The following is a 72,089-nucleotide window of genomic DNA, read 5'->3' as shown; positions in this document are numbered from 1 at the left end:
TTTTCGTGAGATTAATTCCGAATGAATCATCAAATCTAATTTTGGAAAACCATTTTCTTTTTTATCTCATAATTACCATAAAACTTACAATAACCTCCCACTCAATTCGGTTATTAGAGAAAAATAATTAATTATCATATAATTAATATATTATAAATAAATATGAGAACCAACTTATCATATTATATTTATAACCTATAGTTTTAATATTTCATCATATGAAACATATAAACCATAGTTCTTTTTCTATTTTATGGTATTTAATATAAATCATATTTATATTAACTTTTCCAATTAATGTATCTAATACATCATATCAATTATATCATATATAATTGAAGTTCCTCTTGTTAATTTGAACACTTCAAAGTAACCCAAAATCTTATTCTCAACTTGAACCCATTGAGCTACCAAGAGGACCTCATGGACCTGTAGCTTGAAGCTCCAACTGTACATAAATAACTCACTAAACTCTTTAATCACGAGATCCACCATCCGTTAATTGTTGGTCACTCCACTAAAGACCTACAGTTGCACTCTTCGCACTACAGATATATTTCTGTGTCCATATGACCAATCAACAGTGCGATGACCTTTCACAAATTGCTCATAAGTACAGTTGGGCTAATTTACCGTTTTACCACTGTAGTTACATCTAACTCCTTAAGTACCATTGATTCTTCTAATGAACAATAAGTCATATCCTACTATGACTGAGTCCTCTTTTCCAAAGAGAGGGTGTGGCCACTATGTTCAAGATCCGGAATGAGCCCTTAAGTGAGCAATTTATCTACTTACCCCTGCTTCGAGGAAGGAGTGAATTTCATCTTGTGTAACTGAATTCCCAACTTCCCAATCAAACAAAACCCTAAAATGGTAGGCTTATTGTGTTGGCAATCTGACCACTCTCACCCATACAATTCAAAGGACCATTCTCATGAGCAGGAGTTTCCAACTCACTCAGGATTAAGGTCATGTCACCTATGGTCATCTTAGTGAAATGTAAGTCTCAATTGTCAACGATGTTATATAAAGAGACTAATCGTCTCGTGGTCCAGTCGTATACAAACTCTTTGTATAGGATACCCCTGCTCGCATGTTTCCATATGAATGGTCAGGATCAGATCATTTGTAGCACTTTACAACACTTGTAAACATCTACAAAGCGGGTCGTATCCGTAGTGTCAACAGAATAAGGTATCCCACCTTTATCCATCTACTACAGACCATTTAAGTTATTACTTAAGGCATGATCCACTTGTATGTCTCACATATATGCTTAAGTTACATGAAATAACCAAGGATCTTAATTTATTGGATTTGAGTAAATGCCTATAAAATAATACTTTTTTATTAATAACAATATGTGTACAAATGTTTACAAACTACAAGACCACCAGAAGAATTAGGACACATCCCAACAGCGTGTCACCTATACGAACGCATTAGATCATTACGTTTGTATCAAATATAAAGTGGTTCGTATCCATTGTGTTTCTAGGATAAGGTACCCAGTCTTATTCCTATATTATAGACCCTTTAGGTTGTATCTTGAACATTGATCCCTATATGTCTCTATATACAGTTCAAGACTCATAAGACAGCCTTGGATGTTAGTTTATTGGATTTATGGTTATTAAGAAAAAATAGACAACAATACAAACAATAACATTTATTGATTTAACATCTATAACTCTTTATCGATGACGGTCAATCAATAGCATTTACTATCTATAAGTTTTAGGGCATAAAACCCTACAAATCTTGGATTTTTTTTATTCAATTGAATTATGCAACATAATAAAATAACAAATTATTTTTATTAATTATCAATAATTTGTTTATACATTTACCAACTATGAGTTTAGTGCACAAAACCAACATAAGTAAAAAAAAAAAATCCTTAAAGACAATCATCGAGTGAGACATTCTACAAAATATCATAGAGGACAAGATGAAAAACACGTTTACCGAAATCCACAGTTGTAACACCAAAAAAATATAGCCAACACAAAAAACATCAACATATTTGATTTCAAGAAAACAAATAGCTCCTTAAAGTTACGACTTATTAAACAAATATATGATGTCTTCATAAGTTCCTGCAGCGATGGCGATAGCGTCAGTGACGGTATATTTGCTTCTAAATTGGCCAAAGAGTTGTCAAATATTCAGATAAGGACTTATATGAGCGATGAGGGATTCAAATTATTGGAGATCATAGTGACATACAGATGAAGCAATAATCCAAAATTCAAGGCATTTAGTTTTGAGGTTGATGCCCTAAAACTTATGGTTTTGTAGTTTGTAAATTGTATTTGTTCAAAAAAGTTATTTATTTAATAAAATAAGTTGTTATTTTATTTGACATTTAGTTGCATTAACCCAAAACCAATAAACTAAGATCCAAAGCTATTTGATGGAGCTTAAACATGCATGTAGGAAACATACGGGTGGATCATGTTTAAGTAATAACCTGAACAGTCTATAGTAGATAGATAAGGTTGGGTACCTTATCCTGGTGACTCTACATATAAGACCCGCTTTGTAATTGTTACAATTGTTGTAAAGTATGACAAATGATCTTATCCTGATCATTCATGTGGAGACGTGTGAGCAAGGATATCCTATACAAAGAGTTTGTATAATATTGGACCATGAAATAAATAATCTCTCTTTATAACATCATTACTAGAAGAGACTTATATTTCACCAAGATGATCATAGGTGACTTGACCTTAATTATGAGTGAGTTGTGAATTCCTGCCTATTAGGACGGTCCTTTGATCTGCATGGATAAGAATGGACAATTCGTCGACTCAATATGCTTACCATTTTGGGGATTCGTCCGAGTGTGGAGCTAAGAACACAGTTGTACAAGAATGAATTCACTTCTTCCTGTTGTTAGGGCATGTAGATAAATTGCTCCCTTAAAAACTGATATGGGTCTTGAACAATATGGCATCACACCCTCTTCTAGCCTGAGGGGAATTTGGTTATAGTTGAACTATGACTGATTGTTCATTAGAAGGATCAGTGGTACTTAAGGAGTTAGATGTAACTACTATAGGGGTAAAATGGTAATTTTGACCCAATTGTACTTACAAGCAATTTATGAAGGGTCGATGCACTGTTGATTCGATATATCCAATGGACACAGAAATATATCTACAGTGCAATGAGTGCAATTGTCGGACTTTAGTAAAGTGACCGACAGTTAATGAAAGTGGATTAATTTAATTAAAGATTTTAATTAATTAATCTCATATCATTTGAGCTTCAATCTGTAGGTTCCATAAGATCCTATTGTTAGTTCAATAAGAATTAATGAAAATTAAATTTTTTTTTTTTAATTTGAATTGTTCAAATTAATTATACATAACTAATACATACATTATAATATAAAGTTTTAATGAGAGAAATAAATATTTGAATATGGTCCAAATATTAATTATAAGAATATGATTCATATAAAAGCTATAGGTTGAAATTAATATGAATATGATTCATATTAATACCATAAGTTATTTGACAGAATTATAAACCATAGATTATATTATATGTGATATAATAAACTATAGGTTATATTATATGAGATATAATATAGTTACATTTAATTATATTAAATATAAAATAATTAAATATAATTTGAATTTTGAAATTCAAATTTATAACTCTCAAGGGAGTTATTTATTAACTTCTCTTTAAAAACTGATTTTGACAGAGGTGGACATATCTTTGAATTACATGATTTTTTTTTTTTTTTTTTCACACAAGTGTTATGTGCTCTCCATCTCTCTTCATCTTCTTCCCTATGCAAAACAAAGTCCACACACTCTCTATGATTCTCATTTAGAGAATATAAGAAAGTTTTTGTGGTGGAGTTCAAGAACCGGTTTCCGTTGAGTTGATGTGTTCATGGTGTTCGAGATCAAGAAGGAGGAGTCTAGTTTGTGATTTTTTATTGTGGCGAGGAAACGTGGAGAAAGTGTTTCTTGAAGGGCTAGTTTCGTTTTCCCCTTTTCTCTCAAAGCATGCTTAGATTTAATTTTGTTTATCCTATTTTTTTCGCCTCTATAATTTCAAGTTAAAACGTAATTGAGACAAGACATATTTGATTGCTTCTACTATGGGAATTCCAATCCCTTCATTTAGTTGTTATTCTAACAAAATACTACTTTACAAAACTTGTTATTTGTCTTAAGAGGTTTGATCTTAAGTTAATTCATGTTTAATCAAAGAATTTGGTCTTCACATATTCAAAGGGTACTTAATTGTCAATTCACCGGCATTTTCGTATAACAAAATAAATTAAAAATAAGGAATAAATGTTAAGTGAGGAAAATTGCAAATTGAATTAAATATCCAATAAAGAATATTGTAAGAACAATTTTGGTGTGGAGGAAAAGAATTAGAAGTACACAGCAAAAAAAAGAATGGATGCAATGATTAAAATTACACCAAGTTATTTAGCTGAGCCTTCAACGAAGCTCCAAAAGGAGGTAAGAAGTTGCTAGACGACATGTCGACTTCTAAATATATCCAACCTCCCAAAACTACACATTCGTCATTTGCACTTCTGGCTTCTTCGAGGACGACGTGTCGTCGCTGTCCCAATTTGTCGTTCTATAATAAGTTGCATATAGAATCAATTGTATCAATCCTGAAAGAGCTCCCAAACCATTTGGAATCTGAACAACAACAACAAAAAAAATCAATAAATCAAAAACTTAAAACAATTATCAAACATAACAGGCTAATTATGGAACTAAAGGCTTACCAAGACATTAGGATCGAATTTGAGAAGAGCGTAAACAGCCCATACAATACCATTGCAAAAGTTGGCGAGTGAAAGAGTAAATGGCATATACTTCACGCTCCTTGTTTTGATGACTAGTCGCTAAAAGAAACACAACAAAATTCAATATTCAAAACTATAAATTATAAATTTAGAATAAAAACAATCCTATTGTTTTTTTGAATTAGTTCTTAATACCATGACAGTCAATGGAGAAGTATACATTCCAATATTGAAGATAATACATAAAATGCCAACAAAGTAAGATCTGCTTGTAGTGTTGTGAAAAACCAAAAGTGTAATGAGGACGACAACGGTGAAGAAGATAGTTTCGATGAAAAGAATGATCAGCATCTTCTTCTGAAAAATTTCACAAAACAAACGAAGTCCTAATCAATTCAACCAAACCGTATAAAAAATATAGAAAGAGAAATTAGAAACGACTCTCGGCTTACTCTCTTGACCCATGGAGAGTAGATAAAGAAGATGGAAACATAGGCGAGCTCGATGAAAAAACCAATGCCATTGATGGTAACGACGAGGAGGCTATCGGGATGAACAAATGGCATTCCATAGAACACCCACATGGCACAATTGAGGATTGTGGCCAAGTAAGGATCTGGCTTGAAATCTTCTACCGCCTTGCGCCTCACTATTTGAGCAAATGTAGGGCTGCAAAATTTTTGGATCATCTCGTTACTTAAAAAAGAAAAGTAATAAACTTTTGAGTAACAAAAGAATATAGAGAAATTAGAAACTTACATCGGTGACATAAATAAACCAAAAGATATGACATTTCCTGAAAGAACACAATCAAATTATTTTTGTTTTTGTAATTACAAATTCGAACCCTAATTCATATTGACGATGACCAATTTGATTAGATTTCTTACCTATAATGCCAATCACTGTCCTTGCTACACTTGTACTCACCATTATGAACAAACAAACAAAATTCTCTCTCTTTTTTTTTTTTTAATTACCCCTTTTAAGAGTGAAGGGCTTGAAAAACTTGAATTATAGAATACAGAAAAAGAAAAAAGAAGAAGGATCACAAGAAAAGGAAGGAAAAGATGCAAATCTTTTTTTTTTTTTCTCTCTTTTATAGTTTTTTTTTCTCTTTTTTTGTGGGTTTTTTCTTTTAAGGTAAAAAAAATGTTGGTTGAAAATGATAATGTTTGTGGGTTTTTATATACAAAATGTGTAAAGAGAGAGTTTCGATGGTGGCTAAATTTCGATGGTTTTATTTCAATGATTAAGAACTTTTCTAAAGGCTAAACGTAAATAGCTGAGCAAGTGATAATAATTATGTAATTGACTGAAGACAAAGTCAATTTTTTTTTTTTTAATTACATTGATTAAAATGAGGGATTCTAGTCTAATTTTAGGATTTTTTTTAGAAGAATTTTAGCACGTGGAATGCCTAAAACTAAGGGTTAAGAGATTAGGATTTAGTCACCTATTAATAAATACCAAGCAAGCGAAGCCACTAAAGGCAGGGGACACGTGCCCCAATTTATCCATCTTGGACACGTGCCCCAATTTATCCATTTTTTATATTTTTAATATAAATTATAGAATAATATATACATATATATAAGTTCAAATTGAGTAACACGAATGGTGTTGACTTGTTGGCATGTAGTGTTGTTTGTTTAATAGTGGATAGAGGTTTGATTCCTATTGCTTGCAACGTTTTATTTCAAATTTTGTATGAGTGTTTACTTATATTTTTCATCTCTAATGGTTTTTTTAATAAATAATTAAACAATATATTTTTTTTTTATCAACAATAAGACTAGGCAATTTATAAACTTTTTTCTCTTTTTTTCAAAATCCACTTCTCAATCTCAAGAACATTCGATTAAAAAGGTATTGTTCATTTTTTGCGAATAATTTTATATTCACATTACACTTTATATATTTTCGTTCGTTTCTATGTTATTTTTACATTCACGTTTGTTCGTATAGGTTTTTAAACTTAATTTCAGAGTTCAAGTAAGAGGATTATTTGTTGTCACTCATTTAGATATACGAACTCGGCAAGTAAGTTTTAAAATCTTATTAGACTTTAAGTTTTTATATCTTTAAATATATATATATATATTAAAATGTAATATTCTTATTATTAATTATTAATGCTTCTTTAGAATTAATTCAAAATTAATATGGAGAGATATTATAAAAGAAAAACAACAATAGAGACATCTTCTTCAAAGAAGAAAAATGTTTTGGATTCTAATTATCTTATGCAAAAATCAATCTAGGAGAACTACCTGTAGATCCTAGTTTAAGAACCAATATTTATGATTATAATTATAATATTCAAGATCAAGTTCGTATAACATATTTACTAAAAGGTCTTCGTCAGTCTTGAAATCATACCACTCCACTTACGAATTTTAGTACAAAGTCAAGACGATTTAATACATGTTTGATTAAGCGAATATTCTATTTAGTTAGAATATAGCAGTTCAAGGATGTTACATTTTGTTTATATTGCTACCTTTTCAAACTAGAAGTAAGTGAAGAGTCATGATCGACTTCAAAACATGTAAACGGGCAATTTTAATGTAATAAATTAGTTAATATATGAATTTATTAATACCTCTTTACATTCATTTATAGATTTCTTTTGTTAGACTTGTACATATGATATCCCCCTACGTAAAATTCCTCTGTCCGCCATTGATATTAAGGACTTGTTTGGTTTGCAGTCATTGTTACATGGGTATAGATATTAAATATTTGGGATTTAAATGTCAGGGTTTTAAATATCTGTGTTTGGATATGCATGATAATTAATGTTTGTGTTTGAATATGCATGATAATTAATATTTGAAAGTTAAATATGAGTGTTCAATTTACTAATTTTGTATATAGAAGCCAAAATTAAATAACTATTTAATTAATTACAAGAGACCAATTATTGTAGTCATCAAATAAATTTAGCATTATTTAACAAAATAAAAATAAACCAATACTTCTATATTAAAGCTTTTATTAAACATAACTAATTAATTTCAATTATTGTTATAAATTAATTAGAATATTGATACTCATCATAATAATAATTTATATTAAATAGTTAAGATAGCATAAAATATGAATTAGAAAGATATAGTTGAAATTTATTAAGTCCAAATAATATATTTATATTTAACAATTAATTAAAATTAATAATAATGAGTAATTGATATTAATTTATTAATTAATTAAGCTATATTTTTAATGATCATCTCCTAGGCATAAAAATTTCATGCTTTTGCATGGTATAAAAAAACTCATGTTAGATGGATTTTGAAGTTCTCTAGATAATAATATCCTGGGTTTAAAAATTGAAATCTTGTGAAATAAACAAAGATATTAAATGTCTATCTAAAATCCCGTGGGAAAACTATGAAATTCGAGTGAATCATCATATTTTTTATTTGGAAAATAATTTTCCTTTCTATTTCATAGATACCATAAAACTTCTAATAACCTTTCACTCAATTCAGTTATTCGAGAGAAAAAATAATTAATTATCATATAATTAATATGTTATAAATAAATATAATAACCAACTATCATATTATATTTATAACCTATAGTTTTAATATTTCATCATATGAAACATGTAAACCATAGTCCTTTTTCTATTTTATGGTATTTAATATAAATCATATTTATATTAATTCCTCCAATTAATGTATCTAATACATCATATCAATCATATCACATGTAATTGAATTTCCTCTTATTAATTTTAACACTTCAAATTAACCCAAAAAATGATTCTCAACTTGAACCCATTGAGCTACCAAGGGGACCTCATGGACCTGTAGCTTGAAGCTCCAACGGTACGTGAATGACTAATTAAACTCTTTAATCACAAGATCCATCATCCATTAACTGTTGGTCACTCCACTAAAGACCGATAGCTACACTCTTCACACTACGAATATATTTTTGTGTCCATATGGCCAATCAACAGTGCAATGACCCTTCACAAATCGCTGGTAAGTACAACTGGGCCAATTCGCTGTTTTGCCCCGTGTAGTTACATCAAACTCTTTACGTACCACTAATTTCTCTAATGAACAAATAAGTCATAGTCCTACTATGACTAAGTCCTCTTGGGCCAGGAGAGGGTGTGGTCACTATGTTCAAGACTCGGAATCAGCCCTTAAGGGAACAATTTATCTACTTATCCCTACTTCGGAGCAGGAGTGAATTTTGTCTTGTGTAGCTGAGTTCCCAGCTCCCCAATCAGACGAATCCCAAAATGATAGGCTTATTGAGTTGTCAATCTGGCCACTCTCACCCATACAAATTAAAGGATCGTCCTCATAGATATGAGTTTCTAACTCACTAAGGATTAAGGTCATGTCACCTATGGTCATTCTAATGAAATGTAAGTTTCAATTATCAGTTGTGTTATATAAAGAGACTAATCATCTCGTGGTTCGGTCTTATACAAACTCTTTGTTTAGGATACCTCCACTGGCATGTCTCCACAAATGGTCAAGATCAGACCATTTGTAGCACTTTACAACACTTGTAACCTCTACAAAATGGGTCGTATCCGTAGTATCATCAGGTTAAGGTATCCCTCTTTTATCCATCTGCTACAGACCATTTAAGTTATTACTTAAGGCATGATCCACTTGTATGTTTCCACATACATGCTTAAGTTACGTAAAATAACCTCGGATCTTAGTTCATTGGATTTAAATAAATGCTTATAAAATAATATTTATTTTATTAATAACAATATGTGTACAAAATTTTTATAAACTACGAGACCACCAGGAGAATTAGGACATCAATCCCAACAATAAGATTGCGAGTATATTTAAGATTTAGTTTGAGCTAACTTAGATATGAAACTTATACTAGTATCGACTTCGAGGTTAGAGATATGATTTCCACACCTCAGGATCACATATTGTAAAAATAATAATAATAATTAAAGGCTTAGGGTGTGTTTAGGATACATTTCTAAGTGATTAAATTTTAAAAATATATTTTATTTTGAAATAATTCATGTGCTTGGCAACCACCAAAAATAGAATTTGAAAAAATGAGTTTATAAAATAAGTTGGTTTGGGATAAATATTTGAAACCAACTTTTAGAAAAATGAATTTTGAGTATTTAATTATTAATCTCTCCCTAGTTTGTATTTGGAACTCTGACCACTACCTCTATCAATCGACGCCAGCCAACCTGTCACACCCCCTCCCAGGTTTATCTCTTTTACCAAGAAGAAGATGTGAGGACAGCAAATATCAACCTTCTTATGACATCAATTATCAACTGAACCTGTTAAACTTAGAATTTGAACCTATTTTGGTTCAAAATTTAACCTATATAGGGGGATCGAATCCCAAGCGGAAGCGTTAGGATCGCCTTGCATTCGTTTTTCCATTTTATAATAAACAAAAATAGCAACTAAAATAGAAGAATAAGATAAACATTATATTAAGCATGCATTAAGAAAGAGTAGCAAAAAGGAAGAACTGTTCTTACCTTTGTAAACTCCTGAGCCTCTCGAAATTCCTCATTTTCTCCATACAAACGTCTTCTCAATGATCACCGATACTACCACAAGATCACCTTGTTATTCTCTAGAAATTCTACGAGTTGGATGAGTGGTTCCCAATCCTTGGAAGAGAAAGAGGTAGAGAGTTTGTAGAGAAGGTGTAGAGAGTTCAATTTGGTGCCTAGGGTTTGTTTTTTTTTTTTTTTTTCAAAAACAAAATTTCTCTCCAAAAGAAATTGCTTGCCCTAAATGAGATAATAAGGAGAATTTATGTGAAGAAGGGTTTTACGCTTTCTCCAAGTAATTCCCCTTTTTCCCTTAATGTCAATTAATTAAATTACACCTTATTTAATTAATTGGCACATTAATTAAATAACCACATACTAAATCTAATATAATATGTATAGTTAATTAAGTAATATATATAAACATCACATGTTTATATCCTTCCACATTTCTATCATTTCTTAATCAATTAATTAATCGTGAATTAATCAATTAAGTAATTATATTAAATTATATTTAATATAGAATTAATTAACATATAAATATCAAATAGTTATATGAATACAGCTCTTTAAGAATCAATTCGTATAACTCTAGTATTTGAATCTCATTCAAATATATCTCTCTTACATAATTTGAATTGTAGATCACATCTATAATTAATTATATATTAAGCATATTAGTATATATTTTCTCAATTGATTTGAACAATTCAAATCATTCCTCATTAATATTATTTAGTGAGCTAACAAGGGACTTGATAGACATACAGATCAGAAACTCCAACGATATAAAATTAGTTGGCTAAACTCATTAACCAGATCAATCAATATTCGTAAACTGTGGGTACATTCCACTAAAGACCCACAGTTACACTAAAGACCTACGGTTTCACTCTTCTTACTATAGATATATTTTTTTTCTATGGATATAGACCAATAACAGTAAGTTAGTCCTTCACGAGTGTTCGTAATACCAATTCGGTCAAATTACCATTTTACCCTTGGGTTACCTTTGACTCCTTAAGTACCAATGCTCCACTAATGAACAACCTGTTTATGGTCCAACTATTAAACAAAAACCCCTCTCGAGCCAATGAGAGTGTAGGGCCCTTTGTTCAAGTCCTGGAGACACCACTTAAGGGAACACTCATCTACTTACCCTAAAGTCAGTAATGAGTGAACTCCATCTTGTCTTATTATGTTCCCAATTTTCCACTCGATCTTGTCCCTAAAATAGTAGGCTTATTAAGTCGGAGAACTGCCACACTCACCCATAGAATCAAAGGATAATCTCTCTTGAACAGGAGTTCATAATATATTCAGTATTAAGACTAAGTTGCCTAGGTCATCCTATTGAAATAGAAACCTAACTAGTCAACGATGTTACATCTAGTGGTTACTATTTCGCGGTGCGGTTTTATGTAAACTCATTACATAGGATACCTCCACTCGCATGTCACCTACAAGAACATGTTGGATCATTATGTTTGTATCAAATACAAAGTGGGTTGTATCCATAGTGTCACCAGGATAAGGTACCCAACCTTATCCCTATACTATAGATCCTCTAGGCTGTATCTTGAACATGTTGGGGTTGATGCCTTAAATCTCGTAAGGTCCTGTAGATTGTAAACACCTATATGAACAAACATTTGTGATGTAATAATATGAGATATTTTTTTCTACAGTATATGAAATATGACATATTTTAGTCGCATTAACCATAAATCAATAAACTAAGATCTCTGGTTGTCGTTGTAACTTAAGCATGTATGTGGAGACATACAAGTGGATCGTGTTTTAAGTGATAACCTAAATGGTCTGTAGTATATGGATAAAAGAGGGAAACCTTATCGTAGTGACACTACGAATGTGACTCACTTTGTAGATGTTACAAGTGTTGTAAAGTGCTACAAATGGTCTGATCCTGACCATTCATGTATTAGACATGCGAGCAAGGATGCTCTATACAAAGGAGTTTGTATAAGATCGGACCATGAAATGTTTTGTCTCGTTATATAATGTCGTTCATGATGGAGACTTTCATTTCACTAGGAGACCATAGGTAACATGACCTTAATCTTGAGTGAGTTGGGAACTCTTGCCTATGAGGGCAGTCCTTTGATTTGCATGAGTGTGAGTGGCCAGATCGCCGACTCAAATCTACAACTTTGGAGATTCATCTAATTGGAGAGCTAAGAACTCAGCTACACAAGACGGAATTCACTCATTCCTCAAAGTAGGGGTAAGTAGATAAATTGCTCCCTTGAGAGCTGATTCCGAGACTTGAACAATGTGGCGCCATACCTTCTCTTAACCCGAGAAATGTTTACTCATAGTAGAACTATGATGTATTGTTCAATAGAGGAATCAATGGTACTTAAGGAGTTAGATGTAACTATAGGGGAGAAATGGTAAATTGGTCCAATTGTACTTATGAGCGATTTGTGAGGGTCATCGTACTGTTGATTGATTATATCCGATGGACACAGAAATATATCTGTAGATCGAAAAGTGCAGCTGTCAGTCTTTAGTGGAATGCCCAGTAGTTAACGGATGGTGGATATCGTGATTAAAGAGTTTAGTCAGTTATTCACGTACCGTTGGAGCATCAAACTACAGGTCCATAAGGTCCCCTTGGTAACTCAATAGATTCATGTTAAGAATCAGCTTTTGGGTTAGTTTGAAGTGTTCAAATTAACAAGAGGGAATTTGATTATATATGATATAATTAAATTGCTTCAATTATATGTGATATAATTGATTTGATGTATTAGAAATATTAATTAGAGGAATTAATATTAAATGCCATAAAGGAGAAAAAAAAACTATTGTTTATATATTGCATGAGATGTGATATTAAAGCTATAGGTTATGAATATAATATTTATTAATAATTAAATCAATTATGAGATAATTGGTTTCGATTTCTTCTCCTAATAACCAACTTAGTGGGAAGTTGCAATCAGTTATGTTAACTGATGTACAAAATGAAAATCGTTTTTATTTTTTCATAATCGAACGCGCATTAAACCAAAAGCTATACGATAGTCTTGAGAGAGTAAAAGATCGTGCATTGAGTTTTTCTATATGATAGTTGCTCACTACTAAATGATCGAGTACCCAAGTTTACATGATAAACTCCTAACTTCTCCCACTTACTTGATCGTTTATTCCTCATTCCCTCTACCAAATCCATACAGAGCCCACAACTCCTGGATTCTCACACTGAGAATACCAAGGTAGCCTAATGATAGTGTCTACTTACTGTTCGAGGGTCAAGGGTCGAGTTTCACTTGATTGTGTTCGAGGATTCTACAAGTTCGTGTTGTTTGCTGGTTTGTTCACGTGATGTTCGTGTTATTGAACGTTGGATTGATTGATTGAGCAATACGAGAAGAAAAGTTTTTCAAGGGTATGTTCACTCAATCTCTTGTATTTTCTTCTTGAAGCATGCTGTAATTTAAAGTTTATGCAAAACTGTTACTGTTTGATTGTAAATATGTAGGTTCTTTCACATGGGGTTTGGAACGATCTGCTTCCGCTCATTAGTTCTCTCTGTCGAGAGTTCCTTCAGAACGTTGATCCCTGTATGTCTCCACATACTGTTTAAGACTAATAAGGCAGCATTGGATGTTAGTTTATTAGATATAGGGTTATTAAGACGAAATAGAATACAATAATATCAATAACATTTATTGAAGTAACATCTATAACTCTTTATTGATGAAATGACATCAATAACTCTTTATTGATGATGTAACAAAATCAATAACATTCATTGAAATAACATCGATAACTCTTTATTGATGACAGTTAATTAATTGCATTTACTAACTACGAGTTTTAAAGTATAAACTCAATAAACTCCCACTTGGACTAAAACTCTAGTTAGTGGGATGTATATAATATTCCTACACAAGACAACGGGAATGGTGAATAAATACAATAAACTAGGGCATCATTATACCCATCTTCCACTTGTCCTAGATTATACAATGTACATGTCTCGCAGACCTAAGCTCTCGAGATGACTCTCATACACTTTAATCGAGTGAGTCTTCGTAAATGGATCAGCAATGTTATACTTCGAAAAGATCTTTGTGACGATCATATCTCTTCATTACACAAACTCCCATATTAGGTGATACTTCCTCTCAATATATTTTCCTCGTTTGTGACTGCAAGGTTATTTAGAGTTAGCTACTATCCCACAATTTTCACAGTATAAGGTAATAGGCAAGTTTATGTTTAGAACCACTTTCAAATCACTTAGGAACTTCCTTAGCCAAACTGCTTCTTTTTCTACTTTACAAGTAGCTATATATTTTGCCCCCATAGTGGAGTCTGCAATGCATCCTTGCTTGATGCTATGCCATACAACAGCTCCCTCATTTAGGGTAAACATGGATCATGGCGTGGATTTCTTAGAATCTTTGTCAATTTGGAAATGAAAGTCAGTATATACCATAAAGATCAAATCCTTAGACCCATACATTAGTTTGTAGTCCTTTATTCTCCTAAGATACTTGAGGATATTCTTAACTGTTGTCTAGTGGTCTAACCCTGGATTCGACTAGTACTTATCGACTATTCCCACTGCATAACAAATGTCTAGCCTAGTGCAAAGCATAGCATACATTAAGTTGCTCGTAGCTGAGGCATATGGAATACGTCTCATGTTCTCAACCTCTTAAGGTGTCTTAGAACACTATTCCTTAGATAATTCAACCCCGTGCTTGAAAGGTAATAAATCCTTCTTAGAGTTCTGCACCGAATATCGAATCAACATTTTGTTGATATAAGTTTCTTAAGACAAAGCTAGCATTTTTTTCTTGTGATCCCTAATAATTTGGATCCTAAGTACATGTTGCCCCTCTCCCAAGTCTTTCATTTAAAATTGGTCTACTAGCCATTTCTTAATATCAGTAAGGTACCCTACATCATTCCCAATGAGTAGGATATCGTTCACATAAAATACTAAGAAAGCTACTTTATCATTGATGATTTTCTTGTAGACACAAGGTTTATCAACATTTTGATCAAAATGAAATGATTAGATCGCAGTATCAAATCTAATGTTCCAAGATCTGGATGCTTGCTTCTATTGGGGTTGATGCCCTAAATATCGTAGGGTTCTATAGTTTGTCCTGGTGACACTACGAGCATGGCTCGATTTGTAGATGTTACAATTGTTGTAAAGCGCTACAAATTATCTAATCCTGATCATTCATGTGGAGACATATGAGCGTGCATATTCTATACAAAGGAGCTTGTATAAAACTGGACCACGAGTTATTTAGTCTCATTATATAACGTTGTTCATAATCAAGACATTCATTTCACCAGGATGATCATAGGTAACATGACCTGAATCCTAAGTGAGTTATGAAATCCTGCCTATGATAGCGGTCTTTTGATTTATATGGGTGAGAGCAGCCAAATCGCCCACCCAACAAGTCTACCATTTTGGGAATTCGTCTGATTGGGGAGTTGGGAACATAGCTACACAAGAAGGAATTTACTTATTCCACAACGTCGAGGTAAGTACACAGATTACTACCTTAAGGGTTGATTCCAAGGCTTAAACAATGTGACGCCACACCCTTTCCTAGCTCGCAAGGGGTTTGGTCATAGTTGAACTATGATTTATTATTCATTAGAAGGATCAGTGGTGCTTAAGGAGTTAAATGTAACTACATGGGCAAAAAGGTAATTTTGGCCCAACTGTACTTACGAGAAATTTGTGAATGGTCATCATACTATTGACTAGTTATATCCGATGGACATAAAAATATATCTGTAATGCGAAGAGTATATCTGTCGATCTTTAGTGGAGTGCCCGACAGTTAACGGATAGTGAACAATTTAATTAAAGAAGTTTAATTAATTATTCACATACCGTTGGAGCTTCAAGGTATAGGTCCATGAGGTCCCCTCTGTAGCTCAACGAGAATTAATGAGAATCAATTTTTGGATTCATTTGAATTTCTCAAATTAATTGAGGGAATTAATTATATGTGATCTAATTAATTTAATCTAGTTATATATGATATAATTACTATAATGTATTTTGATACATTATAATATAAAGTTTATTTGAGAGAAAATAAATATTTGAACATAATTCAAATATTAATTATATGAATTTGATTCACATAATTAAATTTAATATAAATGAGATTTATATTAAATGTCATTGGTGAAAGAATAGAAACTATAGGTTATGTGTTGTATTTGATATAACATATAGTTTAATATATATTATATGATAATGTAGTTATCATATAAATATATATATATATATATATATAACTGATTTATGAAAATAAATTATTTTATTTTAAAAATCATTGGGGAGGGAGCCCTTCTTTTCTCTCTAAAATGTGATAGTGGGGAAATAAAAAGAAGTTGTTCTTCTTCTTCCTAGTGTGTTTTTTTCATAAGAGATAGATACACAAAAGAGTTTTGTGAGAAAATCTGAATATCATCTCTTCCTCTCAACACTCTCAAAAACCCTCTCTTCTAAAATAGTCAGAGCCCACAAAACTCCTGGATTCTCACCCAGAAAATACAGAGGTAACATTTATGGTGGTGTCCTCATTGACAATTAGAGTGTTTGAGATTGTTCGTGACAAGATTTGGAGACGGAATCTCTTGAAGAAGAGTTCTTCAAGGGTAAGATTTCTTGAACTCTTTTACTATTTTACAATTTATGTTTTTAAGCATGCTGCAATTATCTTTTAAATGCAATATCTGTATGTTTTTGCTATAAAATTTATGTTCTGTAAATTTTGGGTATTTGGTCTGATCTCATGCTTCTTCTCAATGACCTTCAATGGTACCTTCAGCTTCAATCCATAAATGGATCGATTCAGCTTGCAAACTTTTTTATCCTGACCTTGGGCTATGAACCCTTCAGGCTGAAACATAAAGATATTCTTTTCAAGATTACCATTCAGAAAAGCAGTCTTGACATCCATTTACCATATAGTCATAATATGTGGCAATGGATAAGAGAATTCTTATAGACTTAAGTATAGCAATAGGGAAAAAAGTTTCCTCATAGTCAACCCCTTCCCTCTGGGTATAACCCCTTCGCTACAAGTCTAACTTTGAAGGTATGTACCTTTCCAGCTATATCTCTTTTTCTTTTATAGATCCATTTATACCCTATGGGTTTAATCCCTCAAGTAGACCTACAATTTCCCATACTGAATTGAATTATATAAACTCCATTTCAAGGTCCATGGCTTTGACCCATTGGTCCTTGTCTACGTCATTCATTGCCTATTTATAGTACAATGGATCTTCAACACCATCATCTAGTATGACAACCTGAGTTTCAATTAAACCCAAGTAATGGGTAGGTTGTGATATAACTCCCCAGTTGAGGATGATGCCCTAAAGTCTTGTGTCCTGTAGTTTGTAAACACAGTTTGTACGAACGCTTATGATGTATAATATATGATATTTTCTTCACTACTTAACTTTGCACATTGGATGTTTTATTTGCTTTACAACAAACCAATAAACTAAAATCTCTTGTTGTCATTATCTAACTTAAGCATGTATGTGACGACATACAAGTGGATCATGTCTTAAGTGATAACCAAAATGGTCTGTAGTATATGGATATATGAGGGAAACCTTATCCTGGTAACGCTACGGATGTTGCCCGCTTTATGGAATGGTTACAAGTTTACTACAGATGGTCTGATCCTGATCATTTGTGTGGGGACATGTGAGCGGGGGCGTCTTATACAAAGAGTTTGTATAAGACCTGACCACAAAGTGTTAACGTCTCGTTATATAACGTCATTCATGACAGAGACTTCACTTCACTAGGATGACCATAAGTACATTACCTCAATCCTGAGTGAGTTAGAAACTTCTGCCATTGAGGGCGGTCCTTTGATTTGTATGGGTGTGAATGCCCAGGTCGCCGACTCAAACCTACCAATTTGGGGATTCGTCTGATTTGGAAGCTGGGAACTCAGCTAACAAGATGGAATTCACTCCTTCCCCAAAGCAGGGGTAAGTAGATAGATTGCTCCCTTAAGGGCTGATCCCGGGGCTTGAACGATGCGGTGCCACACACCTTCTCATGGCTTGAACGATGTGGTGCCACACACCTTCTCATGGCCTTAAATGTGGAAATTTTGTCACAATGCTTTTGGAATGATCCACTTCCGCTCATAGGTACACTTGTATAAGAGTTCCTTCATCTCCCACTGTGTCAAGGAACTCTCAACGATTGAGAAGGACTAGACTGACCTGAAGTGTTGGCTTCTTTATTAACTCTTGATGAAGGATCAGCTGCATCAATGATTTTTCAGTAGCTTCATTTAATACCAATTTACTTTGTAGTTTATGATCTTTCATGTGGTCTTCCTCCAAGAATGTTGCATTTGTCAATACAAACACCTTGTTTTCTTAAGGATTGTAGAATAGACCACCTCTCGTTTCCTTAGGGTAACCAATAAATTGGCATAACCTTGAACAAGGTTACAACTTCTTAGGATTTTTCACTAACACATGTGTAGGACAACCCCAAATCCTTAAGTAACGTAAACTAGGTTTACGCCCCTTTTATAACTCGAAAGATGTTTCAGAAACACTTTTTGAGGAAACATTATTCGAGATATGAACTGCAATCTCTATTAAATACCCCAAAATGAGCTAGGCAATTGAGCATAGATCATTATAGAACGAACCATGTCTAACAAGGTTCTATTTCTCTTTTTAAGTACGTCGTTCTGCTGAGGTGTACCAGGTTCTGAAAGTTGGGATTGAATTCGATGTTCAATCATATAGTTTTGAAATTCTATATCATGTACTCTCCACCCCAATTAGATCAAAGTGTTTTAATCATGTTACCTAATGAGTTTTCAACTTCAGCTTTGTACTCTTTGAATTTTTCAAAGGCTTCAAATTTATGTCCCATTAGGTATAAGTAACCATACTTCAAATAATCATCTATAAAAGTGATGAAGTATTCAACCCTCCTCGTGATTTTACATTCATCAAACCACTAAGATCTGAATGTATGAGCTCTAAGGCCTCTTTGCCTCTATAGCCTTTTCCACTAAAAGATCTTTTAGTCATTTTTCCTTCAAGACAGGATTCACAGAGAGGTAATGAATTATCTTCTAACTCGCTAGAAGTCCATTCTTTACCAGTCTCTCGATCCTATCGAGATTTATGAGACCTAATCTCAAATGTCAAAGATAGATATTATTGTTACTTAGAGAAATTCTTTGCCTTTTAGTTTGAGTATTCTTAGTTTTAAACATCTCATGATTTAAAAGTACTTTTGATTCAGTTGGTCTTAACACATATAAGTTGTCTTCTAGTTTAGCTGAACAAATCGTGACACAATTTTTTGTAATGCACTTCATTGAATGAAAAAGAAACAAAATATGATTGTTCGATTAAACAAGAAATAGATACAAGGTTCCTCTTCATTTTAGGAACTATATATAAATTTTCCAAAAACAGGTATTATTTCCAAAAGACAACTTAGCAGCTCCCATTGCAGAGTTGAAATGGCATCTCCCATTCCAACCTTAAGCGTTATTTCAACCTCCTCGAGCTACTGAGAGGAACTAATTCTCTGTAAAGAATAACAAATGTGCTTAGGACTATTTGATAGAACACGGAATTTAGTCATAACTCACAGCACCTGGCACACCATAACAAAACGGTGTGGCAAAAAGGAGAGATAAAACCTTGTTAAACGTGGTTCGTTCTCAATGAGTTATGCCCAGTTGCCAAATTCTTTTTGGGGACACGTAGTTGAGATTGCGGTGTATATTATGAACATGATTCCCACAAAAAGTGTTTTTGAAACACCTTACGAGCTCTGAAGAGGACGTAAAAGTAGTTTACATCACTTCAGGATATGGGGATGCCCAACACACGTGTTGGTGCAAAATCCTAAAATGTTGGAACGTTGTTCAAAAGTATGCCTATTTGTAGGTTAACCTAAAGAGACAAAAGATGGTTTCTTTTATGATCCTCAGGAAGATAAAGTATTTGTATCAAAAAATGCAAATTTCTTACAGAAAGACCACATCAAGAATCACCAACCTCACAGTAGGCTAGAATAAATGAAATGACCAGAGAAACGACAAATGCATCAACAAGAGTTATACATTACGCAGGTCCATCAATAAGAGTTGTTGATGAAACTAGTACTCTACGTCCTTCTCAAGAGTTGAGAGTGCCTCGACGTAGTGGGAGGGTTGTACAATAGCCTTACCGGTACATGTGCTTAAGTGAAACTAAAGTCATCATACCTGATGATGGCTTAAAGGATTCAATAACTTTTAAATGAGCAATGGACGATGTGGATAAAGACCAATGGATTAAAGCCATGGACCTTGAAATGGAGTTAATGTACTTCAATTTAGTCTGGGGCCTTGTAGATCAACCAAAGGGGTAAAACTCATTGTTTGTAAGTGGATCTACAAGAGAAAACGAGACCAAACTGGAAAGGTACAGACCTAAAAAGTTAGGCTTGTGGCAAAATGGTTTACCCAAAGAGAGTGGGTGGACTATGAAGAAACCTTCTCTCCGGTTGCCATGATAAATTCATTAGAATACTCTTGTCCATAGCTGCATTTTATGATTATGAAATCTGGCAAATGGATGTCAAGACAACCTTCCTAAATGGCTATCTTAAGGAGAATATCTATATGTCTCAACCAGAAGGATTTATTGAATGGGGTCAAGAGCAAAAGGTTTGCAAGCTTAATCGATCCATTTATGGATTGAAACAAGTGTCTCGATCCTGAAATATAAGATTTGACACTGCAACCAAATCTGATGGTTTTGACCAAAATGTTGACGAACTTTGTGTTTACAAGAAAATCGTTAACAAAACTATCACTTTTCTGGTTTTATATGTTGATGATATTCTACTCATAGGAAATAAAGTAGAATTTTTTGTTGACGTCAAGATATGGCTTGCTACAAAATTCCAAATGAAAGATTTGGGTGAAACACAGTATGTTCTTAGGGATCCAAATAATTCGAAACTGAAAGAACATAACTTTAACATTGTCTCGGGCATCTTATATAGACAAGATGTTATCTAGATATCAAATGCAAAATTCTAAGAAAGGAATGTTGCCTTTCAGACATGGAATTCATCTGTCTAAGGAACAAAGTCCTAAGACACCTCAAGATGTTGAGGTTATGAATTGAATTCCATATGCATCAGCACTAAGGAGCTTAATGTATGTCATGTTGTGTACTCGTCCTGACATATGCTATGTAGTCAGAATAGTCAGCAGATTTCAGTCCAATCCAGGATATGATCATTGGACTGTCGTTAAAAACGTCCTCAAGTATCTTCAGAGAACGAGGAATTATATGCTCGTGTATGGTGCTAAGGATCTGATCCTTACTGAATATACTAATTTTGACTTCCAGACCGATATTGATTCAAGGAAATCAACTTCAGGTCAGTATTCACTCTGAATAAAGGAGCAGTAATATGGAATGTTGGGATTGGTGTCCTAATTCTCCCGGAGTCTCATTGTTTATAATGATACACATTTTTTATGAATAAAATAACTGTTATTTCATTCTAGCATTTACTCATATCCAATAAACAAAGCGCCATGGTTATCTTATGTAAACTTAAGCATGTATATGTGATATACAAGTAGATCATGCCTTAAGTGATAACCTAAATAGGTTTGTGGTATAAGGATTAAGGTGGGATACCTGATCCTATTGACACTACTAATACGGCCACTTTGTAGAGGTTTGCAAGTGTTGTAAACTACTACAGATGATAGATCCTGACCATTCATATAGAGACATGCGAGCGAGGGTGTCCTATACAAAGAGTTTGTATAAGATCGGACCATGAGATGACTAGACTCTGTATATAATGCCATTGATATTAAAGACTTACATCTCACCTAAACGACCATAGGTGACACGACCTCAATCCTGAGTGTTTTGAGAACTCCTGCCTTTGAGGGTGGTCCTTTGATTAGTATGGGTGAAAGTGACCAGATTGCCAATGCTACCTACCTTTTTGGGGACTTGTCTGATTTGGGAGCTGTGAACTCAATACACAAGATGGAATTCACTTCTTCCCCGAAGTAGGGTAAGTAGAGAGATTACTCCCTTAAGGGCTGATTCCGGGGCTTGAACATAATGGCCACAGCTTTTCTTTGGAAGAGATGACTCAGTCATAGTAGAACTATGACTTATGTTCATTAGAGGATTCAGTAGTACTTAAAGAGTTAGATATAACTACGAGGGTATAACGGTTATTGGGCGAGTTGTACTTACGAGCGATCTGTAAAGGGTTGTCGCACTATTGATTGGTTAAAATGGACACATAATATATCTGTGGTAAGGAGAGTTCAACTGTCAGTCTTTAGTGGAGTGTCTGGCAGTTAACGGATGGTGGATCTTGTGACTAAAGAGTTTAGTCAGTTATTCACGTACCATTGGAGCTTCAAGCTACAGGTCCATAAGGTCCCCTTGGTAGCTCAATGGATTCAAGTTGAGGATCAATTCTTGGTTTTGATTTGAAATGTTTCAAATTGAAAAAAGGTAACTCAATTATATATGATATAATCAGTATGGTGTATGAGATACATAAAGTGGAGGATTAATGTAAATGAGATTTACATTAAGTGTCATGGAATAGAAAAAGAGCTATGGTTTGTATGTTTCATGAGATGAAATATTAAAACTATAGATTATAAATATAGTATGATAAGATAGTTATCATTTATATTTATAGGATATTAATTATTGGATAATTATCTCTTTTTCTCAAATAACCAATTGAATGGGAGGTTATTGGTGATTTCATGGTAACCGTGAGATAAAAGGAAAAATGTTTTCCTAATTTTAGTAAGGTTTTGTAAGGTTGAGAAAATTGTTGTTTTGAGATTTCCTCTCTTGAAAAATTCTCACGGGAAGTTGTCAAGTAAATTGAATTTACTAAGCGACAGCTTGAAGCTAGCTAAACGATCGTGGAGTGTTAGTAAGCGACAGACACTTAGCTAAGCGATGAGTTAAACGAGCTAGACGATCACTTAGCTTTTCTTAAACGATTGGGCATCGACCTATACGATAGGTTCTTCCATCTCCCACTTGCTCAATCGTTTACGCGATTGTGTTTCCTTCTGCTTTCGGCCTCAAACCAAGTTCACATAGAGCCCACCCTTTGGATTATCACATTGAGAATACCAAGGTAGCTTTCTTGGTGGTGTCATATTCAACTTGACACTATCGAGGTTCTGTGGAGGTCGTTCGTGTTGTTCGGGGTGTTCGTGACCAAGGCAATCGCTTAGTTCGAGTGCACAATGTTCATGTAATATAGCAGTTGTGTTGGACGAGAGTTCGTGTGTTGTTATGTAGCTGTGATCAAGCATTCGTGATCAAGGAGCTTTATGATGAGTCGACAAAAGTGTGTTACTCTTGTTCTTGATCATTTGTATAGCATGCTATAATTTATGTTTTTTCCATAACCGTATGTTTCTATTGTTAATTGTAATTGTAAAGTTCATATACGATTGTAATTTGGAATGATCTTTCTGTTGCTCATGGAAATTTTCGTATTCGATTTTCTTCATGAAGGAGTATCAAGCAAAGTTGTATTGCTGACTCCACAATGGAAGCTAAGTATGTAGCTGCAAGTGAAGCAGCAAAAGAAGCAGTATGGCTCAGAAAGTTCCTAACTGATTTGGAAGTGGTTCGAAATATGCACCTACCAGTCACCCTGTATTGTGATAACAGTGGAGCAGTTACAAACTCAGAGGAACCTCGAAGTCATAAACATGGAAAGCCTAACAAGACAACTTAGTTGATCCATTTATAAAGCCCCTCTTAGCTAAAGTGTTCGAGGGTCACCTAGTGGGACTGGGACTATGAGATACTTTCTACTAGGGCAAGTGGGAGAAATAATGGGTATCTGATGCCCTAGTTTATTGTATTTATTTTTGTTTGTTTTCTCTCATTGAACTCAACATTGTATATATTTTTATATTGGAGTTTTAGTCCAAGTGGGAGTATTGTTGGGTTGTATGTCCTAAAACTCGCAGTTGTAAAGTTAAACATATTCTATTATCAATAAAGATGTTATTAGTGAATTTTTAAATTGCAATTGTAAAGACTAAATCCAATAAACTAAGATCTATCACTATTATATGAATACTTGAACTTTATTTGGAGACATAAAAATGGATCAGATTCGAGTGAATAGTCAAAATGATCTATAGTATACGAATAAGGTTGGGTGCCTTATTCTGGTAATACTATCGGATGTGGTCCACTCTGTAGTTGTTACAATTTGTTGTAAAGTGCTACAAACGAAGTGATCCTGATTCATTCAGGTATTGACATGAGGAGTTGGGGCATCCTATGCAATGAGTTCGCATAAGATCGGACCACTCTTACTTTATAACGTTGTTTAATGTTTAAGACTGACTATTTCGCTTAGATGACCTAGGTAACTCAATCTTAATCCTGAGCTAACAATGAACTCCTGTTTATTCGAGATTATCCATAGATTTGTATAGGTGAGGGTTGGCTCAATAGAGCCGGCTCAATAAGCTTCCCATTTCAGAGGTAAGACCGGGTAGATAGTCAGGGACATAGGGTACAATATGGAATTCACGCCTACCCAATTTAGGGATAAGAGAAAGGTTGTTCTCTTAAGTACTAAATCCAGGTCTTGAACAAGAGACCCCACCCTCTCATTGGCCCGAGAGAGATCCGGTCTAGTGATTGGATCACAAACTAATTGTTCATTAGAGGATTAGTGGAACTTAAGGAACAAGATGTAATATCGAGGCTAAAAAAGCATATTGACCCAACCGTTATTACGATCAACCTGTGAAGGGTCGACTTACTGATTATGATTAAATCAAGTTGATACAAATATATCTACAATAAGAAGAGTGCAACTATCGAGCTATAGTGGTGTGACTTGATAGTTAACGAATACTGATTAAATTGGTCTAAAGATTTTTGGCCAATTAATCTTAAATCGTTGGAGCTCATGATCTATAGGTTCATAAGGTCCCTCTACTAGTTCGTAAAACATGAACACCTTGAATTAATAAATTGAGTGAATTTAGAATGATATAAATTTGAATTGTTCAAATTGAATTTCAATTTGAAAATGTTCAAATTGAAATTAGGGTTTGAATTTGAATAGTTTAAGATTCAAATTGGGGTTTATATAATTATATTTGATATAATTTATTAATGTTTAATTTATTAAACGAAATTGGAGAGTTTATATTATTTAAATATTGATTTAAATATTAATTGCATGAATAAGATTCATGTTTTATATTAGGTGTGTGATTAATATTTGACATTAAATTATTATTTAATTAATTGATTAAAATTAAATTAATTTCTCACTTTATTTCAAATTTCAGAAATTGAAACTTTGATTTTGATTTTAATTAATTTTGAATTAATTGAAACTAAAAACAAATAAAATAGAAAATGGAAAATTGAAAATAGAAAGTGGAAACACCCCACTTTTGTGAAGTAGGAGGTGTTTTCTCTCTAATTACACACCTTGTCCAGTGAATTTCAAGTGATTGAAGTGTCAATATTGCTGAACTTCAGTGCTTGCATGTGAATCAAATATAAAACCTCTTCAATTTGAAGATGTGATCAGAGAAAGAGTTTTGGCAGCTGGAAAAGTTCTTGCTATAGTATTCTTCTTCTTGACAAAAACCCACTTCTCCCTTCACAAATTCATTCCATTTTGGAGTTCCACCACTCAAATTCAAGGATGAGAATAGTAGAGAAGATCTCTTGGTGGTTCACTGTTGAATTGGAGTTGAAATCACGTGAAAAGCAGCTTAGAATTGGGAGACTTCATCAAATGTATGTTGTTTAGAAACTCTCTTCTTAAATTTCTGTTTAAGGATGCTTTTAGAACCCAAATTAAATGTAATTAGAGTGCTTATTGATTTTGTTTGCTTCCGTTGCATGCTAGTATATCCCAACATTAATGTCGTATTAAAACCTATAATTTGCATCTAATGACGTCGATCAAATATATTTATCTAAGTAGTGTCATGTTCAATGCAAGGTTCATTTTCATTGGAAAAATATAAATATTTATATTTGTCTTTCATGAAAAATAAACAACCATATTCATCATTCCATCATACATTATAATATTTATACTTTGTATGATGCATGAACATGCTTAATAAATCACATAAAAAGATATAACACTTATATTATGATATATGGGCATGCTAATTAATCATACTTCCATAAAATATAACACTTATATCTAATCATGATGCATGAATATGTCTATCCTAAGGTGTGATTGTGAATCTATATGACATACATTATATAATATTCAAACATTAATTTAAACATATGCATAATAAATTAAAACATCAGATATTGAACCAAATTTTGGCATCCTAAAAAATTAATTAAATTAATATAACAAATTTATATTAGTTTAATTAATAAAAATATATAATACAAATAAATAGCTGCAAACACGGAATTGAGACTCGATCTCATGATCGTTGGAACCCTTGCGTGTGCGCCTGTGAAGTTCAGAATGCTCCAACGTTGAGGGACAGCGTTGCAACCCTACGATTGAATTTTGTCTCCTCTAGACCCCTAGCGTTGTAACACTTCGATAGCAACATTGCAACATTGTAGTTCAGAATGCTCCATTTTTCTTCGTTTTGCCTCGAACTTGGATCGAACACCTCCGTTTTCTCACCGATCTCTTCAGCAACACTTGCTTCTCGATCGACACGGACTTACAGACTCAATAGCAAAACATAAATGCCAAAAAAATGGGCCTTGCATTTTCATTGAATTAAAACATAAATCTAAGTGCCAAAAATTGCAAACATCCAATATTGCAAACCTTCATTCAAAATGCAGATTGTAAACCCATCTTTCTACACTGATTTTTGTCTTTAAAATGTGAAAAACAAAATGCAAGAAACCTGGCTCTGATACCAATTGTAAGGGGGATCGAATCCTAAGTGGACGCGTTAGGATCATCTTGCATTTGTTTTTCCATTTTATAAGAAACAAAAACAGCAACTAAAAGAGAAGAATAGGATAAACATTATACTACGTGCATTAAGAAGGAGTCGTAAAAGGGAAGAATGGTTCTTACCTTTGTAGACTCCCGAACCTCTCGAAATTCCTTCTTTTCTCCACACGAATGTCTTCTCAACGATCACCGAAATTACCACAAGATTACCTTGTTATTCTGTAGGAATTCCAAGAGTTGGATGTGTGGTCTCCAACCCTTGGAAGAGGAAGAGGTAGAGAGTTCATTAAAAAGCTGTAGAGAGGGACTAATTTGGTGGCTACGGTTGGTTTTCTCAAAAATAAAATTTCTCTCCAAAAGAAATTGTTTGGCCTAAATGGACTAATAAAGAGAATTTATTTGGAGAAGAGTTTTACCCTTTCTCTTTCTCCAGGTAATTCCCTTTTTACCCTTGATGTCAATTAATTAAATAGCACCTTATTTAATTAATTAGCATATTAATTAAATAACCACATATTAAATCTAATTTAATATGTATAGTTAATTAATTAATATATATAAATATCACTTTCTCTATCATTTCTTAATCGATTAATTAACCATTAATTAATCAATTAAGTAACTATATTAAATCATATTTAATATAGAGTTAATTAACATATAAAATTCATATATTTAAATGTATCTCTTTAGGAATCCAGTTCATATAAATCCAATATTTGAATCTCATTACATGATTTGAATTATAGATCACATCTATAATTAATTATATATAATATATTAATCACATTAATATGATATTTTCTCAATTTATTTAAACAGTTCAAATCATCCATCATTAATATCCTTTAGTGAACTAACAAGGAGACCTAATAGACCTATAGATCAAAAGCTCCAACGATATAAGATTAGTCGGCCAAACTCATTAACCAGATTAATCAATATTTGTTAACTGTAGGTACACTCCACTAAAGACCCACAGTTGCATTCTTCTCACTATAGATATATTTGTGTGTCCATGATATAGACCAATAACAGCAAGTTAGTCTTTCACGAGTGTTCATAACACCAATTGGGTTAAATTACCATTTTACCCTTGGGTTATCTTTGACTCTTTAAGTACCAGTGCTTCTCTAATGAAGAACATGTTTATAGTCCAACCATTAAACAGAAACTCCTCTCGAGCCAATGAAATGTAGGGTCCTTTGTTCAAGTCTTGAAGATACCACTTAAAGAAACACTCATCTACTTACCCTAAAGTCGGTAATAAGTAAACTCCATCTTGTATTATTATGTTCCCAACTCCCCACTCAATCTTGTCCCCAAAATGGTAGGCTTATTAAGTCGACGAACTGGCCACTCTCACTCAAAAAAAAACTCAAAGGACAATCCCTCATGAATAGAAGTTCATAATATACTCAGGATTAAGACTAAGTTTCCTAGGTCATTCTATTGAAATAGAAATCTAACTAGTCAACAGTGTTATATACAGTGGTTACTATTTCGCAGTCCAGTCTTATGCAAACTCATTGCATAGGATAACTTCACTCGCATATCACCTATGTTTGTATCAAATACAAAGTGGATCGTATCCATAGTGTAACTAGGAAAAGGTACTCAACCTTATCCCTATACTATAGGCCCTTTAGACTATATCTTGAATATTAATCCCTGTATGTCTCCACATATTGTTCAAGACTAATAAGATAGTCGTGGATGTTAGTTTATTAGATTTATGGTTATTAAGACAAAATAGAATACAACAATATCGATAACATTTACTAAAGTAACATCAATAACTATTTATTGATGAAATGACATCAATAATTCTTTATTGATGACGTACACAATCAATAATATTTATTGAAATAACATCGATAACTCTTTATTAATGACGGTCAATTAATTACATTTACTATCTACAAACTTTATGGCATAAAACCCAATACTATAAACCTGTGTAATGTAATAACTAACATAGAACATAACTTAATACATCACAACCATAAACTTCACTCACAACATTATAACCCTGAATACAACTTATTTACAAGCCAAGCTCTAATTCTCCCTCCATAGAGGCTCATTAATTACAAACCTGATCTAGAACAACATCAAGATTCTTTTAGACCTTTGACCTATGAAACATTTGAGTCAGTGGTAGACTGAACCTTTTTTGACGAGCAACCAGCAACCTTGGAACTCTCCTGCTACCTGGGAGGGAGGGGAGAACAAAACATTAGAAAGCATGAGCTTGGAAGCCTAGTGAATGGCATACTTTATAAACATATGCTTTAAATTGGAAACTCTTTTTTAAATCATTAAACATAAAGTACGATCATTAAAACCGGATCTCTTAACATAAGGCATTAAAACATGCTTAGCCAAATCATTCTTAAGTAAATCATTGAGAATGTAAACTCCACATAAAACATTATGCTCTTAAGTTATCGTAGTGAAAACCAAAGGTCACTTTAACATAATGCATTTTATTTAGTCTTTCTCATAAAACCAAAGATTTAAACATTTCATTTTTCTCATTTAAACCTGAGAATACCTCTTACATAAATTCCATTAAATCCAGAAATATCATTTAAGTAAGGTATCTCAGTTAGATTTCATGCATACACCTTTAACACTTAAACCATAGGCTACTCATAAATTGGTTTTATTTAAACTAAGAAAAATCGTTAAAACACCTCATTAAAACCAGAGATTATGATCATAAATTTTCACTCAAACCAAGAAAACATGCTTAGCCTTTTCAAAAACTGTCATTCATCAGCTTCATCTCCTTGACTGATGAAAACCATACTCATAAAACATTCATATTAAAACATGAGAATAACATAGCATAATATCTCAGCAAATCCAGATATTAAACTCACCTAGTCTTATGGATCCAAGAAAACATATTTTTAGTAACAAACTGGCTATCATCAACTTCCTCTCCTTGACTGATGATAACTAACTTATTGAACTTTTTCATAAAACTAAAAAACATACTTGACCTGTACCCTATCTTATCCCATCCCCATGTTCACATGTAGACAATTTTCAGCTATATATATTAGAGTACGTTGACATTTCCTATCAGTGTATATTGACAATTCCCATCAAACATCTCTGCCGTATGTTAGCAATCCAGGGTACCTAACCAATAGTTGGAAACCCTTTTATTCCAAAACCACATTCTATGCATAAACATCATACATTGCTTATTAAATTCCTCCTTTGAGATCACAAGGAAATCATTCTTAAAAGTCATTAAACATGCTTGAGGATTCTAACATGCTTATTAGAATCCTTTTAGGAAAACTTAGCGTCTCATAATTTCCATTCATGTCATATTATGCTCTTCAAACTCATAAATCATACTTTGAGTTTATAACATACTTCTTATAAATTCTCATTGTAAATCATGGCATGACTAGCCTTTTGGAAAACCATCGCCTAGCATACACTCATTGCAAGATCTAACCTATCAATAACATCATGGAAAATCATAGCATAAACTCCTTTTGAAATAAACCTTACTTAATCGTATTTGAAAACATTTAGAGCATCTAGCTCAATTAGAATGTATCATGCTTAACCATGCCTTAGAAACATTAGAGCATCTAGCTTATGTATGAGAAACTTAAAGCTTTGGCATCCTTTAGAAACATTGTTTCATTTAAACCATATCATGGTTCAACATGCACATGCTTGAGGTCATAAATATATTTGCTACAAATCTATTTGGAAATTATAGCATGGCCTAAACTACTTTGGAAAACATAGTACTTCATAAGCCTTTTTAAAAGCATAACATATCATAATTTCCTTGAAAACATAACATCAAGATGTGGCCCTTTGTAAAATATAACTTGAATAACAACATAAACATCATAACATAGTCCTCTTTGTAAACCTATAGATAAACAAGTTTATCTCAATTATGTTTGAACTCATCTGGAGGATTATACTTATATTAGGCATAACATAGGCAAACTTTGTTTAAAACATATCATAAGCATGCTCTTTAAAATACTTTCAAAAAGTAAAAGCCACTCACTCTTATTTAGCTCCCTTTTAACCCTTTAAAGCCTCAGATACCCCTTCACTCAAATGGCCTTCTTTAAGCCAAGGTGCATTCCTTCACTGCATTGCATGGTTGGTCGTCTGCCCTCCTTGGGTGCATGGGCGCTACACTTAGGTCATGGGTCATGACACAAGCTATGTGCATTGGATCTCGCACACGAATAGCTAGATGTACGACAACTCTAGCGCAGGCGTGTGTGATGAGGCTGGGTGTCAAGCAATGGCATGCAGCAATAACCCCCTAGCATGTGCGGTGTGTATGGATGCAGGCACAGAAGGCATGCAACCCTCAACGCCCATGCATTGACTTAGCCCACCAGTAACAGCCTCTCAACGCCGGCCTTACTCTTCTTCAACTAACAACCCTTTTCGAACTCCCTTCATTTTCCAGCACGTATAACATCAATTCCATCTCCAACTAAACAAAATTTCCTTCATGAAACTTTTCAAGAAATGTCAAGCTTCAAATTCTTCCTCAAAAATTCAGAATGCATCAAAATCCTTAGTCGGCTCTGATTGCTTCAAAATCCAAATCTTCCTTAACTTTCCTTCATTTTTGGACATTCTTTTGGTCAAATCCCTCCATGGCAGTCCAAGAGCAACTTCTACACTCAAATAGCCTCGACTTCACAGAAAATCTTCTTCTTTGCACGAGTCAAATGTTCAAACCACTTCTTTCTCTTAACACTTAGTTAGTTGCTTGCTTCTTTATCACCTAATTTCCATATTCAAATTTTATAGCATATAACTTAAAATCCATTCATTATAATCTGAAAATTTCTTATATGAACTTCTTACAAAACCTTTAAACTAGCTTACCTCAAAATTGGAGCTCTTAATTCTTCTAAGAAAGCTTAAAATTCACTAAACAGAACAGCTTGCTCGATGGAGTCCAGAACCTGCATTACCTTTGATTTCCTTAAGTTTTCAGCATTAATCCGTTGGAGATTCTTCATAACAACCCTAAAGCATCCTCCTCACTCATCAAGCTTTTAAATAACTTCAAAATCCCTTCTTTTGGTCAAGTAGAATGGCCAAACCAACATTATCTTTGCAGCCTTTATTTATAGTCCTTCTTGCATACCTTCCTTGTTTAATAACTAGACACCTATGCATCCAGTTGGCACTTTCTCTACACTTGGCTATTTTTCCTTCAGCCACTTCATCTTTCATGCAATATATGAGTCCTTCACCGACCACCCTTCCTTGTCCTTCAAATTCCTAATGCCTCGTAGTCTTAACCATCGCATGGTTCCACTATGTCTTCCCATCGCATGTGAGCTTGATTCATGCCAAAATAACCTCCAAGGGAAGCCTTCTCAACACTTACCCTTCTCATTTTTCAGCCTATCATGCAAGTTCTACGCCTTAACTCCTTTAATTTCCACGCCTAGGTCACACATCTCTTTGTACAAACTTTTTCTTCACACCAAACTTCTCTCATGCCATCTCCAAGCTTGGCCAAGCCTTCTTTGCTCCTCCTTAGCTTACTTTCCGTGCATGGCCTACCAAGCTTATGTCATGGCATGGTTTCCTCTTCTTCCCTTGTGCATATCCTCAACACCTAGTTGCCCCTTTTATAATCTTGAGCAATTTCACTCCTTGCTAACTCCCTTTTGTGTGAAATCACTTTTCATGCCATGACTACTTACCTAATCCTCTCTTCTTCAAGTTTAAGCTTCTCTTTTCCAACACTCCACGACCCATGCCTACTCCAAGCTTGAACTTCTAAGCACCCTAAGCCAACTCCACAAGCAACTTAACTTGGAATATCTTAGGGAAAAAGTTTCAGGGTTTATAATTTCCCTACCCCTTAAAAGAATTCCGTTCTCGAAATTCACAAATCTCATTCCGAGAACTTCATTTCAAACTTAAACATAACTTATCATAAATAGTACCTCAACAACACCATAAGATTACACAAAACTTGCAACACCATATATATATCAATTTAAACCCTAAGCTTTCTTAAATGTTAAGAAGAATCATCTGATTCTACAATAAGAAACATATTTTTCTTAACGAATCGTGTTTAATTTTGTTATCTTCGAAAACAATTTTATCACTTTCAGAACCAATTCTTATCCCCTAATAAAAGAATTATAAAGAAACAAATAGATTTTTTTTTCCTTTAGAATAAGTGGAATAAGATAATTGAACCTTTAATGTCGAAATAGATAGTAGAAGCTTTATATATTGTATGTCAATTTAACTGTATTCATTTGGATATAGAGAAGCAAGTAGTTAACAAAATCTTAACCCAACTAATTAACTAATCCGTCCTATAATGTGGAAAGGATTCATTTATTTGTATACCCTTATAAATCACTTTTAACATCAATGATTTTAAAATTTGAAGAAATGATGGGTAAATATGAAAAGAACATATACGATCAAACAATGAAAACTAGCCTTCATATAGTGATGTTCATAGAACACATGCGAACTTAATTTTTTGAAAAAACACACACACACAAAAAATAAAAAACGAAGAGATATTGATTCATCACTATCAAGTTTTGAATTTAAACTACTAACTTAAATATAAAAGTTACATTTTTAAGAAACTCTTACTTAACCAAATATTTGTAATAAGTGTTTATATGCATCAACATAAACAATGGGTTAATCCAATAATATTTAAGAAAATGAAATTCCATGGTAGGAAGTTTCATAAAGAAAAAATAAAAGAAAATGAATTTTGATTTAGATGGAAATGAATATCCTAATTGATAACCATATATAAGAGTTAAATTAAAATTCAATAATTTAGGCCATTAGTGACCTCAGAGACAATCACAAATTTGATGTACAATATTTATATGATTGGATTCTCTCAATCATAAGACTTTGTTATACACATGAACATGATTAGATTCTTCTAATAATTTATAGTTTAATTTTTAATAGAAAAAATGGTTTCCCAATTAGTTCATGTCATGTGGAGCTATTTAATAATTGTTTTTGTCATAAAACAATGTCCTATGAAGCCCTTCACTTTGGCATCCAATTCTTTTATTCTTTTATTCTTTTTCTTTTTTTTTTTATTTTTATCCTAACATATATTTGGCAATTGAAAAGGACAATTCCAATCATTGGTGAACATTGCCTTTCAATCTCTTTATACAATTTACCATGACACTCACAAAAAAAAAAATAATAATAATAATATGATATTGTTTAGGTTAAGTAAGTATCGATTTAGTTTTCGAACTTTCACGTTTGTATCCAATATAAGCATAGATTAATGAATTTTAAATTTTACTTTTAAAATATTTAAGTCATATTCGACTTTTTTTTTAATTAACCGCTTTATTAGATACAAATATTAACTTCGAATTTTTTTGTCAAGTAGATTCATAAACATTTTAAAAAGTTAAATAGGGGTGTATTTAGCTTAATTTTTCAAATATTTAATTTTGTAAAAAAAAAAATTAAATTGTTGGACAATCACTCAAAATACCTTTTGAAACACTTTCAAAGTGTATTTTAAACCGTTTTTATCCAAAGAGTTTAAATGAAAATTATTTTTTTTAAAAAAATAATTTTTTTCTTTAATCATCTCAAATAAACCCTAGATTAATGATTTGTTAGACACAAACTTGAAAGTTATAAAATTTTCTCAATTTCTAACCTGGTTGCAACAAGAAAGAGTTGGTTTTATACTCAAGTGAAGACCCCTTTTCATATATATACAAAATCCAAATAATAAAAATAATAATAACAAAGCAGCAAACTTTAATGTATTGAAGCATGGGATTCTAAATGAAAAACATAAACCTATTGAGTTACATTTAGTTTTTTAAAATAATGTTTGTTCTTTATCATAATTTTTATCTATTTTGACTAAACACCTTATTTTTTCCAAATTTTAAAGACGAAAATAAGTTTTTAAAAAATTTCAAGACTCCTCCGGTTCCTAAAAAATACTCCTAAAAGATAGAGTATAAAATAAAGAAATAACAGTGCCTATAAGCACAATTATAAAAAAATAAAATAAAATTAATAACCATTAGATTTTTTTTAAAGGACTTCTGGTAGATTTTGCAAAATAAATTTCAAAAATTAGGTCTAGTGTCATGATTTATTATTTTTACAAAAATAGCAAAAAGACAAGCTCAATACACCCGATACACTTGATACACTACTAGTATACGCCTAATACACTTGATACATTGGTAATACGCATTTGATACATATTGATAAACATTTGATACACTTGATATGTTATTAAAACACGGTTGAAAATGACTAGTTATTTAAGTATTTAAAAAAAATTGCATGAAAATGATTTTAAAAAATATATATTTTTTTTTCTTTAGTTATTCCAAACATGCCTAAATTGTCAAAATGAGTATACTAAACTGAGTGTTAGTGAGCTGTAGATTGAATTTCTTTGATCTATTGTACATTTGTATTTAAAAATGAAAGAAATGACATCATTTAAAAAGGAAAAAAAACTATAAATAAAATCAAGAATAAATAAAATGTAGCAAATATAGAAATTAAAATGAGTAATAACTCATATTACTGCAAACAAAAAATACAAAAATTATATAAATCAATGAAAAAAATACACAGCTAATATATTTTAGATGTGGTATATTATACCAAAAAAAATGTGGGTTTATTAAAAGGGCAAAATTGAAATATGAAATAAACCGAAATTTAAATTTTAGAATTTTGTCACATCTCCAACCCCTAGTTATAGATTTTGGATTTCATATCCATTGTAAATTCCCTTTTTTAAAAAAATTAAATATATTTTCTTTCCGTTTTTCACAATGATATGCATATAAAATGGAGCTTAAGTTAATTATTTATTTACCTCTCCAATCCCAGTCACCTTAAATTGATGAAAATAATTTGCGCGTGGTATAAGTTGCACCTATTTTTATACAATTTAGACAACTCCCAATAAAAATTTAAAAAAAAAAATGTCTTGTGGTAAAAAAATATGAATTATTTTTATTTATTTTTTATAATGTAAGAAAAATGGAGAGAACCAGAGGAACACTTACATGCTGTGTCCGTCATTTTTGGATTTCATGGAGGATGGATATATCTGTAATTTCCTTTGGTGAGAACTTCCCCATCTAATGATCCAAACAAAAGAGCTTCCAAAAGGGTGTTTGATAAAATTTGGAAATTTTGTGAAATGATTTCAAAAAAGACAAAAGCCAGAAGGACACTCAACACCAAATTCTTCTTCTTCTTCTTCTTCTTCTTCTTCTTCTTCTTCATCTCTCTCTCTCTCTCTCTGTCCCTAAAACTCAATCCCACCAAATACTTCCTTTTGAAGAACCAAAATGAGTGAATTTGCAGAATAAATCAAAAAAACAAAAGAAACCCACAAAGAAAAAAGGGTTTGTAGAGATTATGGTTATGGAGATTGTTGTATCAGCTATTCTTTTGGTAGTGGGGATAGCTGTGTTGGTAGTGATTCATGTGTGTATTGTTGGGAGAGCTTTGAGAGGAGAAGGAGAAGGGATTAATAATGGTAATAGTAATTATGGGATGAAGAGATTTTCAAAGGAGGATTTGGAGAAGCTTCCTTGTTATGAATACAAAATGAGGGATTTAGAAATGGAATGTGTGGTGTGTTTGGAGAATTTCAAAACTGGGGAAAGATGTAGATTGTTGCCTAATTGTAACCATACTTTTCATGTCCAATGCATAGATTCTTGGCTTTTAAATACACCCATTTGCCCTATTTGTAGAACTTTTGCTGCTGCTCTTCCTAAAATTTCCTTCATTCAATTGAATTGATTCATATTCTGATTGAGGGTAGTATCTAGTATGTGTGTTTTGCCGCCGCCACTGGTGGCCGGAGGAACTTGATGTTCACAAGAAGCGCCGCCGTCTACTGAATTTGGGGAAAATGTTGAAGGCTTTATCAAAGAGGAGGGGCCGAGAAGAGGGTAAAGTTGGTGTTAATGGAGAATTCTTTTTTTGTGGACGGGGATTCTCGTCGAATATTTTTCTCGTCTGCAACTCTTTTCTTTTTCTTTTTTTTTTTTTCCTGTTTTTGTTTTCTTGTTATTATGTTTTGGTTTATGTTGTTCAGTTTTGTAATTAATAAGAATATGGTCTATTTTTCTTCAGTTTTTTGTGATTTTTGAGAATTTATGGCATTGGATTCTTGGACGCGGTCGTCACGAGACTGCATCCTGCGGCTCTTATTTCAAATGTCAATTTGATAGATATTATGATAATCTCCATTCATAATCTTTACTTTTTTAAAAGTGCTTCTAACTTTTTTTTTTTTTTTCCTTTTAACATCTGAACCAGCTTACACGTACATCAACTTTTAAAATTGAACCTAATAGTCGATGGATCATCATGAATTAAATTCATGATCTCTTAATCATTTATCAAGATCATGTCTCTCTATTTACCACTAGGTCAACTCATGATGATTCATCGTCAAACTTTTATTTTCCTATTTTTTATTCTTGAAATTTCATTCCTTATTTTTTTTCTTCTGCTCTCACTACTATGTTACCCTTTCTCTAGCTTTCACTTTTTCCTCACACTCTTACTTCATTTCACAATGAAAGTTTGGTCAATAGTCCTAGTTGGAGAGAGTGAAAAGCAAGAGAAAGAGAAAAGAGTGAAGTGCAAGAACTCGAAAATAAAATATATATATATATATATATATATATATATGAAAACGTTGTGTAAACAATAGCAAAAGATTAAAACAATTATTTTAAAAAACCAAGTCAAGTCTCTCAAAAATATTCTTTCAAAATATACTATTACATAAAAATTAGATACTTGAAAGATTATTTTTTTATGGAGTGAGAGGAATCAAATCTCTAACTTTGAAATTGATAATATAAACTATATGAGCTAATGCTCATTTTGAGCAGTTGCATAGACAGCCTTTTTTAAAAGGCTTTTATCATTAAAGAAAATGTTAGTGTAGAGACCTACTTCTAGGTTCTCCCTATAATATCTCACTAGTTTTCCCCCCTTTGATTTAACTCAGTTTTTCGTACTTTTGAGTTTATAAAACCAATACTGATAGGCACAGAGAGGAGAAGGTGACAATATGTATTGTGTGGGTGCAAGAGATGAAAATAGAAGTTCAGAGCAAGGTAAATAGAAATCAAAATTGAAACAAATTCGTAAAATAGATGGAGAAATGGCCAGTAAGCCTTGAGAGGAAACAAGGAATAAGAGAATAAGTACACTTTAAAGGAAATGCTAAAAATATGAAAGATATATAGATATATTTGAAACCCCCCAGTTTTCTCCTACCCTAGTGACTCGTCAGACAATCTGTCGACATTTTTGACATTCCAAGAATGATTCCTTTACAATGTTTATAATCTCGATGGATTCATAGTCCGTGACAACAACCACCAGCAATAAAAAAAAACGCTGTTTTCTTCAGAGCCAAATGTTTCACAATTCTCCAATTATCTGATCCGAAAAGGTAACAATGTTTTAGGCTTCTAACCATATTCATAATACCACCATTTACAAGGATAGAAGACGGCGTAAAACCACAATGGGGTCAAAAGACCTAGTTAAACATAGATCTTAAAAGAAGAAAACGTACAAGACAAACAAAAATCTTCTCATTTCTTCTCGGCATTGCTCTCCAATTCTCTCCTAAGCTGCAAAGAGAAGTCGTCATTGACATCATCATCATCCCAGTCGTCTTCCCACTGCTGTGTTACTTCTTTCCCTTCTTCTTTTACTTCCCACTCTGCAGTTGATATGATCATTCATAAGAATATCATAAATGTCTATATGATAACAGAGTATTTAGATTAGCATCCCTATGGAACCAAATTTCTATCAAAGCCATCAAAGAACAAGAAGCAGATTCATTTTCCATCAGAAGGGGGGAGAAGAAGCCACGAGCAACAAGTTCTACACTAGCATCTAAGAGAAAGGTCTCTGAGATATGAGCTCCAATTACTAATTGTGATTAGAATCGATTTAATAAGACTATACATATATCATAGAATGTCATGGCATCCTCCCATTTATGAGTAACCAAGAAACTGCTAGAAACAATAAAAAGCAAACAAATAGCTCTCTCTTATGAGTGCATCTTTAAGTGGTAAAGACACTAAAGAAACGGTCCATTTGTGTTAGTGTGCTAATACATACTAAAGAAACGATCCATTCATGTTCGTGTGCTAATACATACTAAAGAAAAGACCTATTTCATACTTAAAAAAAGGGTTCACATTGTGACATATGAGACAAGCAAGATATCAGCTAAAATGTAAACAAATCAAAAGAAACCCACAGAATAATGGTGTTAGGAACCAAGGTAGTATGGGCTACCTTTGTCCCAAATCGATTAGAATGGAATCACCAATGTGGTACCTAAGTGGCCCGGCTCTCTCACCTCAATAGCTGGCTTTTGGGGTGTGGTTCTCCAAGGTGCTTAAGTATTTAAGGGTTAAAGGGGATGTGGTTCTCCATGGTTAGACTCCTTCCTTATGCTTTGCCCCAGGACTCGATTTTCCTTCCTCAAAACACTGTTGCATTGCCCATGGGAGGATTCAAATCAAGCAGCAGAGCATACTTTTTCAAACCCACCGGGAGGGGGGGGGGGGGGGGGGATACAAAATCAATTTTACCATAGATCAAATTATTTCGTGGATTGGATTTTCTTGATTTTTTTTTTTTACCCAATTCCAAAAATCTTCACGACTTTCAGGGGGGGGGGGGTTGGGGGGGACTTCTACTTCTTCCCTCAATGCATATCGACCATTTGATTTGCAGCAATTCAAAATGGTTGAACTGCAAAAGGATTTTGTCTCTCTCTCACTTTATTTAATAATAAATAAACCATCCCACCAAGATCATCCCTCCAATTTTCTTATATAAAACTAAAATTCCTAGGATTCTTGAGCGCACAGTAGAAAAACTTACCAATCTGTAGGTGTCATCCTGAATATCATAAAAACTTTAATGTGAATAAAGACTTTCCAAATCCTAACAGCAGAATGTCAACCTCAGAGATTATTTGTAAGGGTATTCCTCTAAAGCCAAAAGGCATGTAACTCTGACTCTTTTTCTCTCTAACTAATAGTTTCTGTAATCGATCATTATTATTAGTGCAACTGTATAGAATGCAATTCCAGCTCATCATACGGTATGGGTGATTCTAATTGTATCAGATGGAAATAAAATAGTGGTCATGGGTGAACAAGAAATATTTAGGGTATGCTGATTCAAATTAGAGAATGCTATTATTGCTGTAGCAGTTCTCAGTTATCGCCAAGGCAGTAACAGGACTATGCAGACCCTTCATTGCATTCCCATTCTTTTGGCTGGAACAAGCAGCAAGCAATTCCACATCGGCTAACCATAAACGAAAAACAAGTATACACAGCAAACAGTAGTGAAGAACTCCAAATAAGTGGAGGATTTTTTCATTTTTTTTAAATGATTAACAGTAAGTTGTACCTTCATTAATCTCAAACTCTTCAAACTCATCATCATCTTCAAAGAGATCCATCTTAACCTCCTCAGTCGCAGTTTTGGATTCAGTCGCCATCACAAAGTTTGAACTGTCTACAGATGTAGTATTCAACAAAGATCAGCAATAACCACATAAATAAGTAAAATATATTTATAAACACAAACTAGAAGTCATATTGTACTGCATTCTAAATGACGAATTTATAGTTGAATTTAGCATTAAAATAAGAAGAGCACTGTAGTAAAACCCTAACTTCTCCAATCTAAGATCCCAATCACACAAGAAGCCAGACCATGAAGATCGGGTTAGGTCAAGTATTTTGCAGTATCTCAGAAAAGAGTCCGCATTACATAAACAAAAATCAAGAAGTGTTGAATAGTGAATAGAATACTTGTTCATTCATAAGTGGGATAAGGAGATAGAAATAGCAAACACATCGAATCAGTACATTCGAATCGTAATATGCGACTCCGAATAAAATTGCTGAAGAACTCCAAAGAAAATTACAGATCTAAACACGAGGAAGTCGTAAAATTATAAGAACGAAAATCGATTAAGATTTAAGTGAAGAACAGGAGAGGACATTACCTTCGTTCGTTCTATTAGGACGTGGAGAAAGGTAGTAGAAGGTCGAGAGATGGGTAAGAAGACAAGCCAACTGAAGAGTTTTGCTGTTTAGCAAATGAATTTTTAGCCCAAATAATCAGGTCAAAACGCTGAGCCTTGCGGTGCGGTGTTATATTCTAGATATTTTCACTTGCTTTTAGTTTTCCACTTTTTTTTTTCTTTTCTTTTTTTGATTTTTACAAGGATGATTCAAATTGGAGTTAAAATAATAAAAACTAACTTTCTTTACTTTCTTTGTTCCTCTTACTTACATTCTTCCCTCACATCCTCGTATTCCTACTTCCCTGTCTTTCTCTTCAAAAATTGAAAGTAGAGTAAATCCTTGTGTTCCCCACTCTTTGTGCTCGCGATTAAAGTTTGAAAGTGGCTAGTACCACAAGTAACAAGGATTCGTCAAAGCGAGTAATGAATGGTAGGTAGGCTAAAACGTGAGCGTGAATAATCGTCAAAAAGAGTGATGAATGGTCATACGATACCTACAAACACAAGGGAGAGGGAGAGAAACAGGCAGTGCAAGAACGAGGAAGGAGCCCAAACGAGAATAACAAATAAAGTAGCAAACGCAATCTATATGGTATGTGAAATAAGCAAAAAGTCAATATTCATTATTTCCAAAATTCGGGTCATTCGACTTAACACAACACAATTATGATCATCTATTAAAAAAAACGCCTATTTTCTCCTCTTCTTTTCGATTATTAGGCTCAAATCTTCCCATAAATATGGGTGCACATATTTTTTTTAATCTAAATTATGTGTACACCACTTTGTAAAAAATTGTTAAATATTCTTTTTACTTTATGTTTGGGATAAAATCTACCTAGAGTCCTTGAGACATGAAATTCACGCATAAGTCTAATATGGACAAGCATGAATTTACCACAAAGCACAAGTGGAAGGGAGTTAGGTTACTTAATCCTCTCAGTTAATAATAGTTAATATAGATTATACTTGTTCCAAAGGTGCTAAAATATTAGATATCCAATTATAATAATAACAATAGATTGTGCTTGCTCAAAGGTTAATTGATTAGTTATAGTAACAAAAATAAGACACCATTACATACCTATGAAATTCAATTAATTAAAAGATAGTTGACTTTGTGAACTACAAATATGTAGATTCCCCAAAAATGAGAAAATTGAGTTCGTTGATGAGAAATTGCAATGATCTGGCAAAGTACTCTCTAGTATACTCATTTGAATTACAAATATCCAACACACATTACATATATATATATGATGTTACACATTTACAATGTCCAAAAATATTTAATGAACTATATATTTCTCAATTTAAAGTATGGTTTTATATACAAGTATATACCACTATTTTATATCTCTACCCAAACTAAAGCAAACGAGCTCTTTTAAAAACCGAGCTCAATTTCTAAAATGAACAACAAAAATACCAAAAATTAACAAAACAATTAAAATCTCTAATCATTTATGATCCAATTTTTCTAACCTAATTACCAAACATGAACAGATCGTTCTCGATCCACCGCCGAGTTCACCGCCACATCGTTTTCCCTAAACTTATGCAAAATCTTCAACAACGACCGCGCCTTCTTCGCCGCCGCCGCATTTCCCTCCGTCAACACCGAATAAAGCGACCCCGCAACGGACCGATCTCCGGCCAGCGCCGCCACCACCTCCTCGCCGCCGTGGCTGCACAGAGAACGTAGCGCCGAAACGCAGTACTCTTTTCCGGCCGACAAACTTGCGGAATTCAGAGTCCTCATAAGAAGAGGCAGAGCCGAGGCTTGAAGAATCGCATTGCTTCCTTCTGTACTCTCAGCCAACGCTGCTATTACGGCAAGTGAATCGGAAATCAACTCGCTGTTGTCGGAGGTGGCGATTATGTCGAGAAGAATTGGAACGGCGCCGGAATTAAGAACGGTTTTGTTGTTTTTCGGACAGAGTAAGAGTCCGAAAATGGCGACTACTGCGTTTTTTTTCCCGCAAGTTGTTCCTTCCTTGATGAGCTCGATAAGACCTGTAATGGCGTCCGGAATTTCGCCGATCAGTTTCCGGTATTCCTTCACTGACGAGAGGTAGAATAATGTGGCGGCCGCTAATTGACGAGATTCTAAGCAAAACCCAGATTTTAAAACAGAGAGAATCGGCATTAATCCTCCATTTTCCACCACCAAAATCTTCCCAGTCGAATGCTTTGAAAGTTTCAACACTGCAGCAATGGCGTTTTCTTGCGTGGATTTGTCGAAAGACGAGAGAAGATTCAACAATGGGGGAATTGTACCCGCTTTAATCAAACAAGACCGATTGAAGATGTTCGATTTCGCCAACAAACGAATCTCATACGCCGCTTTGTTCTTCTCCGTACTCGTTCCAAAAACCAGTCGCCGGAGAAGAAACTCCGATGTAAATTTTATCGCTTCCGCGGTGGCCAGACTTCCCGGAATTATAGTTCGAGTTATATCATGAGATCGGGTGTTGAATTTGGCCAAGGAAATTCCATTATCGGCACAAAATTGGTTGATCAACTTTTTGAGACTCGAATTTGGAACCAGTTCTAAGCTTGTGAGCCTCTCTCCTGTTTTGGGGCAGATGAAATTTCCGGCGGAAAGCCATTTCTGAATCGAAGCTCGATCGTAAGTCTGTCCAGTGGATACAGTAACAGGATCGATCATAAGTTCAAGAGAAATTGGGCATCGAAAATCTTCTGGGTTTAAACAGCTAAGAATCTTGGGATTGCATTTGAATTCCACTTGATATTTGTCCCGAAAATCCAGAGCTTCAAACAGAGTTACTCTGCTGTAGCTCATAAGACCCACCAAACTACTCAAAATCTGAACATCTCGTTCTTTCAAATCCGAATACTGAAAATCAATCTCTTCTTCCAAGAATTTTATCTCTTTATTACAATCACTCCACCTTCGAATTTCAAGGTAATCAAGAACCCGTTTAATGGCGGTTAAATCCGGCTCAATCCCCTTTTCAAATTGCAGCAAAATCGATTGAAGACGCTTCATCATCAATTCATCATCTTTATCCAAACCAAATTTCGCAATTCGTGCCTGTTTCACAACTAATTCAACCAATTCCTTCACTTCATCACTCGTATCAATCCGATTCAACGGCAACACATCGAGAGCCGTAGCGAGTGCTCGAATCAGAACCCAAAACTGAGTAGCGACGAATTGGGACTTCGTTAACATCCAAACCTTCGCATTAGAACGCGAGCAATCTTCAAACAAGAACAATATTTTCTGAGACGTTAGGTGAAGTTCTGAAAAACAGAGCACGACAGAATCCGGAAGATTGGACGACATGTCGCGAAGCTCCTCGAAGAATATCAATAAAATTCCCATTTGTCGAATCGTTTCTCGGGCGTTTCGTTTCTGGGTTACGAAAGTTTTCGTTTGATGATTGCATATTTGACGGCAGAGATCGATCAAGGAAGCCAAGAGAGTCGCCGGGGAAATTGCTTCGCAGGGATGAACCGCCGGAAAAGTCAGAATCCGACGATCGGAGCTTTTGGAATTGTGAAACATTGAAGAATTTCAAATTGAATGAATCAGATTTTCTTTTTCAACAAAAGAAATTTAGAGAAGAAGATGGAAATTTAAGAAATTGAGGTTTTCAAGTTTCAATTGAAAAGAAAAGGACGGAGGTGGGGGTTGGATTTGCCGCGAAAATATGTACACGTGTAAGGTGACACGTGGAGGATTTTGGTTGGGCATACGTGGCTTCGTGGATCCTGCTCGGATTCGGGTACCGGTTTTTAATCTGATACGGATAATATTGTGGGGCCCACAAACCGACATAGAATCGTGGACCAATGGGATGACGACATGTTACTTGCGGCAAAGGTATTGTCAGCTTGGTCTAAGCAACGTCAGACCCGACTCGTGGCTGGACGCGTGTTTAGTTTAAATCAAATTTAAATATTATCTTTTATTTTTCTTTAAAAAATTACTAAATTTTAATAATATAATTAATCATTCAAAAAAAGTTAAACGAGGTTTTTTTAGTGGGTCGATATAAATTTATTATTAAGGTTATCGTGAAAATATTATAGGATTTTATAATTGTCATGAGATAAATTTTAAGCTATCATCTACGAAAGAAAATAGGTTCAAATTCTCTCTCAAATAATAAAAATAATGGGTTTAAATTTCCTTTATTATTCGAACTTTCGAGATTTTGCCTTCATTCTTCTTTTTTTTTTTTTTCCTTACGAAAAATCTCTTTTAAATTATTAAAATATTGATTTTTTTTAATATCTTTTTCATATATAGAAAAATAAATTAAAATATTTATAAATATAATAAAATATCATTATCTATTTGTGATAAATACTAATAAATTATTGTCATCTATTATTAATAGACATTGATAGTCACTAATAAATATCTATCAATATTTATCACTGATAAACTGTGACATTTTGCTATATTTAAAAATATTTTTAATGATTTGTCATTTAAAATAAATTTTCTTTTTAATTAATTTTAATTATTGTGTTCCTTAATATTTATTTATAATATATTGATCTTAATACACCTGCCTAATTTCATGTCTACATCGATATATTATGTATACACTTCTAATGATGTGACCATTTTTTATAAGCTGAATAGAAAAGAGTGACTAAAGTGTTTTTAACATCAACATGAATATGATTGATGTATCAACTCTTGTTTTGATTAAAAATTTAAATCTTCATCTCGATATTTTTATAGTAAAGTTATTTGATTTATTTTAATTTATTAGTACAACAATAAAGGATGAATATTTAAACTTTCAACTTCAATTATTGAATTATATTAAAGTTGCCAATTATTAATTAATAAATACTTATTAGTTTCTTTTCCCTTTTTGTAATATATGTATATAAGAAATGTAATTATATTATATTGATGTTGAGAACTAGAATCTTCATTATAAAAACAAAAATAGAACATTTTAAGAGTGATAAAATCAAAACCCATTTTAATAGAGATACTAATTAATGACAATAATAAGGCAAATGTGACACGAGAATCTTGCTATATAGAAGACAAATATTGATTTATATGCTCGTGAGGAGTATTGACTTAAACAGTGTCTTAGTTTTAATAATATTTAATTATAAAAACATAATTATCAAATTATATATATAAATAAATAAAGGTTAGCCTTAGCGTTTAGATTTCCATCAACTTAAGCTGTCGGTAGGTAATGGGTTGGGATATATTAAATCAGACGTCATTTTTAAGTGGTTAATTAATTATAATTAATTAAAAGCTTCAAAGTATAGTTGCAATTAAATCATTAATTAAATAAATTTGATAGCTTCATCAATTTGTCTAAGGACAGCTAGCTATCTCATTGCATTAATTTACCCATTTAGACTTGACCATTTTATCCAATATACACAAAAATATTATATAAAATAAAGGACATTAAACTAATTTGAACTCTATAATTTGGGGAAATTTCAATTTAGTCTATGATATAGTTATGGTTTTAATTTGGTTTATATAGTTTACAATTTTCAAATTTTCATTAATTGCCACCTGAAAAAGATAGGCAAATTAATAATGCAAGAGATAATTTTGGGAAGTTTGATTAAATCATATAACTATATCAAAAACTTTTTTATCAAACTATAAACACTAAATTGAAATTTAAACTCATGTATCTTTTTGGTCTTAGATTACAATACGTCACATTTTTAATTTTGGATTTTGAGTTCAATTTCTATTTGGTCCACAGGTTTCAAAACATTACAGTTTTATTATTCTTAAGTTTTGAGTTTTGTTTCAATTTGAACTATAAAGCTTCAAATTTAACACATTTAACCTTGATTTTTCATTAATACTGACCATCAATTCTTGGTGTTAATTTCATTCATTAATTTAAAAGAATTAAATTATATTTTTACTAATTTTTCATTTTTATTATATTAACTAAAAAATTTCACATCATAGTTAGTTAAAATTAGTTAACTAAAAATTAAGGTCAAATAGCAAAATGGACATTAATAAAAATTCAATGATAAAAGTGTAAAATATTGAAACATCAAGAGATCAAATGAGAATTAAACTCAAAATATGAAGATAAAAATGTAATATATTGAAACCAATAGACTAAATAAAAATTAGATTAAAATACTATTTTGGTCCCTTACTTTGAGATTAGTTCAATTTTAGTCCATATACTTTCAAATGTTTAATTTTAGTAATTGTACTTTCACTATATCTTAAATTTAGTCCATCGAAGTTATTTTTTTTATCGAAATTGAAATGATTATAATATTTTTCATGCAAAGGAATACAATATGTGAATATATTTTAAAAAATTATAGTAAAAATACAAATAAAAATAAAAAGTAATGAAATAATTCACAATAAATATAGGGAATAAATTTAAGATTTATCGAATATAGGAATTAAAATTGAATATTTAAAAATATAAAAATTAAAATTGAACAAATTCTAAAATATAAAGATAAAAATGATATTTTAATTAAAAAATAAAATATTAGAACCAAACTAAAACTAAGAACTTATTCTATCACCACGAAATATTTTTCTCTGAAATTATATTGGAACTTTAAAATATTGAAATAATCTCTTCATTTTGATAGGACAATTAAGTGGGGAGAAGAAAAACCACTTTTAAATAAACAATAAGTTTTTCTAAATTTCCACAAAAGGAAAAGAAAACATTGATAAAGTCAACAAACAACATTAAGAAGCATCTAGGAAGTAGTGTATTGTCTTAATGTTTAAGAATATGATTTTTTTTTTCTTTTTCTTTTTTTCTTTTTTGAGATAAAGAATATGATTTTGTTTTAATAAGAGAGAATAATTTGAAAAATAAAATATATGGTGGAATTAAAAGTAGATATTTTTGTGTAGAGATTCATATATAGTGTGTGGGTCATTGTAATCATATTATGTGGCTTAATATGCATGGCGTTATCATTTTCAAGAAATTTGAATTTAATAATAATAATAAGATGTAGTCGTTGAATTTGGTAGAATTGATTTGATTAGAACAGAATTTTGATGTTGCTATTTCTTCAAAATAATAATAATAATAATAATAATAAAATGTTTTTTTATATATAAATAATAAAATGTTGCTAAGAGAGAGCAACAGATTTTATTTAATTAAAATAAAACCATTATTGTCCAATAGTTTTTTGACATTTCAAACGCACTTATAATACTTCATTCACACCATAAAGAACCTACATTGCTCTCTTTTGTTTTCTTGTCACAAGTAAAAATAAATAATAATAATAATAATAATAATAATAATAATAACAACGGACATGAACTTGTACTATCAAATTCAAGGTTTTGAAGTTCAATCTCTTTATTCTATATTGTAAAAGAAAAAAGTGAAAGAAAGAAAGAAAATAAAATGTGTGGCTTGTTGGAAAAATCATATATGTTGATTCATAAGTGATATCTATTTTTAAGAAATCTAGATTATTGGGCCTTGTTTAATAATAAATTTTGTTTTTTAGTTTTCTATTTTTAAAATTTAGATTTAAATCCTATGTTGGTCTCTGAACTTTCAACTGTGCTCTATTTTGGTCTCCAAACTCTTAAAAAAATATATTGTTTTAGTCCTTAAACTTTTAAAAAGTATTTATTTTAGTCATTTACTATTAAAACTTTGTTAATTCTTTGATGAAATTGCGTCTAGCATGTGTTGAGTAAAATGAAGGTGAAGTAAAATATCAATAACCAATGTGCCAAAACGCTGAACGACCAAATTCTTGAACGAAAAATGACTTTTGAGTTCGATAGAAAATGTTTTATCACCTAATTTAAAATTGAAACCCTGCATTTTTTAGCATTACTAACTTATTTGGCAGCCTAGCCATTTAAAAATACAAGCCATCTCATCATTTTGTTTAAAAGTTATAGAAATTTAATAGTATGGACCAAAGTAAGCATTTTTTAAAAGTTCAGAGACTAAAATAGATATTTATAAAAATTTAGGAACTAAAATAGAACAAGTATCAAAGTTCAGGGACCAAAATAGTATTTAAACCTAAAATTTATGTATGTTTCTAACCAACTTTTTAATTACAGGTGTCATCTTTGTTTAAGAAATACTTGTTTTTCTAGTTAAATTCTAAAAACAAAAAACTATATTTTGAAAATAATTTTTTTATTTAATTTAAAAAATTAGCTTGGTATTCACAAAAATTAATACATGAATTGGATAACATGTGTAAGTAATGTTTATAAGCTTAATTTTCAAAAAATACTAAAAACAAAAAATTGAATAGTTATCCAATAGAAGTTTAGATTTTAAAAAGAGATAGATGTTTAATATCTTTACATAATTTTTTCTTTTATACTTTTTTTTAGATATTTAGAAATAGGTTTAAATCATTATTAGTCCCTGAACTTTGATAAAAGCAACAATTTGGTTCCTAAAAATTCAAAATTAATGATTCGATCTTCATACTTTTAACATGTAATAATTTAGTCTTTCTCTTTAAAGATTTTATCAACTTACCATCAAAGCCCTTCCCTTGCTCTGTTTTAGCAATTTCTTTTTGTTCCGACATTACAAAAATAAGCATTTCTCCATCTAGACCTACCATTAGGATTGGCAACGGGATCGGAGTGGGAGGGGGGTTTCTCCACCTTCAAATGGCGATGATGGGGATGGGATTCCCCGTTTCCCTTATTCAACCAACATACAACAATGTGTAACGAAGAGAGACTCGACTTTTCAGTTTAATAGGAAGATTCCATGACTTGTATAGTATATAAACGATTTTGAGAGGGAGGGGGGAGGAAATTGAATGGAAACCGACTTTTCAACATTTTGACATGTAAAATTTTCTCTAAGTTTTAGAATACCTTCTTCAAAATTCATTAGTATGATTATGCTATAATGGATTTGGATTTTCCAATAGAAGTCATTGGATTTTCTTAAAAGTTACAAAGTTTACATCTCAAGTAAAAATCAGTAACTTACATTGATTGATGACAGTAGGGTGTACTCGAAGGCAGCAACAACTTTGATGACAGCTTGTTTGACAGACGACGATACTATGGCTTATTCGATGGCAGACCATGTTAGGTTATATATTCTAAAACTCGTAGTTTGTAAACTTTAAACATATTCTATTTACAATAAAGTTATTATTGAAGTTTATTCAATAGAGTTGTTATTGAACATGTAAATTGCATTTAAATTGCTAAATCCTATAAACTAACGAACCCATGGCTATAACATGAATACTTAAACTTTATGTAGAGATATAAAAGAGGATCAAGTTTTAGTATATAACCAAAATGGTCTATAAGTATAAAGATAGGGTTGGGTACCTTATCCTAGGGACACTACGGATGCGGCCTGCTTTGTATTAGATACAAATTATGTGATCCCTAATCGTTCATGTGGAGACATGCAAGTGGGGGCAGTCTATGCAAAAGTTGTTTGCATAAGACCAGATCATGAAATAGTCACTTTTCTTTATAATGACCGTTTACTGTTAAAACTGACTATTTCAATTTGATGACCTAAGGTAACTCGATCTCAATCCTGAGCTAACTATAAACTCTTGTTTATTCGAGATTATCCTATAATCTGCATGGATGAGAGTGGCTCAACATCGTCGCTTAATAAGCTTCTTATTTTAAGGGTCAGACCAGGTAGATAGCTAGAGACATAGTCTTGCAAGATGGAACTCACTCCTACTCATTTCAGGGTAGTAGATAGGTTGTTCCCTTAAGTACTGATTTTTAGTCTTAAATAAGGGGTGCCACCCTCTCTATGGCCGAGAGGGATTCAATTTATAGGTCGAACCATAAACCAATTGTTCATTTGTGGATTAGTGGAGACTTAAGGAACAAGATGTATTACAGGGGTAAAACAATAATTTTGATGCAACTGTAAATACGAACAACCTGTGAAGAATCGACTTACTGATTATAGTTAAATCAAGTGGACATAAATATATCTACAGTGATGAGAGTGCAACTACTGACCTATAGTGATATGTCTCGGTAGTTAATGAATATCGATTAATCCGGATAAAGGAGTTTAGCCAATTAATCTCAAATCGTTGGAACTCATGATATGTAGATCCACTAAGTCCCTCTACTAGTTTGTAAATGAATTAAACCTTAGGATAACGTGTTTAATGAATTTGAAATGTTCAAATTCGGATTAGGGTTTGGATTATTATATACGATATAATTAACATTTAATTATCGAATTAAGTGTAATTGGAGAGTTAAAATATTTAAATTTGATTTAAATATTCTCTATATGAATATTGATTCATATTTGGACTAGGTGTTTATTAATTTAATATTTGATATTAAATTATTTTTAATTAAATAAATATTTAAAAACAAGATAAATTATGTAAATTAATTTAAACTTGAATAAATTTCAAATTCAGTATTAATTGTTCTAATTTAATTTGATTTTTGTGATAATTTGAATTAAATTAAAAATAAATAATATGTTAGTGGATTTTTCCAAAATGTTACCACTAATCAATCAAGTTAGTGGGAAACTGAGTATCTATTTCTTGTTAAACTAGATTGCATGTTCAAACCAATAAGTAGGGGTTTTAATTTCAGTAGAAATTCTCATGCAAAAATTCAATTTTTGAAGAAAAACAGTTTTCTGTCAAAACTCTCTCCAAATCTCAAAGTTCATCCCAGAATCATCTCAATATGAGTATCACCACTCAATCTAAGATCAAGAGTTTAGCGGTGAAGATCTTATGGTAGTCTATTTCAAGATTACAAGAAGAAATTTGCAGAGATTTGGAACAATTCATGGATTCTTCAAAGGTTACTTCTATAAACCTTAAATTCTAGAAAAACAAGAATACACATGCTGATTCACTAAAATTGATGTAGTTAGAGTGTGTAGGATCTCATTAGCTTCCATTTGTTGAATGTTAACACCATCAAACCAGACCTCTTTATTTTGTGTTGTTTGCTCGACGGTAGAAATCAATGGTGAGGAGCTAGCTGCTGAATGTGAATAATGAAAATAGGGTTGGAACTTGGTAAAAAAAAAATCTAAAGATGAAATTACTAATTAGCCATTATGGTTTGGGCTTCGGTTAAAAAAACTAATTAGGGTCAGGATCCGGGCAAGGATACTATCCCCGTCCGCAGGTCCCCGATTTGACCCCATTCTCAGTCAAATAGAAGATTCTCTGACCTGACTAGTCAAACCGAAGATTTCCCGATCCGATCAGATCGGGACCCATAGGGACTTGATCTCGCGGTTTTTTTTTTTTTTTTTCCATCCCTACCTACCATTCTTAAAATTTCTCCCATTTCATCACTATATTTCAAAATTCAAACACACAAAATTTGGAGCTCCCTTAAATGGGGACCTAACATAGAGTTATTGGGATTTTGAAATCAAAGAATTTTATGAGTCTGCATCTTCTCTTTGCATTTCTTACTCTCTTTAGTCTCTAACATATAAACCCGAATCATCCTTTTTTTAAATTTTTCATCTTGTAATTCTTCCTTAGCCAAGTGCTCAAGCAGAATAGCAAAGCAAATACAAGTATTAGTAGAATAGCAAAAATGTGTTCCTCGTCATTAATATACATCAAACCATGAAAAATTATTTGTCATATATATTGAGACAATCTCTTCAAATAATTTCTCCTTAACATGAAAATTTAAAATTAACTTGAGATTTATGAAGGACATCCAAGATTATTTAATTAGATGCTTTTATTTGAGCATACTCCTAAGTGTTATTTATAAATACATGACATTATTAATATGATTTAAGTAGACTCGAAGAGGGTAAGATTATCTCATACATAGTTAATTGCATGAAACGAGTGTGTGTAAACCCCTTATTTATAATAGGGAAATGTGTAATTAAATAGGATCATAGGTATGTTTTGTAGGGTTCTTTTCTAGGGAAGGTATACAAATAACTTCACGAAAATTTGACTTAGAGCATGTAAGTTCTAGATATTGTCTTATTTTCTTTTTCGAACTAAATTTATATAATTAAAATCGATTATTAACCAAATATCGAACTAGTTTATTTAATTTTAATCAACACTAATATAATTCAACTAGTTATTCGTACAATATACTTTCAACCAAGAAATTATAGGTTCGAATCTCCACATATTGTTGATCCAAAGAAACACTATTTTATTTATCAAAACAATAAAGAAGAATTAAAAACATATTATTTCAAAAGTCTCCTTATTCCACCAACCACAAAAGGATTCTTGTAATGTAAACCACCAAAAGGGATCATAAAATGAGGTAAAAAGGAGAGAAACCTTCTAGCTAGCATAAGAATCCAAATTAGTCTAAATAACAAAGTACAATTCACCTTGAAGAAAAAATCACTTATAAAGAGGGAAAATCACAAACTTTCTGATCCACCACTCTCATTTCATGCATTAGAAACTTTCCATTTCTTCCTTCCCTCAATCCAAAATATTGTTGTTCTCCCAAAGCTTTCAACTACTATATAAATTGCCCCCATTCCCTCAAAATAAAACTCACTCAATACTCTTTAATCTATCACAATATATATCCACTAAATCCTTCCAAAATGACCTTTCAAAATGGTGTCTCTTCCTCCACGAAAGCTCAACTCCATGTCCCTACCATCGGAACCGACCATAATGAGCTTGTGAAAATCATTTCCTTTTCTCCTATTCAAAATGGTACTCATAATGGCACTCAAAATGGAGCTCAAAACGAGACCTCTTTTTCACCCGTTTTTCCTGGCTGCTATGTCGATATTGCCCCATGCTATCCTGGTATTTTCTTGGTTAAAATTTATTTTAGTCATTGTACCTTGAGCTAATCTATTTAATTTTAGTTTCTATACTTTTAGATGCACAAATTTAGTCTATATATACATTCAATAAATCTTAAATTTAGTCTCTCAAAGTTAATTTATATCGAATTTGGTTAAATAATAATAATAATAATTTTCATGCAAAGAAATATAATACGTGAATATGTTTTCAAAATTTATAATAAAAATGCTAATAGCTAAAAAAATACAACAATAAACTAACATCAACGACTAAATTTAAGATTTATTGAAAGTACAGGAACATATGAAAGTATAAAGACCAAAATTGAACGAACTTCAAAGATGATATTTTAGCCACTATTTCTCCTAAAATAGAACCAATTCCCAAGTAATTAAAAGTATAAGGATAATTTATAATTAGTCTTCTTTTTTAGTAGTATTCATAATCCATGATTATGCACTCTTTAATGATGTAATTTAAATTAACAGAGGAGGCACATGTCTATAAGCTAGAGAAGGTCATATTCAAGGGGAAATCCCAATATCAAGATCTTTTTGTTTTTCAGGTACTTTTTTTCATTTTTTTTTATTTCTGGCCTACTTTCCTTAAATTAATTGTTACTTTTGTTTAATTTTGCTAAGTTCTTTTTTTTTTTTTTTAAATGAAAATTAGTCACCAACACATGGGAAGGTTGTAATCTTGGATGGCTCCCTTCAGCTAACAGAGAAGGATGAGTTTGCTTATCAAGAAATGCTCACTCATCTCCCACTTTGTTCTATTCCCAATCCCAAAAAGGTGATTTTTTTTCTTCATATCATAATGATTTCAAGTGTCTTATGAGTTACAATCTACTAGCTAATTTGAATACAAAATTTGATTAATACTTACCTTCTAGGTTTTGCTGATTGGAGGTGGGGATGGAGGGATTCTTCGAGAAATATCTCGACATGCTTGTGTGGAGCACATCGACATTTGTGATCTCGACAAAATGGTGATCGATGTAAGTTATACTTCCGAGTATCATATATTTTCGATCAAATCAAAAGTATTGTTCTTGAACTTTCAGGTTTGTATCAAAGATCAATGATTAGACACGGCTTTATGTTGTACCTAATTCCACGCTCCCTTTTTTTTACACACAAAAAAAAAGAGTCACATGACAACCTTTTATTGAACCGCTACCTGGGCTGCATCTAGCAACACCTACGTATTTTCATGTATTAAATAGATTTATAAACTTTAAAAATGTTTAATAAGTCCTTGATCTTTCAATTTTGTTTCTAATAGGTCCAAATCCCTAGACTTTAAAGGTGTCATGTAAGATCTTAAACTTTTGATTTTGTATCTTATATTTTTTTGGCTTTTTAAAAGCTTCACGAACTTATTGAAGATAAGATATAGTAATTTCATTTTATGTCTATTAACTATTCATTTTAGTCTGTGTATATAGATTTTTTTTTTTTTTTTTGGCAAAGGTGTGCATATATAGAATTATTAGACATAAAAGTTCATAAACCTAATTGACAGTTTTAAAATTCAAGAACCTATTATTGGAGGCAAAATTAAAAATTCAATGACTCAATTAGATTTTTCTAAAATTATAGAGATCGACAAAAACACAAATATGAAAGTTTAGGAACTAAACCTTAATTTAACCTCAGAAACTCAAAATTAATTATGTTTTAATTTTGAGAAACTCAAAATTAATTATGTTTTAATTTTCTTCAATTTTGCGTGGCTGAAATTATGAAAGAAGAATACATAATGAAAAGAATTTGTTTTTCCTTACTAATTAATAAAATGGTGTTTCATTTAGGTTTACAAAAGGTATTTCCCAGACATTGCTATCGGGTACAAGGATCCTCGTGTGAATGTATGCATAGGCGACGGTATGAAACATAGAACTACATGTCGTTCGAGGAATGTTGTCGGATTTTGTGTTTCGTGTTGTTTCTAATTGTCATAATGGTTGCTCGTTGTTTTAGGTGTGGCCTTCATCAAATCTGTTCCTCCAGCCACCTATGATGCTATTATAATTGATGCATTTCAGGGCATGGGTACGCTATAATTTTTTCATTGAATATATTTAAAACTTCAACTAATAATTGTCCTAATGTCTATTTGATTTCAAAATTTCTTCTCTACTATTGCAATAATTTCTCAAATTTTATGCAAGTGTTAATAATTCCGTTTTTTATCATTTGGTTTTTTTATTTTTAAAAATTGAACTTATAAATACTACTTTCACATTGATATGTTTTGTTTTGTTTTCCTTTTTTTCAAAAATGATGTTTTCAAATTTAAAGTCGAGCTTTCAAAATTAATAATAATAATTAAAAAAAAAATTGCATTTCAATACTTTTTTTAAAAAAATAACTATGAATTCAACCATTCTTTTCATAAGAATTAAAAAAAAAAAAAACCAGGGTAAAAAGGTGATAATAAAACAAGCACAAATTTTAAAATTCAAAAAACAAAAATCAAATGATTAATGTAGCTTAAAGTTTCAATGTATATAATTATTAGTTATTAGTTTTAAGTGATACAACTCAGTTTAAATTGAGATAACGATTTTGTTTTTAGTTTTCTGTTTTTCAAATTAATATTTGCTTCCCCTTGAATTTTTTACTATGGTTTTCAACTTCGTGAAAAAACAAAAGAAATACTCTTCTTTTAAGTGTTAAAAAAGTCAACAAAACTTAAATTTCTAACCAAATTTTAAAAGCTTTTTGAAAACAAGTTTAATTTTTAAAACTCAAAATCGAAAACCAAATAGTTAGCTAACCATTCCATAATTTTTTTTCCAATTGAATGTGGGTTGGAGATCAGGGGCTTATGCAACAGAGCTTTCAAATGAAGACTTACTTAAATCAATGGCAACGGCTTTGAAGCCCGGTGGCGTAATGTCGACTCCGGCTGACAGCATATGGCAAAACAATTTCGCCATGGAAGATACCATAACTCTTTGCCGTGACATCTTCAAAGGCTCTGTAAACTATGCTTGGACCTCTGTTCCTTCATATCCAAGGTAAACCCAACCGAAAACAAATCCTATATATAGCTTTGTTTCATTTCCAAAATTCTTTACTTTTATGTTTCTGCACAATCTGAAGTTTTCTGATACCTTTCTTTTCCCTGTTAAATGATCCAAATTCAGTGGAGTGATCGGCTTCATGCTCTGTTCAACCGCCGGTCCATCAGTCGACTTCAAACACCCGGTGAACCTGTTGGATCCAGGAAATTTTGGTGTTGCAAAAGGACCCCCTAAGTTCTACAACCCAGAGGTGGTTTCTTCTTTCTTTTTCTCACATTTGTTCATAAGCCTATGCCATGCTATGCTATGCATACTCCTAAGATCTAGCTAACTGGCTGTGTAACTCTGCTGTTTAGATCCATACTGCTGCGTTTTGTCTTCCTGCATTCGCAAAGTCGGCGATGGGTTCCAAATACGCATGAGGAATTCAGAAGTATAAGTATATGAACGAATTATGTGCATATACTAAAGTCTACCAAATTCAGTAGTTCATCAACTGTAGGCTGTAATGTGAAAGTGACAACGGGAAACTGTTGTCAATCGAGACTTTTCTAATATAAATGAATATCTCATCTATCACAATGGGAGATGTTTGATTTCAAGATCCTTTGGTTGCATGGACTTTATACAAAGATAATGAGGTAGAAAAAAATAGAAAACCAGAAACACTAAAACTCCAAGGTCGGCTTCTTCGCCGACAGCTGGTCGACGAGGGCTAGCCCAGTATATCTGGCTTGCACACCACATGGAATATAGGGTAGCTACAACTATGATAAGCTTTACCGACTGATATGATTGTTTTGAAATCGACTTTGCAGACTTCGCTCTGTCTTATAAAGAAGCATGAATGGTATTTTGAGTACAGGCTAAAGATTTAATGAAACTCAAATGGCACAGTGTAAATGAATATATTTGGTATCACGAACCTGTTAATGTAAATAAAGCCGCCAATTAAGCAAGTGCACAAGAATCCAACAACCATAACAGCATCTGGATTGATTGGTGCTCGGTTCTCCCACCAACCAGTGCTCAATATCCAAGTGTATGTTGACGAATGCCCGTTTTCCTGCAAATTTCGCGATAGAGATATAATAGTACTACAACCCATCTTGTTTAATTATATAAGTTTCTGAGAAATATAAAACATGAAAGAACAATCCCACTCCAAAGGGAGACGATTCAAAGAAAGTCGAAAATTGATGAATGAATTCATCAAAGACGATATATCAGTTGTACTTCTCATCTGATTGGATAATAATTTTCAACTAACTTGTGATATATCTTGTCTTGTTGTAAACCCCCAAAGACCTCAAAAATCATTAACCAGACATTAATAATAACACTTATTTTCCCTTGTACCCTCCTAGATATAAGAAAACTTCTATTTGAACACACGTCACATCTCTTCATCACAGGTGTTTTACCTGAGATGCTTAATTTAGCAGCATTATATTAGGATACCACCTAACGAGAAAATTCAAAGAAATACAAAGAACGCAAGGATAGGAATATATTGTAATATCAAGAGAAGTTAAGATAAACTAATAGCTTTTCAGAGGAATATCTCTCCACCAAAGTCCCACAATCGAAACTTTCAACAAAACGATCCAAGTCCCCCAAGGTGTCCAACTCCTCTTATTTATAACTAAGACACCACTAACTACCCGAAGTACCCCTTCCCAACATCCTACTATTCTTACCTATAGACCACTAACTAGTATTCTCACACATCACCATATCAAGCAAGACTCTTTTACTTTAAAAAATGATCAAAGAACTTACAGAGGCAGAAAGGTTGGTGATGGGGCAATTTAAATTCTTGATGTAAAGCTTACCTCAAACAAATGGTCAAGAAAGAAGTGTGAAAAAGAACCAGCTGAGATTAGCAACAAGCATTGCCTTCTATTAAGAGATACCTACATCAATACAGCAAAATAAACCAGGATGAAGATTAAATATCTCAAGACAATCTTCTAAAAGATGACAATATTTTCCATTTCTTTTCACTAGAAGCAGCTAATTCATAAATATGTAAATCGAGTAACCAATCCCTTCTAAAAGAAAACAAAGAGTATATTTCACAGCCCAATTTCAAACCATAAGATAAAACCAAATACAACATCGTTCTAACAAATTCACCATCATGCTTGCAATCAATCCACACGAGCATAACTTAAGAATCATCTTACAACAAAGTAAATCAAAATATAATCAATCACAAAAAAAAATCGAGAGACCCAATTAGGTCTTCGCACAATTCTTCAGATTTTAGTAACCAACAGCAAATTCAATGATCCAAAAATGGAACACGGAATTTCAAAATCTGCCGAATCGTGAAGTGAATTGACTCACCCCAGAGACGGACTCGAGGAGGCCCTTTTGGAGTAGAAAAGAGGAGAGCCAGGAGTAGAAGAGGCAGAGAGGAAGACCCAGAATGAGAATGTAGAAAACGGGATGATGGATTGCGTCGGGAACGGAAGATCCTGAGAAACCGAGAACGGAGGACAGCCAATCGGAGAAGGAGCCGATGTCGGGGCCGAAGAAGGCGTTGACGGTGTAAATGAGGGTATGGTGGGGGCTGAATCGGCCGTCGGTGAGAGTCGTCAGAGCGGTGCCTGAGCCCATGGCGTAGAGCATGTGCGGCCCAGGTCCAGGCATGGTTCGGTCTCGACGATCACAGTCGCAACCCAAGTTTCCGATCTCAATATTCAGTGGAGCCGACGGGAATGGAAGCCATTAACTCAGGATTTAGCAGGGGTGCAGGGGTTCAAATTCCCTCGTTATATTTATTTTTACTAAATTGGATCCGTCACTTATAATATTGCATTGACAATTATTATAGTGATCATCATTGCTTTGTGGCAACTAAAAGATTAGATTTTATTTGTTTTTAGGAGCCGATGATTAACATTTAGGATGTGTGTGAACATAAAAACTATCATAATAATCACATTTTACTATATTGAATATTATTTTCTATTGTTCAATTAGTTATATTCGATACTATTTTAAAACCTCTATTTACTACACTATTTACTATTTATTATAGTTTTTATTATTTTATCTTTATCATTTTTTTATTCTTTGTTACCGTTTTACTATTTTATTCTCAAAATAAAATAGTTTATATCTCAAACACATACTATTATAATCCAAACTAAAATAATCTACATCCCGAATACAAACTATTGTAACTCAACTATAATAATCTACTTCTTGCCTCAAACACTTAGATATTGACGGGATTGAGAATGAGTCATCAGTACCAAAAAAAAAAAAAAAAATTATTATTATATTAAATTTTACAATAAATTTAAAGTACAAAATTTAGATGACATTTTCTAAGTTTAGAAACTAAGAAATTGTTTGTATGAATTTTGTAAATGATTGTGAATGATCAAAAATATGTTTTAAAATAAATCTAGAATGCTTGGCAAAAGAATAACTTAGTTGATATCGAAATGTGGATTATCAACATATTTATATAATGGAAATTGAATTAATGTCTACAAATAGAGAAAGTTACACTCATGTAATGTTGAGTCGCTCATACTCCAATATTTATATTAGTACCATCAAATTTGTAAATAGCTTGGACTAAAAGTTAATTCTTTTTTTAAGTATAATAATATATAAAACAAAATTGACAAAAATCTGAACTAAATATGTAATTTTAAAAAATATATATATAAAAAAAATAAAGGAAGCAAAAATGGTCCCTTTAATTAAAGTTCATGTATCAAAAGTTTCTTTTAGACGCGGTAGGATGTACCGAAAGTTTTGGTTGAACCTAATTTAGTACTAAAATGCGTTTTTTTTTTTTTTTTTTAATTAGTAGTAAATATCACCAAAACTTCATAACAAATCTTCAAAATAAAAACTATAATGACTCTTTACAACTAGGTTAACATCAAACGTCGTGTTGTTTTTCAACTTATGCATCCTTCTCAAAATGATTTGTCATAATGAAACTTTCTTTTTTTCTCAATTTATATAGTTCAATTGATTAGAGTATATATCATCAATTAAAATGTCAGATATTTGAATTTCTATCCTTATATATGAATTAAAAGAAATTATCTTTTTAGTTCATAGTGGTGATCGAACTTTTAAAGTATTAAAAAGACAATGAATAATCCTATAATATCTAGATGAATAAAACATCAAATATTGAACTAAACAATAATTAGTGAATACCTTATCTCCTAATAAGTATTCAAGTTGATATTTGTATGCGCTAAAAGATTGAGAAAATATATTCATTATAAACTTTAACCCGCTACATCCTACCTAAATCCTAAACTCTAAAATCCTAAATCTGTACGAATTATTAACCTAAATAGAGAAGATTGTACAATTGGCCCATTTTGGAGGTCCAAAATAAAAGTAGTATTTTAACCTAAGATTTTTTTTTATCTCTTGCTTACATCATCCTCAACCAATTTTACAAAATTTCCCTTTCTCCATCTTGCAGGTTTTTTTCTTCTCCTCCTCCTCCTTTGGACTTTTGCTTTTCTTCTCTGACGAGCGACTTGATCTGACGATGTTGTAGAACGAGATTGAGTGTTGGAGAGTGAGAAAGAAGAGAGGAGAGTAAGATTATGAGAAGAAGGGACTAGGGAGAGTGATCCATATGAGAGAGGAAATAGAGTTCAAGAACGAGAGAGTTAGTTTACAGTTCACGTGCACGAAAATTTTGTTTTTGTAATTTTACTCGAATGTAACATCAATAAAGGATTAAAAATATCTCATTTTTAAAAAGTAGGCAAATCTCATTCTTTTTTTTTCCTCTAATTTAGATCATCGGTGCAAAAATTCAAAGATATAAAATTCGTACAATTGAACTCAAAATAGTTGGAATGGATGATTGCCCGTGCACGTTTTTTTATAAAAGAACAGAAGTAATATAAATCTTGTTTTTTCTCGCATAAGCTGTGCCTCGTGGGATCCGTGCGAAGTGTTTGACTTTTTTGTATAACGTCAGAGTTTTGACTTTCATACTACATTTTGGGCTTTTGAATAGTGGAGTGGGCTTTCTAGAAAACCCAAACTTCTCGCACCTCATAAAGCCCACGGCCCAACTTCCCTGCTTCTCCAAAAAAATCCTTATAATTCTTTTGGCCAACGAGATAAATGACAAAATAAAATATTTCATTTTAAAAAATGACAAAAAAAAATTTTAAAAATTAGAAAAATGGCAAAATGAATTTTAACACTATTAATTAAGAAATAAAAAATTGACCAAAATATCCCATCAGATAAAAAGTAGTGATATTTACTTGCAAAAAAATTGAAATAGAATAAAGAAATAATCAGAATACAAATACACTAGTTTATAAAACTCAAACTCCGTGAGATATTCATATGTTAAACCTATGAAAGTTAATTTAATAATTGAAGAAAGACTTAATTTCTAATTTTAAAAAGTATGGAGTGTAATGCAAGAAAATGCAAAATCTGCAAACTCAACATAAAGTTACACACATTATCTAAGAAAACATAAATTATAGTACAAATACACCGTATCTGCAGACTAAATTTTTATAACTTTTTAAATCAAACTAAAACCATAATATATAAAAACTATATAGTAGGGAATACAATTACTTTGTTAAAAATGTATATTTAATTGAAATAAAAAAAATGATGATGGAGAAAATTTTTCAACGAAAAACCGATTCCTGCAGGAAATTTTTGCCCCCGTTTTCTGCGAAAAAATTCATAGGGACAAAAAATGGAATAGGGGTGAGGACGGAGAGGGGCTTTCCCGTCCCACTGCGCCCATGGACATTTCTATGGCCCACCTCTCGTCGAAATGAAATAAAATAAATAAAAAAACAATGGATAAAACCGTCCACTTTTTCTTCTCTTTTTTAACAAAAACCGTCCACTTTATATATACTTTTTTGTTTTTTGGTTCTTTATGAAAATTGAGCAATTGCAAAATTAGTTGGACACTTTATATTTTTGGAGGCAGACAAATTTTTATTTTAAATAACATTATAAAGTCAATATTATAAAAAAAAAAAAAAAATCCCTTGATATATCGAACATATGAAAATTTGAAAAAGAAAAAAGAAAAAAGAAAATAGTGAATATTAGTTAGTGCCAGTAGGCAGTGGATAAAAGCGCCAGCGAATTAAGATTCCGTAAGTGGGACCCAACATCCCCTAATCATCGCCTCATTTTTCTAATCTTCTCATGCCAGCTAATCCAGGGCCCCACCTTTTTGGTACCATCTCATTCTCTCTGCGATACACCAGATCATACCCTCCTCACGCACAACGGCTCTAAAAAATAATCCCGTTTTCCATTTCTTTTTTTTAAATCCCTGTAGCTTCTTTTCGGATAATTCAACTACCGGCTATCCAATACTGGCCCCACCACTTTACCGGCAATCTCCGGTCGCCCACTGTTTCGTTTTCCTTCTTTCTAATTCTCCCCGTTGGCTCTATATACGGGAGCGTTATTCTTCCCTGTAAATCCTAATCTCTCTCTCTCTCTCTACGGCCATGGGAGACCGTGACGGAGCTTTCAAAGAATTAGAATCAATCGGAGAAATCGATGGCGCCGATGCTCTTTTAGCCTCTAAACGCTATAGTTGTTTTTGCTTCCCTTGCTTTGGACCTCGCCGGTCGGCTTCCGACGAGGTATCATGGTGGGAACGGGTGAAGACGAAGGCAAAATCCACGAAGTTCGACGGAGAAGATCACTGGTGGACCGGCGGAATCAGATCCCTCAAAAAGCTTCGTGAATGGTCTGAGATCGTCGCCGGTCCGAGATGGAAGACTTTCATTCGCCGGTTTAATAGGAACCGTCCGGCCACTGTCAAGCTCGGGAAATTCCAATATGATCCTATCAGTTACGCTTTGAATTTCGATGACGGGCATAATGGGGATGTGGATTTCGACGGGGATGAATACAGTGGTGGTGGGTTTCAGAACTTCTCCGACCGGTTTGCTGCCGTGCCGACGCCTGTGAAGTCGTCGGGAGCGCCGGCGGTGAATGGTTAGGGTGCGGCGGTGACGGTTGCGGTGGTGATGACGATGGCGGTCTTGTTTTCTCCGGTGAAGTTGAACGGGCGGTTTCCGTCCGGTCTTGGGCTTTTAACGTATCTTTTTCAACTGATGAGCTGGAAGTTGACCGTTCGCGGTGAAATAGGAGGCGCCAATGGCGGCTGTACGCGTGTTAAATAAGATAGTCTGACTGTTTTTGTGGGGGTGACGTGGAGCAAAATGGTGGTGTTCATATTCTTATAGTTGATATAATTTTGTTTTTTTTCCAATTAAATTTGTATGATTCCAAATTTCAAATAGAGTTTTATTTATATAAATTATTGATATCAAGAGAAAGTGTGTGTACATATTTTCTTTTTTCTTTGTTAATTAAAAAAAATGGAGTTTGGTAGTCTGTATTATAGTTTACTTTTTCCAATTACAAATTATTAGTGTCGTGAAATGTAAATGGATGGAATTAAAAATTATTATTTTTCTTTAGTTAGGTGAAATTATAAGTATAGTTCTAAATGGTGTTGTTTCTTTATTAGAAAAATGTTTAATAAATATATGAACCTAACTTTTAATTTTGTTAAATAAAAAAAAATAATTTTGTTTGTAAGGTCATAAACTTTAAAAAGAGAATGTGTCTTGATAAAAAAAAAAAAAAAAAGGGCTCATTGCAGATTACCATGTTATCTTTTAAATTAATGACAATATAAAAAATTATTGAATTTGAAATCAACTATAAAGTAATTACTTAATCGAAATCAATTAATGATAGGAAGGATACTTTATTTGGAGTAACTTTTAATTCTTTTAAGCTTTGTTTAAATATAATTTCATATTCTTAGAACCCTTTACATTTGGATGTGATCTTCGTTCATTTATGTTTTCTTTTTCGGTAATTTAATCATAGAAACTCTAAAGTTAAGTGTGCTTAGCTTAGAGTAATTTTATGTTTGGTGGTGACCTCTTGGAAATTGTCATAGGAGACATAGAAATTCTAAAAGTATTTAAAACAAGTAAGGATGATATAGCCAAGTCGCAGGAGATATAGGAGAATGTCGAGACTATCAGGTGTCGAATCCAAATTTCAACATTTGTGAAAATATCAAGGAGAGTTTAAAAACATGCAAAAATTTGATAGTTTGTCTTAAGCACAAAATTTAACTTTAAATTTAATTAGTTCATAAATTTTTAAGTAATATTGAATATGTGAAAGATTATAGACACAAAATCAAAAATTTAAGATTGTATTAGATATTTTTAAATTTTAAAAAACTACTAAATATATGTTGAACGAAAATAAAATAACACCTCTCAAGATTTAATGAAATTTACTAGACATAAATTGAAAAATCCATAGTACTGTTTTTTTAAATATATATATATATATATATATATATATATATATATATATAAAAAGTTCATATATTAGTTTAAACCTTCATTCTTTTATTTATTTTCTATTTATTTTTTTTTTCTACGAATGACCAAAAATTTAGTAGTAATTTAAACGAATTAGTGTTTTTACCACGTAACATACACGTATATTTTCATATAAACATATTAAGTTTTGAATAATTTGGACAAGATAATATTAGTTTGAAAATTAATTAAAACTAATTTATTTGTTCTTATAATGTGATATTATTTAATTGGTTCTTTTAAATAAATATTTAATTGACTTGTTATAGCTAATGTGATTATGATTTTGATGTAATTAATTAAATAATATTTTTAATTTTAATTCTTTTTAGTACAACAAAAATCATGAGTGTGAGATGTCAACTATTAACTTATATGAAGGGTTTCCTATATCTATTGGACGTTTATTTTTTAAGTATTTGGCCATTCTAACTTTATATAGTGCAGAAAAGGGTGAGGATTATAATTCTAATTTGTTAATTAGCTTTATATTTATGATAATTACACATCTTTTGTAGTACTATATAAATTGTCTCTTTTTATCACATATAATATTTATATTAAATAAAATTGAATATGAAATAAAATTTATAAGTTGCTGTAATTTTTTCAGAAACTTTTTATCTTGCATCACACAATTTTTTTTTAAAAAGTTTAAATAATTTAAATTTAACAAGATTTAAGTGAAGAGATAACAATTTCAATAATTTCTATTTAATATAAATTATGTTTCTATGTTTTTTGTTTGATTACTTGGACATTTTTTTTTATTATCACCGTTTTTTTTCCTCTATTGGTTTCATTGGAAATTCATCTCAATAGGATGAACTCCTCAATTGTGGTTGTGTCATGACCGTTTTTTTAAAAAAATCACTTTTCATGTTTTTTTATTTTTAGATGATCATGTTTTTATCTTTAGATGATCGTATTTTTGTTCTCAATTAATTAACACTACAAGAAAAAGAGAGTCTCCCGATGCTAGAAACAACTGTCAAGAATTTAGGAGTCAGAAGAGAGGTTGTCTTCCTATGTTGTAAAATGGACATGAGAGTTTTTACAAGCTCCTGACGTCGTATGAACCGTCAAGAGTTAGAATAAACTCCCGACGATACATATAGCCTGTTAGGAGAGGGGTTTAAAATTTCCAAATTGTTTCAGATATGGAAATTGACAGATCTCTAGGATTTTTCCACGCGCCTCTCTCTCCGTTTCATCTCTCTAATTGCCCATCAGCTTCAAATCTTCATCATCGCCCATCTTTATCTCTCTAACCGACTTCGTCTGTATTCATCGCCGACTGTATAATTGAGGTTTCACTACTACCTTCAACTTTGACTTCGTTTGTCCCTCTCTTCTTTGATCGTTCAACTTCCTGCATCGTCTCTTCACTGTTGCTCTTCCTCAAGGTAAGTTTCGCCACTTCATCTCCTCTTTGCCTCTTCTATGAGTTGTCTAGCTTCCATTTCAACTAGATAAGAACGAACCCGATTCTAACTTCTTAATCACTTGACTGATTAGATCAATTTATATTTCTCTTCGTCTCTTCTTGCTCGTCTATTCTTTCAATTATTGCTATATTACTTGCATTGAATCCTATAAAAAATCAACCTTCAAATAAGTTCAAAGAGGGGTTATAAGATTGAGTGATATCACGATCCTTGGGATAAACTCGTTAATTTTTGTTTAGTTTGTTTCTTCTTTGTCAATTGGGAGTGTTTATTTATGTTATCTGATTTGAGTGTTATTGTTTTCAATTCTTTCCTGATTTCGGGTTATTTGATAAATTTTTTGCTTATTGTTAGGCATATTAGATGTTTGATATAATGTATCTTTGAATAATATTGCTTTCTGTTTGTTATGATAGTTTGTCTTTAGCTCTCTTTTGAAGTTCCAACTGTTAACAATACTTGCTACCATACCTTTTGAGAGTTGATCTACATTTCTCTAGAAGATGCAAGATCCTTGCAACTAGTTATGTTGGGAATCGATTGTATTGCAATGTCCTGCCTTATGTGAGATTAGATAATTCTTTTGCAAAGTGCCAAAAGAATTTAAAGCTGTTGAGAGCTTTCTCGTGTTATTTACCTGCAATCTAATGCAGTTTTGAACTATTGTTACATAAAATTGATTTTCAGTAGTTTATATTTAGGCCTTATTGCATCTCAACCTAAAAGGCTTATGAAATAAAGGTTAAAAAATGTTGAGATTAGTTTTCAAATGTTGGGTTGAGAATTTTTCGTACGTTTAATCTTAATATAATAATGTGCTCTAATGTCTAAATTTGATGCTTTGGAGGTACCTTTTGGAGTCATAAGCTCACAACACATGCCAATTAGACTTTCTAAATTTTAGGTTATCGAGATCAAAATTTAAAATAAAAAATTAAAATGCAATAATGGAATTACCAAAAAAAAAAAAAAAAAATCTCCTGACGATATCGTTGGGAGTTAGATTATTTCCTGATGGGCTCTTCTGTTGTTGAGAGTTTGAATCGGAAACTCAATTTCTAATTCAAACTCCCGACGTTACTATACACCGTCGGGAGAAAGGTTAACTCCCGATGGTTTCTCGATGTTGTTGGGAGTACATATCTCCCAACGACGTATATTAAGCGTCGGGAGTTCTCATAAACTGCTGATGCGAAGGTGGCATGTATCAGGAATTAATCTCCCGACGAGTATTCCCTGACTATTTTTTCGATGACTTTAAGTATGTTAAGAGAGTCTCTCCCGACGTGTTTTTAGCTATCTTTCGATGATTTTAAGCGTTGAGAAACTATTGTTTGCGTGTAGGGAAGACAAAATTTTTCGTGGGGTTGGGTCTCAATCGGGGTGGAAATTCCCAATTTGATGGGTATAAAGGTCAAACTGGAGATTTGGCGGAGGTGGGGAGGGGATCCCTGCCTGGTCCCTGACCCGATTTTTTAAATTGTTAATATATATATATATATATATATATATATATATATATATATGAGATTTTCACCCGCCGCGACCAGAACTCCTGAATGGAAATTCCCCAACCCCGACCCCGACCCCCAAAATGGGGAATGGGGCGGGGACGGGGATGGGGATGGGGAATGCATCTCCACCCCATTGTCATCCCTATTTACGTGCAGTGTCATAGTTATTCAATTATTTAAATACAAAAAACTCATCCATTACGTACAACACCATCATTTTATCATTATTTTTATTTTAATAGCATGATAGTAAAATTAATATAGATTTATGATTGTAATTACAAATTAAGTATGATAGGTAATTAATTTAAAATTAAAAGAATAGGATATATATATATATATATAGCTTTATTGACCCGACTATAGTTTGGTTAGTAACATTTTTATTATTATTATAATTATACATAATACAAATATATAGTAAATAAAATGAATTATGTTAATGCAAATTTTAGTAACTTTGATCCAAGGTTTTTCTTTTCTTTTTTTAATTTTTAAATTTCAATTGAAAGTAAACATAATAACAAGAAAACAAAACACCAAGTAAAAGTATATCAATAACATGTTTGTAAATAATGAATATTTATATTTCCGATTCTAAATCATCTATATTTTCTTCTAAAATCCTATGTCAATTTTAGTCTTTTTTAAGTAAATCAATCACTAGTCACTATGGTGATATCAACTTTGATCGTCGATGATAAAATCTTTTGACCGTTCTATCAATACAAAGGGAAAGTAACCCAGATGAAAAAGAAGACCTAAAAAGTTTCTCAAATCATAGATTATGTTTATCGAATTTGTGAATAAAAATGATAAAATAAAATACAAATTTATTAACTTACAATTCTGATGCAATCCTTAAGTCTTTTTTACGGTCCCTTTTTTTCTTTCTATGGTGGAGATTGCACAATCTTCCACCACTTCTCTCTTTTTCCATTAGTGATTCTAAATTTTTTATTCCTATCCTATACACATTAATCCCATTAAATGCTATAATGTTTAATGGTGGGAATTTGAATAGTTAAGATCTCGTTTGATAATCATTTGATTTTTTATTTTTATTTTTTAAAATTAAGCCTATAGACACTATTTCTCCCTCCAAATTTCTTTCTTTATTATCTACTTTTTACACTAAACCAAAATTTAAAAACTAAAAAAAAATAGTTTTTAAAATTTATTTTTGTTTTTGAAATTTGGCTCAGAATTCAATCATAACTATAAAAATCAGTAAGAAATTGAGAGTAAAATTAACCAAAAACCAAAAACGAAATGGATATCAAATGGAACCTAAATATTTCATTTTAATTATAATTACAATAATTTCGATTTGTAACCAATAAAGAGAATTCATTGCAAAATAATTAATTAGTTTGGTTACGAAAATACTGTTTTTAATATTTGCTAAAAACACTTGTAATTTAATTTTGTTTGAACTCTTGATTCATGGCCATAAGAGGTAAATAAATGTAGAAATTCAGAGTAATCATTAATTTATTAATAATTATTTAAATTATTGGTCTATCTATAATATAATCTAAAAGAGAAAAGATACTTGTAATTAATTGAAAACACAAAGGATAATATGGTCTAAAAATGTTTTTTAAACATCCTTGCTTTTTAATATACTAATGTACTACCACGTTGCACGTGTATTTTTATTTTAAATGATTTCAGTGAAAAGACGAGGTTAATTTTGTAGAAAAAAGTTAGTTAATAACAAAATCTTATTTCTCCATTTTCATTTTCTTAATCAATTAAGATTTTAAGTTATATTTTTAAATTATCGCTTAAATAGTTCCTACATTGTTTTTTTTTTTTTTCATATTTCAAATAATATGTTTTTTTTTCTAAAAAATAGCAACATATATTTTTTTAGAGGAACTAAAAAAAAATATTTATTGGACTATATTTAAAGGAGATTATGTATTTTTAGTAATAACTAATATAGTCTAACACAAAATAAAATACAAAATATATTTTTTGTTTTCGTTATTGATATTAGAAAATAATAGAAAAATAAACATTCCAAGATTGCATTAACATGTGAAAAATAAATCTTGTGAGCATCATTTGTTGTGCACACTGCACAGTGGTCTTCACCCATAGTTTTAGTTAGTTCTACATGATGGTCTTCAAAAAAATAAAAAAATAAAATACTAAAAAATTGAAAAATTATTTCAAATGGTAAATCTACTGAAAATATTTACAAGGTATAACAAAAATTTAGAATTATCATCGATAGACATTGATAGACTTCACTAATAGAAGTCTATCAGTGTCTATCATGGATAATTATGAAATTTTATTATATTTTGTAAATATTTGATTTATTTTTCTATATTTTTAATAAAGTTTGATATACTAATATCAATTGCTGAGTACGATTAAATAGATATAATCAATTTTAGCAAATAAGAAATTATTAAAACAAAATAATATTATTTTACATATTGGAACTCAATTTAATGAATTATAAAGTAAGAAGCTTACCTTATATCTTTGAGTTCTCTACATGCTTCAGATTTGGCTCATAAAGGTGATAATATATATTTACTAGTATTATTAAATTAAAAAAATCAAGCATTTTATCTTTAGATGTATAGTACTGCTGCTCTAAAAAATCAAATGCAACTATAAGATAAATATTTGTGATTTTTTAAATTAAGAAAATAAATTATTGATTATAGTTAAACTTAAATAAAGTTTCACAAATTTCACTCATGAATTTTTTTTTATCCAAGTAACCAACTTAATATGTTTCAAACTTATTTCTAAAAATTGATATGCAATAAAAGAAATATTAATGTAAAGTTAGGAAGAAAAAAATATTGATCTAAAATAGTAATTGTAGTCCTTTTTATACAAAGATTTTTTTTAAAACAATTATTTTAAAAACCTGCCACATGACAATTCCTTTATTGTGTGTCATTTATCAAATCTAACATTGGCAATCCCCATGAGGACTAATATTGCTTTTGTGGTTTCAGGATTTATCAAATCTAACATTTTCAGCAAATTTGGAGTTCCTAGGGCGATTATCAACATTCAAGATCTGCATTTTTGCAATAGGACGATCCACGATCGAATCGTTGTTTGAGGAAATATGGTATCCACCACCATGTGGCAATACCTTATCATCCTCAAACGAATGGCTAAGCTGAAATCTCGAATTGTGAAGTCAAGAGCATATTGGAGAAGACAATAAGACCAGGTCGAAATGATTGGAGTTTATGATTGGATGACAGGGCGTATAGGACGGCTTACAAGAAGCCTATTGGTATCACTCCCTTTAGGCTCGTTTTGAATGAATCTTGGCATGAGGAGATCCTTGAGCAGAAGCGGATCGCCAAA

At 32.0% G+C, this 72,089-nt stretch overlaps 5 protein-coding genes, 1 long non-coding RNA gene and 1 pseudogene across 9 annotated transcripts; 2 read left to right on the top strand and 5 right to left on the bottom strand.

Annotated features, from left to right (window-relative positions):
• Positions 1–4,556: 4,556 nt before the first annotated feature.
• LOC120084080 (bidirectional sugar transporter SWEET5-like) lies at positions 4,557–5,734 on the bottom strand. The gene is made up of 6 exons (XM_039039982.2): positions 5,692–5,734; positions 5,561–5,597; positions 5,254–5,470; positions 4,997–5,158; positions 4,781–4,900; positions 4,557–4,691 (listed from the first exon to the last, which is right to left on the bottom strand). Exons 1-6 carry the CDS (start codon positions 5,732–5,734, stop codon positions 4,557–4,559), a joined length of 714 nt encoding a protein of 237 aa, XP_038895910.2.
• A 23,500-nt stretch (positions 5,735–29,234) lies between these two features.
• Positions 29,235–37,988, bottom strand: LOC150034641 (uncharacterized). Its single transcript, XR_016531619.1, has 2 exons — positions 36,480–37,988; positions 29,235–29,589 (listed from the first exon to the last, which is right to left on the bottom strand). It is a non-coding gene; the product is annotated as an uncharacterized LOC150034641 (long non-coding RNA).
• An 862-nt stretch (positions 37,989–38,850) lies between these two features.
• Positions 38,851–41,674, bottom strand: LOC120082562 (protein DELETION OF SUV3 SUPPRESSOR 1(I)-like). Of its 2 annotated transcripts, none has more exons than XM_039037794.2 (3): positions 41,504–41,674; positions 40,900–41,003; positions 38,851–39,178 (listed from the first exon to the last, which is right to left on the bottom strand). In XM_039037794.2, exons 2-3 carry the CDS (start codon positions 40,988–40,990, stop codon positions 39,048–39,050), a joined length of 222 nt encoding a protein of 73 aa, XP_038893722.1. In that variant the 5' UTR covers positions 40,991–41,003; positions 41,504–41,674; the 3' UTR covers positions 38,851–39,047. The 2 variants fall into 2 exon arrangements, with proteins under 2 accessions (XP_038893722.1, XP_038893721.1); XM_039037793.2 differs by having other exon boundaries at positions 40,900–41,007; positions 41,504–41,644.
• A 1,128-nt stretch (positions 41,675–42,802) lies between these two features.
• Positions 42,803–45,173, bottom strand: LOC120082459 (U-box domain-containing protein 19 pseudogene; annotated as a pseudogene). The gene has a single exon (XR_016531158.1). The product of XR_016531158.1 is annotated as a U-box domain-containing protein 19 pseudogene (transcript).
• Positions 45,174–54,032: 8,859 nt separating this feature from the next.
• Positions 54,033–57,951, top strand: LOC120082529 (spermidine synthase 1-like). The gene is made up of 9 exons (XM_039037734.2): positions 54,033–54,310; positions 54,802–54,878; positions 54,986–55,108; positions 55,209–55,313; positions 56,130–56,202; positions 56,299–56,370; positions 57,143–57,341; positions 57,471–57,597; positions 57,704–57,951. The coding sequence occupies exons 1-9, from the start codon at positions 54,100–54,102 to the stop codon at positions 57,767–57,769; spliced, it is 1,053 nt and encodes a 350-aa protein (XP_038893662.2). The 5' UTR covers positions 54,033–54,099; the 3' UTR covers positions 57,770–57,951.
• Positions 57,090–60,217, bottom strand: LOC120082528 (uncharacterized). Of its 2 annotated transcripts, none has more exons than XM_039037733.2 (4): positions 59,700–60,205; positions 59,183–59,263; positions 58,274–58,413; positions 57,090–57,728 (listed from the first exon to the last, which is right to left on the bottom strand). In XM_039037733.2, the coding sequence occupies exons 1-4, from the start codon at positions 60,003–60,005 to the stop codon at positions 57,671–57,673; spliced, it is 585 nt and encodes a 194-aa protein (XP_038893661.2). In that variant the 5' UTR covers positions 60,006–60,205; the 3' UTR covers positions 57,090–57,670. The 2 variants fall into 2 exon arrangements, with proteins under 2 accessions (XP_038893661.2, XP_038893660.2); XM_039037732.2 differs by lacking the exon at positions 57,090–57,728 and adding an exon at positions 57,859–58,173 and having other exon boundaries at positions 59,700–60,217.
• A 3,213-nt stretch (positions 60,218–63,430) lies between these two features.
• Positions 63,431–64,699, top strand: LOC120083201 (uncharacterized). Its single transcript, XM_039038852.2, has one exon. It carries the CDS (start codon positions 63,860–63,862, stop codon positions 64,358–64,360), a length of 501 nt encoding a protein of 166 aa, XP_038894780.1. The 5' UTR covers positions 63,431–63,859; the 3' UTR covers positions 64,361–64,699.
• The last annotated feature ends 7,390 nt before the right edge of the window (positions 64,700–72,089 follow it).

The sequence above is a fragment of the Benincasa hispida genome, chromosome 8 (genome assembly GCF_027475165.1).
Source record: "Benincasa hispida cultivar pf3 chromosome 8, pf3_genome.v1.1, whole genome shotgun sequence".
In the NCBI taxonomy this organism is placed as follows: Eukaryota; Viridiplantae; Streptophyta; class Magnoliopsida; order Cucurbitales; family Cucurbitaceae; genus Benincasa; species Benincasa hispida.
Note: the sequence above shows the minus strand (reverse complement) of the source record. Positions and strands in the feature narration are given on the sequence as shown.

Excerpts from the sequence above, each read along its gene's own strand:
- LOC120084080 (XM_039039982.2), bottom strand. The coding sequence starts at position 5,734 with ATGGTGAGTACAAGTGTAGCAAGGACAGTGATTGGCATTATAG. Across the intron at positions 4,901-4,996 it reads CTTCTCCATTGACTGTCATG|CGACTAGTCATCAAAACAAG; the intron begins GTATTAAGAACT and ends TGTTTCTTTTAG. Across the intron at positions 4,692-4,780 it reads AATTCGATCCTAATGTCTTG|ATTCCAAATGGTTTGGGAGC; the intron begins GTAAGCCTTTAG and ends GTTGTTGTTCAG.
- LOC120083201 (XM_039038852.2), top strand. The coding sequence starts at position 63,860 with ATGGGAGACCGTGACGGAGCTTTCAAAGAATTAGAATCAATCGGAGAA.
- LOC120082562 (XM_039037794.2), bottom strand. The coding sequence starts at position 40,990 with ATGGCGACTGAATCCAAAACTGCGACTGAGGAGGTTAAGATGGATCTC. Across the intron at positions 39,179-40,899 it reads AGAGTTTGAGATTAATGAAG|AGTGGGAAGTAAAAGAAGAA; the intron begins GTACAACTTACT and ends TATCAACTGCAG.
- LOC120082529 (XM_039037734.2), top strand. The coding sequence starts at position 54,100 with ATGACCTTTCAAAATGGTGTCTCTTCCTCCACGAAAGCTCAACTCCAT. Across the intron at positions 56,371-57,142 it reads TGATGCATTTCAGGGCATGG|GGGCTTATGCAACAGAGCTT; the intron begins GTACGCTATAAT and ends GTTGGAGATCAG. Across the intron at positions 57,598-57,703 it reads CTAAGTTCTACAACCCAGAG|ATCCATACTGCTGCGTTTTG; the intron begins GTGGTTTCTTCT and ends TCTGCTGTTTAG.
- LOC120082528 (XM_039037732.2), bottom strand. The coding sequence starts at position 60,005 with ATGCCTGGACCTGGGCCGCACATGCTCTACGCCATGGGCTCAGGCACC. Across the intron at positions 59,264-59,699 it reads TCCTCGAGTCCGTCTCTGGG|GTATCTCTTAATAGAAGGCA; the intron begins GTGAGTCAATTC and ends GTATTGATGTAG. Across the intron at positions 58,174-58,273 it reads GGCTTTATTTACATTAACAG|AGCGAAGTCTGCAAAGTCGA; the intron begins GTTCGTGATACC and ends TTTATAAGACAG.